We start from the raw sequence: 72089 nt of genomic DNA on the forward strand, positions 1-72089 counted from the left end.
AATGGTAAAGTACCCGCTACAATGCTATCATGTTCCTTCTCAGATAGGTATTTCTGGAATTAAATAAACACTATAACACCTCCCTGTAAGGACACAGAGACCAGATATCAGGACAAGCTGCCTGTGCAATTTAGTGAACTACATGTTTTAGAGACTCAGTTGTCCTACCAAGAATGATTGAAGCCGCTTCCACACCTTTCACTTTGTGTGTCACCAGAATTTATTCATTTAGATACTGTTCATATATATAAATCATGATTGAATGACAAGTTAGAGGCCATGATATGAAATCTTTATGAAAACAGTCATGATTCAGCCACATTTGAGACATGATTTTTACATGTGTGAGTTGTTCCTGTGGGTGTACTTCCCTATATCCTTATCCTTTCTGACATCTGCATATCCATCCCAGGACTCTTATCAATGTGGTGGGGCAATCTGACAGCATATTCAAACAAGCCGAAAAAATATTTTCTTTCCATAAACACAAAAAAAAAAAAAAATTGTGCATAAAATAAATAGCCCTGGTACAGCCTTCACAGTCATTAATTGCTGTGACCTTTAGGCAGGTTCTGCTGCTGTCAGTCTCCCCAGTGTTCACACACCAGATCAAGAAATTTGTAATTGTTGTACTTTGTGATGTGATAACTAATTCAAGATGGGTAACCAGACTTGAGGTGGCGTGGAAGGCATCAACATTCCCACCATTTATTTGTGCCATTTGCAAAACCAGAGTTGCAGCTCCCCACCAGGAAATCTTGCTCTCTTCAGGCTGAGTGCAAATACTTGCAGCACACTTTTTCCAGCGAGCCAGACTTGCTCATTTTGTCAGCCTGTGCTGGAAAAAAAAACTGATGCCATGGCCTTGTGCTCCCTTCCCGTCCCTTCTGGGAAGCTTTGTACACTGGAGTCCCCACCCCTTCCCAAGACCCAGTCAGTAGCAACCACACTCTGCTGATGGAAGACCCCATAAACAGTTCTCTGCATAGTACTCATGCATTGTCTTTGGGTATTGTGTCTGACTTATTCCCCTGACTGCAAACAAAAGAGACAGCAGTGATTCAGGGCTAGGAAGAAATCCCTGAAATGAATGATTATGCAAAATTGGAGTTGTGTTAATCACAATTACCAGGGATTAGTTCCTCTCTCTCACTGAAAAAAAATTAAATTACAAATTATTAGAGAATGGAAAACATCACTTTAAACCTAACAGAATTTATTTACCATAATTCAGATGGGAAACAGGCTCTCTGAGAACCAGAACATGAGATATCACTTTATGTCTGGGCACATTGCTAAGGGACCAGGGTCCAGCCAAAGTATAAAGCAACAGGAGTTTTAAGTTAAAAAAGGCACAGCTGGGAGAATCTGATTAGTTCTCAATTACCTAAGAGAACTGCTCTGGCTGAGGATGGTCAAGGAGAACTGCATTCTTTGCTGCCACTATCAGACCTTCCAAGAACACCTCTCACTGTGCAAATGGCAGACCTGGCTTGCAGGACATGTCAGAAACCCTGTCAGGCAGCTCTGCCTGTCCCCCAGCAGAATGTGACAAGGATGGGAGGAAGAGAGCAGGGTGACACTCATCCACAGATATGTGAATGGCATCTTCTCATTCTAAAAGTTAATTTGCTCTGTTTATTTTCCAGCATCTCTTGTGAACAAGGAAAGTGAATCATGAGCCACTGGTTAAGAGCTGAGGATTAAGCAAAGTCCTGACACAAATGAACATAATTTCTGCTATGAGTAAATGACACTGTACCCACTTAAGTCAGAGCTGAATTTGGCCAGTAACATACACCAAACTCCAAACTAGTTATGACAGAGCTAATTAAGAAATAATGACAGTGGAATAGAACAATGTCACAGGATAAAGGTCTCCTGCACTCAACAAATACTGAAATGAGGTTCATTTATCATGAATGAATGTCGAGGCAGAGCTGCTATCTTCTAAAAGCATGGAGCTTTACTCTTTTGATGATGCTGAGTAGTAATTATTTATGTGGAGCTAAATGATTTATATAGATGTAATAATTTTATTATCTATATATCTATAGATGTAATAAATTTATTATCTCTACAGTGACTATTGATAGTGTAGGTGAATAGGTGTTTATTTCATAAGAGCTGATCTATTTTATTTTAGTTACTTTAGGATATGAATTAAATGTATTGCAGCAAAAGTGCTGTCCTTCACAGCAAAGGTTTTTGCTTTATCTGCACTACCACAAATTATTTCAGTGAGGTTTGTGCTGTTTCATTTGGACCTAATCATACATTCACTAAATAGTGTTGCTGTGAGAGCAGGATGCAACAAAATAGGCTACAATATCCTTAATTTATCAGGACTTTTAATTAAATATTTTTTAAGCAAAATAAATGTGGAGCTGTTATAGGAGGCACTCTACCATGAAAATCAAGTACAGAGGAACAAAACCGGAACAAAAATTATATTCACCCAACAAACTCCTTGTGTCTGGGTTCAGGTTGATAATAGAGCTTGAAAATCATTAAGGAGCATGCTCACAGCCATCTCACTAGAAGGCACACAGAGACAGAAATTCGTTAGGTACAGAAGAATAGCCCAAATTAATCAGCAAAACCTGGCTGCACTGAACAATTCCAGTAGCAAAAAATACCTTATTTCACCAAAGTTTATGGTTGGCTTGTATTAAAAGACAGTATTTTAAGAAAGTTGGTTTTCAGGAGAAACTTTGAAAAGTACGCTGAGAGAAGAAAAATATTTTTTTCTATTATTCTATGACTTCTTCAAACCAAACAACTTTGCAAATCATGAGAATATTATTTTAGTATGATATCTTGTCCACAGCTGAAGAAAGCTTACTAATGGCAGTCACAACCTCTTTCCTCAGTAAGTGCAACTCAGAAAGAAGGGAAGGCAACAGGAAGAAACAAGGCAACAGAGATTGTTAAAATGCTATGATTCAATGGAATATGTCCTTTTAAGGCACCATGTCACCCATACGTGCTCAAACACGTTGCTTCTGTGTGACCTTGCTTTTCTTCTTCTTCAAAAATAAGGTGAAAATGATAGAAATGAGAGCTTGTGTGGTGCAGGTGACAGAGCCACAGAGAGGAGACAAGGAAGCCCTTCCACTGAGAAATGGCAAACATAAAAGTTTAATTAGAGCCAGAAATACTTCATTTGTTTAAAAACAAAAAGCAAAACAATCAGAGAAGGAAACTGCCTTCAGTCTGCCCTTCTTACCTCTTCCAACAGTCTGTCCACCAAGTGAGGACCAACTGCATCCATTCTCCCCCTCAGCCAGGATGAGCTCTAGCGATCTGCTGGCTTCCCAGTTAATTGCTCTGCTCTTCCTCCTGCTCAAATAGCCATAAAAAACACCATTCCCCATGCTTAGGACATAGCAGTAAAAAAAAGGATTTTATGTAATTACTTGCCAGAAGGTAAAAAGCAAACAACTCGCAGTGGATGCAGGGCTCCAAGACACCAAAAACTTGTCTATGCCATGTATCACTTACAAAGCATGATTTGAAATAAAGTAGGGTAATAACCACTTTTTCCCCTTGCCCTCTGACCAATTATTCTGCAGGACTTATCTTAAATCTTCATAATTATTCCATGCCACATATCTTGTAAAAAATGTGTTCACAAAACTGCCAACATTGTTAGCTGCTGGCTCTCAGAAGTGGCTTCATCTCTTTGTGCAGGTCCTGAAGGACTTTGCTCAGATTTGTAGTCTCAAGTACCAACTGCACCAAATCAAGTGGAAAAGAAATAAAGTAACAGTTGCTCAGCATTTTGAAAATTGAAGAAGCATCTGTTTGAAGACAACATGGGAAGGTCTCTTCATGATTATGGCTTTTATTCACAGTGAACTAGAAGTTGGAAAAAGCAGCCCAGAGGAGGGGTTGTAGTGCCAGATATTATGGAAGTGTGGAAGCAAGAAGAACAAATTGACAAGAAGGGTAGAAAAAAAAATTTTTTTTTGTATTATTGCTAAAACTAACATAGGGTCCCTGTTCATATGTGCTCACGGCACCCTTCCTTTCTAATTCACAGGTAAGGAACATTCAGCTTTGACTGTCTCCTGGACTGCTGTATGCCTTTTTTTTTTCTTCACTTCTTACTCAAAAGTAGAAGGTTAAAAATAAGTAGATAGAGCAAAGCAATCTTTACGTTTCAGGGTTTATTTTGGTGTTTACAAGGAATTTTAAAGTTACCAAGATGCTATCAGGGAAAAAAATGTATTTGTAACTGTGTTTGTAACCTATGGTTTCAATCTTTTCTAGTAGAAGAAAATGTTGAAACATTTCTTTTCCCCCAGTCCCAATGCTTTTTTGGCATCCTTGTTGGATTCCAAATCAAGAGACCAAGGCCAAAATTTTTATCTGCCTTTATATGTAGGCTACCTATATTGCCTAAACTTCAAAACTCCCAACACAATCTTCATTAAAGGATACATCTTACAAAACTGAGCAGTTTTGCCATGTTTTTCCTGTCCAGAACATAATACCCTAACCACTGGTTGGATAGTTCATGGACAACATGAAGATGTGAATATGTGCAATTTATTTGAAAAAAGAGAAATTTTCTCCATTAGTCAACAGGAAGCTTGAACCAGTATGAACCTGTTAATGACCAGCAGCCAGTACAGCAAGAGTTGATACGGTCTGGTCTGGTCTGATCTCACTGACTGGTACCCATGAGGCAAGAGGTTATTGTGTCCTAAAACACCATGTGAGAACACTTCCAAAGGGGAAATTAATGGTTTTTGTGGATCCAAGGGCACACAATGCAGCTGCATATTAATTTAAAAACTGCCAGGCTATTGAAAATCAAAGCAGTGGGAGTTGTAGCTAGAAAACAAGCTGTTATGTCCTTTCATATGCAGAAAAAGTAGTTTTCCACTGAAAGAACATATTGGAGAAAAATGCCATGATTGGTAATCTGAATTTACATTTAAGATTAAAATCCTCAATAGAAAAGTGAAGCATTTCCTCATCAATAACTTAACTCCAGCAACAAAAGTTGCTTCTGGAACTGGTTTAGGACAAGTCAGTCAGCATATCTCACCAGAAGAATCATGCATCTCCGAGTGAAACTAATCTCATAGTACTTAGATTGAGAAAAATTATTCTATTGATTAATTTAAGCTTATATCCATGCTACTTAGTGAAGAACAGGATTTAGATCCTTTAGATGCCTCTGATAAAGGTACAGTAACACTAGCTAGTGTGGCTGGTGTTTTCTGTATGCCTAAAAGGATCTTTTAAAATATTTAGGACAGTTAAGAGAGGTGAGTTGGGTATCCACTTCCAGATACCTAGCTGAAAATCTTCAAATGGTGGGGTGTTTTTTTTTTTTTTTTAATTTACTGATGTAGAATCTACCTGTTTGTGATTTCTGCATCTATGTATATATCAGTACTATCAGTAACAACAAGGTAGTGTGATCTTCACTGAAATGAAGTTCTTGTGTGTGAAGACGAGCAATATAGAAATGCACCAAAGTCTCACTAGATAAATAAACAAGCAGGATAACAAACTGGTCTATGTGTGAAACATTACTGCAACCAGTGGCAATTCACTTCACAGACAGAAAATTTCATTCATGGACTGTGTGGCACATCCATAGGCACAGTCTGTAGAAAAGTTCAGACGTGGAGGAGCTTTGGTCTCAGCCTTTCAATGCAGTCCTTACTCTCATGAAAACCAATGTCTGATTAAGATCCTTTCTTAATTAGGAAGTATATGTGTCTCCTGTTAGCTTTTGCTAGAGTTCTGGGTATGTCTGAAAGATAAACAGACTGCTTAATTATTAGTTGGTGATGCATGACAGAATTTTGGGAACAGGACTGTAAATGTCACACAGACAGTAAATATGTTCATATTTTGAAGTTTGTAAGTAGGCAGCAGTTGCCTTCACTCTAATGAAAATATCTACATACTTTTTTATTGCTAGCAAGCCTATTTTAATAATTATACAAATTTAGGTCCCTATGAGGGTGAAAGGAGTCTTCAAATAGACCCATACAGTTCTGTGCCCTGACTAGTTACAGTCTAAACATTCTAAGATTTGACAGAACATTTTGCAGCATTAACACAGGGTTTTGACAAAGCTGGTCTCTGGAAAGGCGTTGAATGGAGAACAATTTCTTTAGTAGCATCTGATATTTCTGAAATATGTGTTATATCTGTGAAAAAAAGCTCTGTGGAACAGATTTTGTGTTGATGTTACAGTTTGTGTACAACTCGGTCTATTACTTTCCCAAGATCTTGAAAAGTGCATATGTATGAATTGATCTGTAAAAATGCATAATCCTTCAAAACACCAAAAGGCTGGGGTTCAGAAGTATTGTCCTGTGTTTTTAACAGGTATCTATGCTATATAAAGTACAGAACCTCAGAATTAAAACTGGAATAATCATTCATTTTATCATTCCATAATTCAGTTATTGAAGGATAGTTATAAAGTTTTCAACTGCTAAACTTTACAGTTTGTTAGAGATATTGTTTTACAGGTGACATATAAAAAAAAAAAATCAAAATCCAGAGGGGAAAAAAGCACAGCAACACAGAAGTTAACTTTGCTTTCTTGCCTATGAAAGACACCCAAGCAGCAGACTACATGTACTGCTGCTAAGTAAACCGCTAGCAGACATCCTTCTAGCTGTGCCTAGTCAGAATTAAGTATTTCAATACATGCATGCCATCGAACTAGAGGATTTTTCCCTCACAAATATAAAATTGTATCAGAATTTCAGTAAGTAGATGAACAAATTAACAGCTAAAATCTTCTTCAGCTCCACTGTCAGTAACTGAAACAACCACTAGTGTTATATGCTCTGCTGATTTCTAGAAGTATGTTCAAACACACGCCGTACCTGCAACTTTTTTACCTATAAAATAACCCAACTTTACAGAATTTGTTGGGGAAACAGACCAGACAACCGTAAGGTTCCTCTAACTCCTTTAGAAGTTAAAGAAATAGGCAAAGTCAACTCGTCCCCCTCCTTCCGCTGCAGAGAAGCGGAGTGGAGACGATGATTTGGTCAGTGAAGTTATTTGACTCGGCTCGGTAGCCCGTGCTGAACATCACCCTGCCGAGGTCACCTCGGAATTAACGCCGGGGGAAGAACGAGCGGAGCGGCGGGGAGCCAGCTCTGCTCCGTGCTCGCAGCGCGATGAGCGGCCGCGGATGCTCGGCCCGGAGCGCCCCGCAGCCGCCGCTGCCCCGCGGGGCCGGGGGTCCTGCGGCGGGGAGGGGACAGCGCTCCGCCAGCCGCCCCCCGCGCCGCCCACCGCACCGCACCGCGCCCGAGCGGGGCCGCGGGGCGGGGGAAGGAAAAGTTTCCCGGGGGATGCGAGGGCCCCCCGCCCCCCGCGCCGGGCTGCCATTGGCCGAGCCGCCTGCCGGAGCCCGGAGCCACAAAAGGCGTTGCTAAGTGGATGTTTATTTTTTCCCCTCTTTTTATTTTTTTTCCCTCCCCCCCCCCCCTTTTTTTTTTTTTTTTTGCCTCCCCCCGCTCCTTCACTACTTCTTCGGTTCACTCGCGCCGCTCCCGCCGCCGCCGCCGCTCCGCCCCGCTCCGCTCCCCGCGGGAGGCAGCGCGGGTCGGGAGCGGAGCCGTCCCGCGCCGGCCATGGCCTAGCGGCGGCGGCCGGAGCGCAAGATGAGTTTCCCGGCGGAGAACGGCGTGGGCAGCCTCTGCCACAAGGCGCTGCAGATCATCTCGGAGCTGTGCCTGGGCGGGCAGGTGGAGCGGGAGAAGTGCGCCGGCATCTTCCCCTTGGAGAGCGCCCGGCAGGGCATCGGCGGCGCAGGTACCGACCCCCGCCCCGCCGCCGCCGGGCTCGTCCTGCCGCCGCCGCGGGGCGGACAGCGAGGCGTGGGCGGCCGGAGAGCGCAACTTTTTTCCTTTGCTTTCCCTGCGTACGGAGGGGGCGGAGGGGGGGGGCAGGCACGCAGCCCGCTTTAAAATCCGCTCCCTCTCGCAGCCCGCCGAGGCTGCCGAGGAGCGCTGAGCGGAGCGCCGGGAGCGCTGGGGAGGGGACCAGCGCTGCGGGGAAATGTGGGGCAGCGGGCGAGGGTGCGGGCGTGGGGACGGGGAGCACGGACAGGTGCCGAGGGGACGGACATCGCCGCCGGCTGGAGCCCCGCCGCCGGAGACGGTCCCGTAGCCCCGCAGCTCGCTCGTTTGCCGCCCGCAGCTCCGCTCCGGCAAGGTTTTCCCCACGACGGGAGTTTCTCTGTATGGAAAGCTCTGTCCCGGGCTGCTGCTGCATGTGTTTGCGGGGCCGTGCGGGCTGGGAGCGGGGCAGAGGGCTGCGTTCGATGCTCTTGTCACGGGTGGGCAGCGGTTCCGTGCTCCAGGCGCGGCACGCGTGGGATGCGCTCGCTCGCTCTCTCGGGTCCCCGGCCGTCCCTCTGGGTTTGGCGTGTGGCGCTGGGGCCCGGGCAACAGGTTGGGCTGAGGGGAGTGCGGGCAGCCGGGGAGCGTAGCCGGGGATCGGGGCGCAGGTCGCCAAGCCCCGGCTCGCAGTCTCCCCTTTCTGAGTGGGGTTTGAGTGTTTTGCATCCTCTCCGCTCATCGCTGGGGGCGACAGGAGAGCTGTCTGAGAGCCGGTGGGAACCTGTGGAGTCAGGGCAGAACTTCGCACCGGCCCAGGACACTTGCCTAGGAAAATTTGAGTAGGGTGGAAGGAGAAAATCCGGGTTAATTTAAACATTCCGTCACTAGAAAAATTGTCATACTGAAACTAAGACTTTGAGTCGTAATAGTGGTGTCTTTGGTCTTCTGGATTTTCTGCAGCTTTTGGAACCGACTCTGCACTTTTGCACTATCCTGTGCAGTGCTCTGTGGACACCTTGCTTTCCTTGGCACTTATTTTTAGGATGGGGCTTGAAAATCAGTCGAAGTTCTGTGTTTAACTTCTGCCAGAAGGGATTGATAGCCTCTACTGTCTGTCCATGAATGCAGATGAACAGCTTGCATTATGGCCAGAAAATGCCAAGTGTAACAGTGCAAATTAAATAAATTAACACCGGGTCATGTAAAGCAGCAGGTTCTCAGTGTGTGCCCCAGCTGCGCTGTTGCTGCCGCCGCAGCTGATGGGCTTTTTGTTGTTGTTTTCTTTTCTTTTAATACCCACAGATTTTACCACAAATCTCGGGTTATTTGTAGTATCTCAGATCAAAATCGCTGTTGTCTGACCCTGCCCTACTCAGCCCAGCCCTACACAGCCGCCGGGGCAGGGCAGCAAGGTGAGGGGGGCGAGGGGGCTTCAGCCTCTCCCCCAGCACGGGTCATGAATATTCTGATCATGCACTGTGTTAGTCTTCATGGTCTGAATGGTAGAAGGTTGAATGAAAATAGCATTGCCCTATGGAGCCTGGAAAATTGGGCTCTGCAGAGTTGTTGTATAAACAGGTGGGATTTTGCATTGTGTATAATAAGAGGAGCTGCTTTTTAAACATTCCTTGAAAGCCAACGATCTTCTTAGGTTTTCATTGGCAAACCCTAACTACCTTACAGTTGTTGGATTAGGAAAAAAATATAGTTAACAGACCACTGGGTTCATCTCAGCTGAATTCCTGAATCTCACTTTTTCTTCCTTAAAAAGAAACCAATATTAGATGATGGGTGTCAACTTTATTGAGATGCACAGTATATTGAGCATTGTGTCATTAATAACACTGCTAATGAACGTATATTAATATTCTGTCTCCAGAGAAGGAACAGACGTGCTGTCATTGTTGATAATTGACAATATTTTAATATGTAAACACTTGGGTAGACAAGATGTAAACATAACTTGCATCAATTTTATGAGCAGAAAGATTCTAAATATGGTTTAGGTTGAGAGAAGTGGTGTCACTGAAAAGCAAGCCACACCATATCTCCTCTTCAAATGGACATAGAGTTCCTTGTCATCTCTATGGATAATGTTGCCCAGAGCCTTGAACAACCATAGATCCTCCTCATTAGAGGTAGAAATGTTAAGTTCATTCAGTTTTCCTCATCCCAAAAAGATGCCTAAAAGTGTCACAAAGCTAGCATAGGCAAAAATCACTAACAAGATGTCACTAAAGGAAAGAAGTCTAAACAGTACCAAGCCTGACAGAGCTCAAGAAGTGTTTGGACAATGCTCTCAGGCACATGGTGGGATTCTTGGGGATGATCCTGTGCAGGGCCAGGAGTTGGATTTGATGATCCTTGTGGATACCTTCAACTCATAATATGCTGTGATTCTGTAAACCATGAGGAGACACATATTTGGAAAGGAAAGAGCGGTGCAAGCAACCTTTCAGAAAGTAGAAGAGTAGATGATAAAAAGGAAAGCAGACCATTTCTATTTAATACAAGAATAAAAACATGTTCTGGAAGTTGAAAACACTGTGAAAAGCAACTAGAACTGCATTGATATGTTATGTTAGTGAGTGTGATAATAGCTTTCTGTTCAGCTAGACCATGAAAAGCAGCCAAGCTTCTCAGAGGAATCAGCTACTTGAGGCAGAAGATGCATCACCCTATCACAGGCTCAAAGCAAAATATGAGATGATATTGACCCCATGACACAAGAACTTTCAGAGGGAAGCAGAGAGGCTGGGCAGTGATTTTTTTTTAATGTAGATGCCTAGATTGGAGAAAGAAGCATAAAAAAGAAAGATAACACAAACACAAAGAAGAGGGAGCCGGAGACACAGAACAAAAAATGGTGAGTATGGCTCTGGGAAGGCAGAGTATAACAAAATAAAGCAACAAAGTAGAAAGGGGAGATATTCAGGTTTCCTGCCAATGAGAGAACAGACAGGATTAGATCAAAGAAATGACTGATTATTCTACAATTTTTCCTCTCAGTGACACCACCAATGCCTTAGGACCCTCAATTACTGCTCATTACTTGGATCAAGAAGGGGTAATCATATTCAGTGTAATGAATAATTAATCTACAGAAGTCATGCAAATAATCTTCATGAGACAGATAATTTTTTAAATTTCTAAGAACTTTAGACAAGTGAATATAGACATCTGTTGTTATATTTTCTGCCCCAGTAATTACAAGAACTATTAATTTGCTCATCTCAGGGGAATGCTCAAGTGAAAAGATTAGGAAGCTGTTTACGTTTATGGTACCTTTGGATGATTAGATAGCTGTGAGCTTTCTTCTGAAACTTACAGCATTTTGGCAAAATGCTCAATTATATGTGCAGAGGTTTTGTTTTTATTTTACACCTCCAGTACATTTGGGCAAAATAATTATGATGTCAATTATAAGAGTTCAAGTGGAAAATAAATGGGAGCTGGATGTGCAGCATTTTACATAATAAAATTTATCTCTAAACTTAGTAAATTATTAATTTTCTATAACTGTCCCAAACTCATATATGCAGTGTGGTTATACTGCTATCTTGTCTCAGGTTATCTCATTAATAAAGGACTCTAATTAATTTTTTCCAGCTAAGCATCCCTCCTCATTTTCAATGGAACCAAGCACATCAAAGGTCCCAGTTGTGAGCATTTCTGAAGAGTAAGCCAATTGCATACAGCATAATGAGAGGAGTTGGGACATTCTGCTCTAGGGGCGCGTGTTTAAAATTCATTTTATGTCCTCTGCAAATGGTGGGTACTTTGTGCTGTCTTTGCCTTTTTTAGGCCTGCTGGTCATGCAAAACTTTCCTCTCTCATTATCAGTTCCCATGGGTGACAAATGTTTATTACAGAGCTGGAAACCCAGCTGCTTCCCTGGCAGGAGGGCATATTTTAGCCCACTAGAGTGAGTAGAGAATATCTTGAGAGTTATGTTTACTCTTGCTCCTTTGCTTGTCAAACAATTGGTTTTTGAAAGTTGACCATGCAAAGAACATCAGCTTCTAGGGGATCATTTGTTATTAATCTAAATATTCTACTCACAGTTATTTTATTAACATAACAGTTTAACCTACCAAGTTTTTAACCCTACCCCTGACTGACAATTTGCTATGGAAGTACAGAGGGAGTAGGAACACACTGGAACATCCTGCACATGGCCAGTCTGTAACACAGGCTGTAATCACTGTAATCATTCTTCCACCAAGAGCAATGCCTTGTGTCCTCCTGCTGTAGCTGGCATGAGCCTCCTGTTGGCTGTCAGAAGCTTCCCTGACAGCTCCCAACCTGCTGGATGGCAGCTGATGGTTTACATTTAGTCCTGGTTCCTTTGAACACGCCTGTGTTCATGCACACAGCGCACACACATCCACGCCCACAAACAGGGTAAGCTGTGGCTATGCTTACACTGCCTGGATATATTTTGGGGAGGGGGAAGAACAGATTTACCCCATAGAGTGCTTGTAAATTCTTCTCAGCAGTGCCAAAGTAAGTAAAGAAGGGCACAAGAAATGGCACGAACAAATGTGAAGGCTACTGCGATCCGTGTAGGATAAGAAAGGGGCATTTCTCTTCCCGATAAAGTAACTGCTGTGTGAAACAAGTGAGCATTCTGTTACAGAGAAATGAAACTATTTCTGCTAAAAGAAACATTTTAGCAGTTAACAGACCGACCAAATTATTTAGCATACAGTTCATCACCTCGTTAGATCAATGTTGCTACCAGAGAAATAAGGCTTGGTGGGTAAAAAGAGCAGGGTTACAGAAAAACATAACTTATAAAATCAGTGTTAGCAAGCTGTGAAACTCAGAAATTAATCTGATTTAGCAGTGTAAAGGCAAAACAGAGGGGTAAACATACTACTGAGACCAGATTTATTAACAGCAAATGTGAAGGCAGTCACAACAATGCAGACAGCAGCAATACACAGTAAGAACAAGAGGTTTACAAAAGAATCTTCCTCTATACGCATTTCACAAAGAAATACAGGGGGGGAATACAGAAAGATTTATACCATCTGGAGGACAAATCCGTAATGATAAAGAGACATATTGTTTTCCTGGGTCCTGTCATATGTGTGAGGTGTTTGTTATATAATGCTGGGTAAGAATAAACATAACCATGACAATTGAAAGATGACACTTGGGCTGCATGAACCTCCTTACAGCTTACGGTAGGCTTACAGTGAACAGCAGTCCAGTGATCTTAAGATCAGTTCTCATTTTCTTGTCTCAGCTGAAAGAGGATAGTGAGGGCTTCTTGTAGACACAAAGAAATCCTCTCAAGTGTGAGAACTGTGTGGGACCAAGCCTAAGGCTAGGAGTTTTTTGTTTAATGAAAAGCTAAATGGGCAGGTGTGGGTCAAGCGGAGAGTCTCTCCTGTTGAGATTAAGTGAGGGTCAACAAGCAGAAAAGCATGTCAGCCAGAGAAAGCCTTGGAAGCGAAGACCAATAATTTACATGTGGTGTGTTACAGCTGAGAGGACAATGTGCAACATCTTTTTCTTCCTACACTTAGCCAAAAAAAAAAAAAAAAAAAAAAAGACCCAGCCAGACAAAAGTGAGAGCTGTCATCTCTAATATAGCTTAGATAAATTGATTTTGACAAGAGATTAATAATTCTTTGTGTAAATCACAGTGATACCTGACTTCATGTGGTTCCCTTCCGGTCAGGAAACAAGCTACCATAGAGCTCTGCTAACATTAAGAAATTATCTGCCAGCCAGAAGATGGTGGTGGGTGTGGGACAAACTCAGACACCAGAATGAATTAACAGGGAGGGAACACATTGACAATAGGGCCAGAGTAAAGGTTTGAGGAAGATCCTCAAAGGATGCTGCTCCATGAGAACAGGAGAGGAGGTCACACCTACTCTTTCAAGTGTAAAAACTCTCTTTTTTATGCCATTTGATATCTAAGTCAGGTGTTTTGACAGGTTCACATTAAGAGAGAAAATACAAGACTCTGCACCTGCCACTTTCTGAGGCACGCTAGAGCATCATGTCCCCATCTGAAGGGATTTGGATGAGACAGAGGTAATTGTGGAAGATCTGCTAATGCAGAGTAAAAGTTAATACCAGCAACATTTTATGTGCTTAAAATTTCCCCAAGGGAAACAGAACAGCAGAAATGATGCGTTGTACCAACTAGTTCATCTACATGGGGATAAGAGAGATTTATTTGCCCTAGACCTTTTATAATTTATAAGGGCCCTGCTTCCCTTCAAATCCTAGAAAATCAGAGACATTAATTTATCTGATTGAGCTGAATCCTGGTATTACATACACAAGATTTCCTTTATTATGGAAAGGGTGAAGTTTTTTATGTCTTGATGAACAAGCAAACAAATTCAAAGTTAAAGAAAAAAATATTTGAAGACAGGTTACAGACATTGAGCATTAAATATTTAAGAGAACCAAGACCAGATATAGACAAAGAAATGTGTCAAAAGAGACTAGAACCACCCCCCCCCCCCCCCCTCCCCTTTCCCCAGGTGTTCCTTTCATCCCTGCTCCTTTTCTGGCAAGAATCCATTCTCTTTAGTGTGGTTCGCATCAGATGTGCCTGACCCTCATACACCTGGGCATCTACATCACAGCACTATGGGGTGTTTCTGTCTCCAGTCAAGATCAAGGGTTTGTGGAGCATGTTTTTCCAAAGTTCAGCCTCAAGAGGCATATGTTGTCTAAAATGTAAGCGACCCTAATTTGGTTTTGAAATGGAAGTCTACCAATGTGCATGTTTGCAAACGGATTCATGGGCAGAACTTTTCTGAGGCAAGTTCCAAACAAAAAATTTTTGGAAACCATAGTACAGAAACTATTGCTCAAGACATTACCCAGAATCCAGACAAGAAAAAAAAAATAAAACAAAAAAAACCCCAACACATGGGGATTTTTCTGAAGTACTTGCCTGATACAAAAGACTTGCTATCAAGCAGACTTTTATGGTAGAAATGTATCAGAGGATATTTACAAAAATACGGAGAATTTTTGAGGCTTCTCAATAGACATGCCTTTCTCAAATGAGAAATAAAAAATTGTCCAGAATTCCATACCTTGAAAGAGTTGTTTTAAATATAAGGCCATGAGGAAACAAGATGCTTTTATTTATTAAATTTAATCAAGACTAGGAATATGACAATAAGGACAGAAGTCAGTAAAGGGAGTTCACCAGGAGTGAAGTGGTAATTTCACTGAAGTCATTGGAAGACCTCCCACTGACCAGAAGGGGATGGTGTGAGAAAAAAGATCTTGGCATTCCTGGGTGTACCAAGCGTGAGAACAAGAGTGGGAAATGCATAATTCTGTAATATCCCTGAACATTCAGAAGGATGTCCCGTTCTGTGCAAATCTAAATCATTGCAGACAAGCTGCAGTTACCAGTTCAGAGAGTAGTTTGAGATGGTTTTTGTTTTCTTTTGGACCAGAGACCAGTGAGAACATTGTTCACAATGCTGACAATTAATGCTGTCCTAGCAGAGTGTCTATTTCTCCTTTTGCCCCTAAAAACTTAGGCAGTCTTTGAATTTGTCAGCAGTCCTATATCTTTAAATAATACTTATGTATGTGAAGTGCAGCCCTGGTCTGATGACAAATCCATCCTTCAGTACCCATTTTTCTTCCCAAACAGGTTTCCTTGGCAAGGGTGTGAAGAAGTTCCAAGTCTGCACAACTGTCTCTTAATGTTAATGTTTTACAGTCTTTAACCAAACTTTCTATAAAAAGTTAATATAAGACACATATCCAGCCTAACACACGAAGGGTTTGACTGCTTTTCAGATGGTTTCAGTCTTCACATAACAACAAATCTCTCATAATTGCTCCACTGAGTGACTGACAGAAGGAAGGACATGAAACAATTTGCTTTCTATGTCTATTTTTATGGCATATTAATTGCTTTTTAGTAATTGTGGCAATAAATGTAACTAAATAGGTTTTTGTTTTGAACTATTTTTGGTCAATTTTTTTGCAATTCAAATATTTCATGTATTTTCTGCATTATGAAATTCAATATGTGAAGTTGTTTAATTCATTAATAAAATAGCAAAAATTGAGACTGCAACTGTTTGCAGAATTAGTTCCTTATCTCTGCTCTTGACACTTTAAATGTTTCATGGGATCGTTTTATGACTATAAAGCATATATTTTCTGTAAAGATTTTGGAAGCTTTTTCAACTTTGAAGTAGTTTAATGGAAATACAGAAAAAGAGCTTAGAGAAAGTTGAAGTATAGGAGTAGGTGTTGAAAGGAGACAACAAGTTATTTGAAGGCTTGAAAAATGTCTTGCAGTGAAAAACTTAAATTAGAATTGGCTAGAAATGCTTTGATGCAATGTTTTTCAGCTGATAATATCTATTCATCAAATTGAAGCCCTGCTGGAAGGGATCAATTTTCATATTTCTGGTTTTGAAATATTTCCAGCAGTTTCAAAGTTGTTAAAACATTCTCCTTCAACATTTTCCAAATGAAAAAAACCCTACAATTTTCAGCTCTAAAAGTCTTCCTCTCAAAATATAACCTAATTATGCCAACCATCCCTAAACTGAGCTGGAAATATTGTAGATCACCCAAAATTGAATTTCTTTTTGTTTTTCTCTTTTTTATTTCTTTTTTTTTTATTTTTTTAATTTATTCATTTCTGGTAAACCATCAACATTTTCAAGAGTTCTTCTTTTCATCAGGCTTTAAGAGTGGGAAAAAATTTGGCCAGGTTGCCTGCCAGTTCATCTGGTTCAATCTATCAAAACTAGTCCTTCATTGAGGCATAGCTCTGTATGAATATATTAAATTCACTTTTGACTGTGTATTGGGTTTGCCTGGCCAGGTTTTGGTAGCAGGAGGAGCTTCGGTGGGGTTTCTGTGAGAAGCTGCTGAAGGCTTTCCCCATGTCCAACAGAGCCAAGGCCAGCTGGCTCCAGGATGGACCCACCCTGGCCTAGGCTGAGCCCACCACAAAATGGTTGCAGGAAAATATTTTTAAGAAGGGAGAAAAAATCTGCAATGCATCAGCAGCTGGAAGAGGGGAGTCGCAATATGTGAGGACCCACTCTGCAATGCTGAGGTCAGTGAAGGAGGGGAAGAGGAGCTCCAGGTGCCACAGTGATTTGCCTTCCACTGCAGGTCTTCACTACTGCAGCCCATGGAACATCCCAACCCCAAAGCAGGTGAATTCCCAAAGGAGGCCGTGACCCTGTGAGGAGCCGACCCTGCAGAAGGCTCCTGGAAGGATCTGTGGACCTGTGGAAAGAGGGAGGATCCCTTGCTGGAGCAGGTTTGCTGGCAGGGCTCATGACCCCATGGTAGACTCTGCTGGAGCAGTCTGCTCCCAAAGGTCTGCACCCTGTGGAAGGGACACACACTGGAGAGGTGCCTGAGAAGGACTCACACTGGAGTTTGTCAGAACTGTCTCCTGTGGGAGGGACCACGCACTGGAGAAGAGGACCAGGGAAATGTGTGAGGAGTCCTGCCCTGAAGAGGACGAAGCAGCAGAGACAATGTGTGATGAACTGATGCAGCCTCATTGCCCATCCCCCTGTGCCACTGGAGGGGGGAGGTAGAGGAAGCAAGAATGAAGTTCAGCTCCAGAAGAAGGGAGGAGTGGGGAAAGGTGTTTTATGATTTGGTTTTATTTGCCATCATTCTGCTCTGATTTGGTAATAAATTTATTTCCCCAAGTTAAATCTGTTTTGCCCATAGCAATAATTGCTGAGTGATCTCTCCCTGTCCTTATCTTGATCCACAAGGTTTTTTTTGTTATATTTTTTTCCCTGTCCATCTGAGGAGGGGAGTGATAGAGCAGCTTTGATGAGCCTCTGGGATCCGTCAATCAACCCACTACAGACCATTTCTTGTCACTGAGGTCATGCAAGAGCCTCTCTCCTTGCTATTAATGTCTGTTGTCTGCTGAAACAGAGGGACCACATCCAAACCACCCACTAACAATGTCCTATTCTAATTCCTGATCCATGACTAGGAATTGACTGGGAGGGTATGAACTAGCCCAGTTTAAAACCATTCCAGAGAGTGGTAAAAGCAACTTAGTTTTGAGTCCTGGGTTTGTTTCCTGGCAGAGTTTATTTGCATTTTGTATAGGGTGTCTTATGAAGCATAGCATATCTTCTAGTCCATCATGCAGAAATATGAAAGAAGCAATGACTGTAAATTACAGCTACAGAAATACAAATTTGCAACAGAGTGACTAACCATTGAAAGAGGCTGTAAACTCAGCATCTCTCAATGTCTTCCCTTGCCAAGGCAGGACAGTCTGCTGCAGAACAGACAAGACAAACAAAAATTAGTGGGCTTGGAAGGATATTTGGGTAAATAATAGATTAAAACAAACAGCCTAATAATCCCTTCTGGGGAGAAATTATCTAGAAAAATCATTAGTAAAAGTATCATTTGCTTCTTTTGTTGCATTATTATTAGATATAACTGTGCACCCATTCATTTTGCAGAAGCATCTTCCATCCAAAATTTGCCATACAAATGTCTCAATAACTGATATGCTTATTCCAAGGGCTACATTTTGACATTTACCTATGAGTAGAAAAGGAAGATTTTTTTCAGGTCTCTCAGGAAATGGCCAAAGAGACATACTTCTGTTCAGGGCAGAACAGCAGCTTGTGCCAAACTCCTTAAATCCAGAAGCACATCTGCCAATTTGCCCATGACAAATGACCCTGGCCAGGACATATGTGATGTAAACAGAACTATATGTATCAAATCTCCAGACTACAACATTTTCTTTACATTTTTGCTTTTCTCATGCATTTTCGTGATGAGTGGTCCATAAGTTCAGTGTTTGTTACTGAGAATTGCACCTGGATATTATATATTAATAAAGAAAACCTCCCCAAATTTTCATCTTCAGCTTTCTATCCTCATCATTCTGCTTCATCTTTCTATCTTCATTCTCATAAGGGCTGGTGAGGTACATACTGTTTCATGGAGCTAATCCATACATTTTTCCTCATGTGAAAATCTATAAAAATATGCTCGAACTCTCTTTGCGTTTCTCTGGTGATTCAGTTTAGTAGCCTGTAGCCTGGAGTTATGGATACAAACTATTAGCTGTTAAACTGTTAAAACTTGTAACAAGCAGCAGCAGCCATTACTGAGGGATATTTAAGCAGGGTTTAGTGAGTAATTTTAAGGCATATAAAAGTCTCTTTTGAAAAGGAAAGGGATTTCTTGGTTATAATGTTACAGGATACTGGACTCCTAATTAGGACTCAAATGGCAGTCCTGGTGATCCACCATCTCCTAAAATACAAGCGTGTCCAAGGAATTTTGTTGGTATGAAATCTGTTCTCCTATCTTCTATCTTTGGCCAGACTATTGGACATGTTAAGCAGTTTTGGCAGCAAAAGTCAAATACAGGGCAGCAGGGGTACCTCAGTGTACAGCATGATCTCTGAACAGCTCTGGGCATTTCACTGTGTTCTCTGAAGCCAGCTGCATTTTCATAGCAGAATTTTAGATACTGCTATTTAGATACTGCTATCTATCTGTGCTATCTTGGTCTGACACAGACTTGGTCCAGAGCTGATGATTTAACCACAGAAATTTCTTATTTATGATAAGGAATAAAGATAAAGTTCCTATTTATGCCTAAATGTTAGGGTTTAAAATGTTTCTGAAGCAGTTGGCATACAGAGTCAGAAGTTTGGCAAATCTTGAAGAAATCTGTGCATTAGCCTGGAAGTTTAGATCTGATCTGTCTTTATGTGCACTGGTAGAAAATGTTGGCTGTGGCTTAACTTTTTCATCAAGACATGTTCTTGATGTTCTAATTATATGTTCTAAAGAACTAAGCATCAACAGCCTCTCACTGAAATGAAGGTTGTTGATGCTTTCAGGTGTGTCCTCCCCCTGAAGCCAGTAAGCAAAGGGATGTGTACATTACCTATAAGAAAAGGCTGTCTCTCCCCACAACATAGGTGCTGGTTATCAAACTTGGAACTCTAGATTTGGGAACAGAATTCCCATCTGTTTTGCTTTAAATCTCTGTGAGGACATTGGTTGTTTGATTATAATAATAAGTTTGCTTCAGCAAAGTAGGTCAATATTTCTTTCACCTACTGATCTCAAAGTCCTTAGCCAACAATGGCTGGGAGATTTTGGGATCATTTCCTTAGTCTCTTACTTCCTGAGAAGGGTGTCTGAGTATGTGGTGGGTGGTACACTTACTGGCCCTTGGCCTGAACAATTAAAGGAGTGTTTGTGAAGCAGATATTAGAAAATAATAACATCTTAAAGATATAGGCTTAGATATCAAAAAAAAAGAAGAAAAACTCACAACCTTAAATAAGACTTTAAACCTCTACACAAAAATAGTCATAAAAATGCTTCTATCTCCTTGCCGGTGTCATTTTTAATGATTTTTTTTCTCTGCATGTTTGTCTGTCATGATGATTTTTGTTTCTAACTCCTTGCAGATGTCTCAGTCAGTCTCTTAGCAGTTGTCGTCAGCTTCTGTGGGCTCGCCTTGCTGGTGGTCTCACTTTTTGTCTTTTGGAAGTTGTGTTGGCCTTGCTGGAGGAGCAAACCTCTCACCTCCAGTGCCAGCAATGTCCCACAGAGCACCTCCAGCGCTCCTACGGAGGTTTTGGAGAACAGTGAGAAAAAGGAAGTTAAAGAAAATGGGAAACCTACAACCAAGGTACTTGAAGCTGCACTGAAAATTAGCCACACTTCACCTGATATTCCAGCAGAGGTCCAGAACGCGCTGAAGGAGCACCTGATCAGACATGCTCGAATGCAGAGGCAGATCACTGAGCCCACATCCTCATCAAGGTAAGTCAGAGGCACTCGCACTTGGGGCACTGTTCCCAGGAATAGGTAGAGCAGGAATGTTGAAATTTCCAGGATCCTGGATTATTCACAGGTTTCTTAGCTGTTAAGGGGGAAACATCAGTCATGTGAAGGCGAAGCCACAGTGTTCTTGGAACAGAATATTCTGAAACATTTTGTGTTCCTTCAGTTACGTAATCGTTTTAACGTATGAAAGTGAAATCTACATCTTCTACTACTTTGTAAAGATACATGTTGCTACTTTAAGTGTTTCCCTTTCAGGTTTTGATTACAGGAAAACATTTTTCAGTGTTGTTTTTAAAAGAACTGCAAGTTTAGCTTTTCACAGAGATAGATAAATCAGTTGTTTTTGCAGATGACAGTTTCCCTCTCAACCAAATAAATGATAGACTCATTGTTGATGGCACATTTCCTTAAGAGATGGTTTGCTGATTACAAAGGAATTAAAATTCCAATCTAAAACTACAGATCCTTATGGACTGATCTTAAAGCTGTACAGATTCCCTATAGGTCTATAAATAAATGACAAGCACCCAGAATTCCTTGGTGGTTTCTTTTGTATTAAAGTGGAGGACACAAACTTTAGTTTTGCCTTAGGTACCACTTTATATTGAAAAGCAGTGAAGACATGCCAGGACCTATAGATTCAAATGGGATTTTCTTCAAATACTGTCAGCAAATTTAATGCATGGAAACAAACAATGAACTGCAAAGCTCAAATCCTACATTAAAAAGGGGAGTGTTTTATAAACAAAGAGTGGGAAAATTAAGGATATTGTGTAATGGCATAAGTTACAGTATAGATACTGTGTGGGAAGTAGCTTTTTTCTTAAAATGCCATTTGCTAAAGAAACACATGCTACCAGAAAACAAACAGGCAAAAACCCCAAAACCAACTACCCAACAAAAAAACCCCCAAACCAAACCCAACCAACCAACCAAAAAGTCTCACATTCACAATAAGAGGCACAAGGAGGAGAAGACACGTGCTTTACTCTCAGTGTGCACATACTTTGCTGGCCTTCTGGGAGCCCTAAAGACAATATTTTGCCAGCTCAGTGCACTTGTTGGGGCAGTGAGTGCTCGAGTGCTTTTTCTCAGCTATTCCAACCTCATGGAACAGCCAACAGTAAGCCACAGGAGGCTCCCAAAATCAGAGCACTCCAGCCAGAGGAGGTCTGACTGACTTTAGCAGCCGAAGCATCTCCTGAATTATGAGACTGTCCAGCTGGCTCGAAGCCACACTGCCCTGGCTGTGCCTGCTTCCTGCTACTGTATCTGTCTGCTCAGAGCAGGAGTGCAGTATCCAAACCACACCAAGGAACATTTCCACAACACTCAGATGATAATTCTGAACTTATAACTCTTACACTAAACACAGAGGAACAAAAATTGGTTCAGTTTAGCATGACAAGACTATTACCCAGCTCACTACTAACTAAAAGGATATTAAGTGAAAGAGTTTTATCCATCAAATCCAAGTATTCAGACTGTCTGACCTCCAGAATAGACAGAAGAAATAGCTGGCTGGAAAATGAACTTGAATAGTCCCAGTGGTACTATAGGGGAAGAAACAAGTTCCAGGGATATGCTCCAGATCTACTTCAGGTGGTGAAAATATTCTCACAGACCTCTAGAGTGGTTTGGACTGGGATCTAAACGCATATGAAGTATCTGTGAAGCCAAAGACAGTTTTACAAAAGTAAAACCTGCTATCAATCCTACTCTTTCTGCAGATGTTGGCAACCTTGTAAGGGAGTTTTCTTTTTATCTTCTCAAGATTATCAGGGTTAAATCTCCTCCGAAAGGGACAGTTCCTTTGCTTTGAGTAACAGTGATTGTCCCACCACAGCCAATCAGTAGCAGGGTGCTTGGAAACATCACCTTATTTTAGAGTTTGGTGAAAAATTCTGCATCCTTTTACAAAACATGTTTATAATTACATTTGTCTTAAAACTTACCCATAAATGGTAATCTTTGTGTTTGTAAATGCATTTTATCTACACCCCTGCCTGCCTTAAGGGAGTTCTAATGTAACAACCTATACTAATTGTTGCTGGCAATAATACAATGTATAAGCAGAAGGCTGGACATTTAGACCAGCTCTCTGAATTATTCCTTATTGTGTATTAACCCCAGCTGGCAACTATGTACCAGAAAAATGACTGAAACCTGATTCTGGTGTCTGTAATTGGGGGCCTCCAAACAAAGGTAGCACAAATTCTCTTGCACCATCTTCAATGCAGCACTGCTTTGTTGTCCTCAGGAGTCCTGAGGGATTCAGGTGCACCATCTCTTAAATGTATTCCATTGACAGAGGATCTAAGAGAAATGTTTGCTGTCTGGATTGTCTCCTGTACACTGATCTCACCTGAGCTGGGGCAAATTAAAGGGTTGTAACCAGTTTTGTGATGGGTTCATGAAGCCATCAGCTCTTAATAAAAGAAATTAAATCATACTAAGTCATTGTAATTGAAGCATAAGAATTTTAATAAGCCAATGAGAGAAACAATAAAATGTGCCTGATCACAATTTTTAGACTGTACATTTAACAAAGAGACATGTTAGTATGGGGAAATAATGCATTTCTGCTTGGTTAGAACTATATCATTCTCATAGTCCCTGATAATATGAAAAGACCTGTTTGTTAAAAGCTCTTTAGTCCTTGATACCAATTAACCAGAACACTACAGAAGAACTGCAGCAGTGGTGCTCATTTGCAAATATTTTTGCTCTGCATTATTGAGAACCACCCTTTCCCACACTTTGTGAAAGTATTTTGCAATATATTTTATTGCTTCTATGAAAACCCATTCTTCAAACACTCACCTGTATTTTCCAAGAACATGTGTTTTGCTCTTTAGAGTTAATTGGAGAGGAATGTGTTGAGCCAGTCAGTTCCCACAAGGCTCAAAGGCAAAAGTGAGGGGCTTGGGTTGTTAAGGTTAAAGAAAAACAAACATATCTGTTGATTTTAGTGTTTGCAAGAAGAGAGAAGCTTTTGTTCTGTCTAAATACCACCAGTGATCATGCACTTTTCTGGATTTGGTCCTAAAGATTGGCCTAATGCCATCTAGGAAAGCTAGACCAGAGTCACCCCTCATTAATCTCAAGTTATATCATAAACAAGCATCCTATTCCTCCCTTTTGTCACAGACGTGGCAGCCTTACTGGGTTAGAAATCAGCTTCATACTGTCATGATGCCCATGAAAACACAGTTTTATATTAGCTTTACATACAGATTTGCTATCACTCCAAATGCATTTGCTCTGTTAGGGAAGGCCAGTCTGCTCTAGGAGTGCTGTGTGTAAGAGCCAGTAGAGGTCGAAGTACCTGGATTTGCACGTTGGTAGCTCTGCCACATTTTCACAACCTGGTTTTCTGACATCCTTGTACTTCATTATCCCAGCCATTAATCCCTTTGTTACTGCAGAACAAAGGAAGATAAATATGTTGCCATGACAACAATGAAACATCTTAATTATTATCAGACCAATTAGCTATCTTGGTGAAATGCTGTGACTCAGAACAGATACTAGGCACTGTGTAATTAGGACTCTGGCTTACTAGAGCAAAAGTGCTGCTGATTCCCACAGGGAACAGCCAGACAGATGCATTCTTTTACTTAGGAACATCTCGCAACAATTCAGTAGAAGATCTGAAATGCATAAAGTCCGAAAATTTAAAAGCAAGCTGGTACCTTAGAAATCATAGATTTCAGGTTTTATACATTGCTTTTGCATGCATTAACCCACACTGTCAAAAATGCAAGAGAGGTTGAAGCAAAGACAATTTGTTGTGGACCTGTTTTCACTCAAACTGATGTCGTACAATGAGCTCCACTGTTTCCCTGCAAAGGCAGTTTTAGCCACTGCTTATGTACAACAGGGTTGGAACATGATACCCCCATGGCAGGGGGATTGGAACTGGATGATCTTTAAGGTCCTTTCCAACTCAAACTATTCTATGATTCTGTGATCATCTGGGCATCTCAGTAGTGCAGGTGCAGGTGTGAGGAGCACAGGTTTCCTTAGCACTGACAGAAGTAGCAGTATCACAGGTCTTCCTGGACCTCATTACAAGTCAAAGATACTAAAAAGATAGTCCCTAAACTGCTGCCTGCCCAGACATTTATTGTACTACATTTTGGGTGGAGCTCAGCTCCTTCCCTATGTTTGGCACACCTATGAGGTTGCACTTCTTGGAAGGCACAAGAACAGATGTGAAACTCCCTGAGGACAATATTCTACTTTTCTGACCAGTCAGGGCCTTTTCATTCCTCACTCCATTCCAGTGTGGGCATTATACACTATGAATTCAGGGAGGTTTAACATTTAAGAGAGAAGAAAATCTTTCAACTTGTCTATCTGTAAAGAAAGGCAAAGTGTGTTACAAGAGGGGTGTATTGTTCATTTACATTTGAGATCAAAACACTTGGATTTTGTTGAGCTGCTTCAAGTCTAGGCTATGAAGCTCTCCCTCCCCTGTTCTTTTGTTGAGCTAAGACTGCTCCCTGCACCGAGCAGGACTGAAAGAGCTGAAAAGGGGAAACATTCTTGTCTATTATTCAATAGCTGCAGATCTTGTATCTCTGCTCAGCTGAACTGCAGCAGTTTTGTGCTTCTTGCCTTTTGCAACCTCTTCACTTACAGCAAAAATACAAATAATATCTATGAAATGAGTCCTGATTGTTTTCAAATGGACAATTTGCATTTCTGATTTTAAGAAAGAAACATGCAGCTGTGACACCTCTTGTTTTCAGAACACAACACCACAGGGAAACCAAGCAATAAGGCAAGGCTACATGTGGCACTAATAAGCAATTGATTGCAAAAAGCAGAGGAAATTCTGACAACTGGATTGTTCTTTAATGGCAACTAAGTGTGCTCACAGGAGGAGGTGGTAAGCTTCTGAAGCACAGATTGTTGGGGTAGGGAAGCACCAAGGAAATGTGAAAATGCCTAAAATCTGATCTGGATAGTGCAGTCATAATGGCATCTGCTGCTGATAAATGCTGGGAAGCTTTTTGACCAGTGTTTTCATACTGCTGTAGGGCTGTATGGCACACCAGGGATTTGATTTCACTCTGAGTAGTAACGGGACAACTTTCCTTTTGGGTTCATGAGCCAAGATAAACCCATAAATACATATGTTTATACAACATTGTATTCAGAATTACAAGGAATTTAACATATTGTTTCTTTCTAGTAGTACAGGAATCAGCTTTCTAACACACTGCACAGCAGACCATGAGGACAAAAGGAATAACAACGGCAGAAAAATGTTGACCAAAACTCTGAAATGCATTGCAGGCAGAACAAAATGTTCCCAGTGCTTTTGGAGAAGGCAGCCTGTACCTCAGTGTAGCAGATACCAAGGAGGTGTATATAAAATGCTGTAGGATGGCAAAGCACTGTGCTAAAAACCTCCAGACACAGCTCTACATTTCCCTTTCAGGTGCCTTTTACAGTCATCAGTGTGAAGGCTGGTAAATATTTAATTAGAAAACCACCATGGAATGCCTCCAAAAACCAGGGAGTACTGATGAAAATTCTGCAAGTGCTTTTTTTTTCTGTTTGACTGTACTTTACTCAGGCCTTAACACAGTGGGATCATGCAATGTTGGAACTGTCAACTTGTTCTGTGAAAGAACATGAGTTCAGTTTCAGCTGCGTAGTCTGAAAGCAAAGTTATAAATATATTTATTTCCAGGACACTGGGTGTCTCCTGGGCCAAGAAATTAATTCTGAATTATCTTTTCCTCTCAAGGATGCTTTAACATTTGCAAAACACTGAAGGGGGTGTGGAGAAGATTATTTTTTAACTAATTTAAAGAGAGGAGCCCTCACTAATTTGTTCTTATATTTTCTATTGAGTGATGGTCTTTTCCCAGAGATAACCATGGCTTGTTTTGTGTGTCTTTGTGTCTGTGTGTCTGTGTGTGCAGGCACAATTCTTTCAGGAGGCACTTGCCACGGCAGATGCAAGTGTCCAGTGTTGATTTTAACATGGGGACAGACCCGGTTTTGCAGAGGGGAGAGACAACAACCAGCATTGGGAGAATAAAACCAGAACTCTACAAACAGAAGTCTGTGGATTCTGATGGGCAACAAGAAGATGTGAAAACATGTGGAAAACTTAACTTCACTCTCCGGTATGATTATGAGAATGAACTTCTGGCTGTCACAATTGTCAAAGCCTTAGATCTGCCTGCTAAAGACTTCACAGGAACATCCGACCCCTACGTTAAGATTTATCTGCTTCCAGATAGGAAAAAGAAGTTTCAGACACGAGTTCACAGAAAGACATTAAATCCTGTCTTTGATGAAACCTTTCAGTTTCCTGTAGCCTATGATCAGCTCAGCAACAGGAAATTGCATTTCAGTGTTTATGATTTTGACAGATTTTCTAGACATGACATGATTGGGGAAGTTATTCTTGATAACCTTTTTGAAGTCTCAGATCTCTCCAGGGAAGCCAATGTATGGAAAGACATCCACTGTGCCACCACAGTAAGTAATGTATTCCAAAAGCATTAACATGATATTTTCATTTCTCTTTTGTAGATTTTGGCAGGGTACCCTGTTTATCAGCAGAGTCTGAAATGTTAAAAAAATAAATAAATAAAAAAAAAAATAAAAAGAAGGAGCTGCCAATATTTGCTTTGAGCACAGAAAATAATGCTTGAGAAGATATAAAATTTAATTACCAAAAAGTCTTCTGGGAGCAAACTGTCATCTTTATGGCTCACTGTGTGTATATAAATTACATTTATTAATTAAATGCTACATCATGAAAGTCACTGCTTAGCCAGAACTAATAACATTTTCCTGTTAGCAAAACACCTTGTCCTGCAAAATGACCGTCTATTAAGAAAAAGGGCCCGTCCTATCCTGCTCTTGTTAGGAAATTTTCGTATGTTAGAAATCTTGGGAAGGAAAAGAGGCTGAAAGTGCTTGAAGTCTAAGGTGTTCTTTGCTGGCTGCACTGTGCATAAGGGTCCCCAGTAGCTGTATCTGCATTGCTGATGGTTCTAGCAAAACTCAAGAGACACAAGCAAGTAGAATTAGGAAATAGAAATTAATTTGTTTATTGTTGCGTGCAAGAAAAGGAGGTGTGTGCATGGATGACAGGATGAATGACAGGCTATCAGAGAAGAGCAGTCTCCAGATATTGTTTCATTAACCTTACATTCCAAACTCATCCTCCCTGGCTAGGATTTGAAGGGGGAAAACAAGCAGTTAAAATTGTGAGGTGTAGAGTGTTTGTTTCGGTTTTGGATTTGGTTTCAGTTTCTTTTTAACTAGCATGCTATTTATAGAGAAGTCTTCCCATTGCCTGTTCTGTGGGTGTATCCAATCTGTGTGACTCATCCCAGGGTTTCGGCATGGGCCAGATTTCCACGCGGGGATGAACAGAGGACAAAGCAGAACTAGGGAAAAGTGACAGGAGCTTCACACCATCCCTGCTCTACAGCCAGAGACTTCCCATGCCTTTTCCACCAAAGGCTTTCAGGATGTTCATACCTGTTAGACAGAGAGGTCTGGGTCTGCATGACTAGAAGGACAAGGGGTGCTCATATGTCCTCACCAAGTTGAGCATGAGCACTGTGATTCCTGAGAAAGGAGAAATACCGGAGAGTGTAGAATAGTGGGGGCATTTTTCAAATATGAATTCACAACAGCAGCAATTTACTTCAACTGCTGGGCCTACCAAACTGCTCTGCACAGCCTTCAGCACACCTCCAGAAGTCTGAATCTCTGTATGCTTAGTTTGACCAAGCTCAGATTTCAGGTACATTTAAGAATTGTGTTCTCAAGCTTAAAACTGAATCTGTGTTTAAGGTCTTGGAATAACAGTCCAAGTAACCATTTCTAAAAATTTCTTCTAGCACTTATATTGTGTTTAATACTGTAGTAATTACTTAAAAACTCACTGGTCAATTGCAGCGGGTGTGTCTGTGAGACTTTTAGCTGATAACTAGAATGGTTTCAGCAAATATGAATCTCTGGACTGTTCATCACTGGTTTGAGCAGATTGAAATGTCATACCAGATTATTCAGTTGGAGTAGGTACTAGTACACCTCTGGATGAAGATGGTTGTTAAACTTGGCACTGGATCTTAATCCAAGTTTCTTCCTCACTAAAGGTTAGTGCATGCAGTTATAATGCCTAGTTCACTGTGTTGATGTTTTGGTCTGTGTGAAGCTTAAGAGAAAGCATGAGGTTTTTGGCTTTCAGCCTTTCTGTCATTATAGTTTAGAGCACTGCATGTGTATGAAAAGGTCGTCTCCACTTAAACCATCAACAATAGGTGCATAAGATTGTGATATCTTCTAGTGTTGGGTAACCTCATCAGCTTTCACAAGCCTTACTCTATTCTCAGAAAATTATGTAAGAAACTGAAAATTGATTTTTTTTTGAAAAAATGAAACCCGCCTAGAAGATGTCCAGTAATTCTATGTGCAATGGGCTTCCTTGTGTTTTACTTGAGATGTTTTATGGAATACTAGCACAGGCTTCTAGTTTTGACAGTTCAGAAACTGTAAGTTGAGAGAGCCAAACCTGCACAGAAATAAACACTGTGTGAGATGTAAATCAGTGGGTACTTACAGTCTTAAACATCAGATCTAATGTTTACCAAAGTCACTAACTAGCAGTTAAATGACTAATGTTGGCCAGAGTCAACTGAACTTTGATAAGACTTGAAAAAGAAAGATCCAGCTTGTTCTACAATTGGTGGAAAATAATTCTAGTCCAGGTCAATATGCTTTGGTCTTCATAAAGAATCTTTGAAACTCAAGAAGGCTGTGTGAAAGGAAAAGGCCACACCTACCCAGTAGAGCCCAGGAACCCAGATGCCATTCTGCAAATATATTTCTCTCATGCTTTTTTCTTCTTCACCTTTGCTCTGTTTTGTTGTATGTTCTGAGAAGTTTCTCATCTCTTTGTTCAGACATGATTCCTACACCCAGTGGTCTGCTCATGCTGTCACTAAATGATAGATGGTGGAAATAATAGAAGTAATAGATCAAAGAATTAGTCCAAAACTTTAAAAAATCAGTGGAAGCAGCCTCTCCTCAGCCATGAATCTTTTACCTCTCTTCCACAGTCAACAATTTTCTAGTCAGAAGTTAAAATGAGGGTAAAAACAATTCCTATTACCTGTGTGAAAAGAATCTATTCTTATGACACAAAACTCTGCAGTCTTAAACACTATTAGAGAGATTTACCATGAAAATGGATTGCAACATTTTGCCTGTGAAAGAAATTGCCACAGGAGATCAGGAGATGCTTTGTTATGCAACAACCCTTTGTCAGTAGCTAACATAATTTTTAAAAGATTTGCTTGCACAACCATAAAGAGTTTTTATTTGGTACAGGAAATACAATCTGAGAAAGATCAGACTGGATAGTTGCACTGAGTCTTTTTGGCTGTAAACCCAATGATTCTGTGTGAATCTACAGTTTTAATACACTTTCTTTGCTCCTAATAATCATTTGAAATTGTTCTATGGAAGCACAGGATTGGCTCACACACACACACTCATTTTTATTCTCATTGTTTTCAGATGCTGATATTTATTCACATCTTGTAGTTTGGATTTTTACCTTTACTTTTCACTTATATTATTGTTTCTCTGTTATATATTGTGTTGAAAACATACCACATTTTATAATATGTAACATGTACCTGTTTTAAGTGCTAAAGTATATCTATTTCTTAATGTTAGATTATTAAGATAAATTTAGTGCAAAATCAGTAGAAAAAGTAACTCAGATATCTGATATATCCCCAAATTTTGCTTATACATGGGTGATTGAATTTTCAATAAATAATTCATCATTTGCTTCTGTTGACCTTAATCAAAATGTGAGGCTTCTGTTTTTGTCAAGTGCTTGTAATTTTTGCATACATTTCTGAGGTTTTGTTACTATCAAAATATACTGCATACTTTAAAAGAGGAAAACTCATTTATTTGAATTGCTAACAAGCACTTCTAATATTCAGTGTTTTAAAATTTTCTAGGAAAAAGTCCACTGCCTCCAACAATTTCTGAATGTAAACATTTATTAACTTCCTATAATACTTTTAAAAACGATCTTCTGCTTTGGAAACTTCCTCTAATGCTGTTGCCTAAAAAAATTGGCAAGTAACTGTCAGGAAGATTGTTTTTCTGAAGGTATCCTGTGAAGTCTTTTAGAGTAACTAATTATAGGAAACCATGAAATTGGGAAAAAAATTAATGCACAGAATTTAGAGGTAAGACAGTTCCATTCCCAGCAGTGGTAGTCTCTTGGGGATCTTAGTCATCCAATTGTCATGAACTTGTAGCCTCTTGAATTATCTCATGCAGACAGATGGAACTTGATTGTTGTTTAGTTCTCCAACACCAGGCTTTCCAGTGCTGCAGTTTGCTCATTTGTGAAGTAGAATGTCAAAGCAGGTTTTGTAAGGACATAGTCCTCCTGTGATGTCCATGGTGCATGATTGCTGCTTCTAAAGCAATTGGAATATAGTTGAATAGCATCACTGGGAAAGACAGAAGTGCTTAAACACATATTTTTTTTAAATAAGTAGGACAGTAACATTTGTCTCAGTTCATTTATTTCAAACACTTGCCAGAGTAGGATATCACACAGGTAATTCTGCTGGCTGCTGGCCTCTGCTATGGAAAGAGATTCTTCTGATTTCCTCATCAAACAAGAATGAAACCCACCTGTGAAGTCCACCCAGAGCATTATCTTTGCTTAGTTTTCTTCTCATCCCCTGTTTTGTAAGTGGACAGAGCATAAGACCTTTCCCTGAGTAAGGCAATTGTGGCAGAGAGCTGACAGAGATGTCTTTTGCAGTCATGCCCTGAGGCCACGTTTTAAGGATTGTCCTGTTCCTCAGTGTTCAAAGAGGAGCACTATGAGGAAATGTTTTCTCACCAGCACTGTAGTGGGCTAAGCTCTATAGCAACCCATCTTCATCAAAATGCACTTAGACTTATGAATGTTCCTGGAAATGTACCTGAAAGCTCTAACAGTCTTAAACAGGTGTGAAAGACTAAGGGCTTGTCAGTGTAGGAACATTTATCATCTCTCTCATGGGAACAGCCCCTTCTAAGCCAAAAATTTCTGGCACCTGTCACTTCTGCTCAGGGCCATTGCTGAAAAGAACCCATGTGACCACTTTTGATGCTGAGCAGGTGAGAGAATACTCTGAATCAGTCTTTAGAGGGCACATTTTGGAGACCTTCATTTGTGTTTGGAACTGCTTTAGGTCTGGTTGATAACTAGAAAAGATGATGGAGAAAGGGTGGGTTTCTGTCCAGTTACTGAAGGCAGGGGAGGTTTCTAGTATTATATTTAATGTTTCTTTTCATTTGAAATGACAAATTATTTGAATATTTTGATTTGCTAGGGACAAACTGCTACTTTCAGTCTACCTTAAAAATTATAAATATTAGGTGAATGAAGGGCATGGTTTCCACAAGGTAGTGGAAGTTTTAGTATCTCTGCATCCAGACAGTGCTGTGGCAGCTCTGCTAAGGTCCATGGCTTGTCTGACCTGGTGTGCCCTGAGAGGTCTCTGAGTATCCCACTGCAAACAGTCTCTTTGCAGACAATGCACTGCAGCTTCAGAAAAGCATCCTCATGTGGGAGGCTATATACATTTTGGTTCATTCTCATGCCACAGTTAGTTCACAGAGGTGCCTCTGTTCTCAGCTGCTCTGAGGCAGGAATGGGCTTCCTTGCTGCCTGGCAAGATGTAACAATCCCCCGGTGCACAAGACAGATGGTTCCCTACAGAGGGAGCAACACAAGGAGCACCCAGGAGGCTTCCAGGGTGCTACTGAGGGCATTCTGCAATCTCAGGGAGTCCTCCCTCTGCAATCAGGCCTGCAATCAGCAGCAGTGCTTACCCAGAGCAATCAGGGTGAGGCTCAGGCAAGCATTAGCCCTCCACAAGCAGAAGACACAGTCATTACAGAGCAACAGGCCCCACTGCTTCCATACTGTCTTCCACAGAGGCAAGAACAAACACAAACTTAATTGATTCATTTCCCAGGGCAACAGCTCAATCAGTAACCAGTGCTGAGAGGAAGGAAAGGGCTGGGTTTGATATGCAAAGAATAACGGAAGACAAAAATAAATATTAGCAGTGGGGACAAGGTTTCCAAAGGAAAATCCCCTTGAGAGGTGGTAGAATTAGCTCTGCAGTTTGAGCCTCTCAGAACTTTTAATAATTTCTGTGATAGCAAGGATACCATCAGATTCTAAATGCATAAATGAGAAAAAAGACTGGTAGATTTCTGCTCTGTTCTTTACTACCACTCCTTTTATCTATACCTCAAAACCAGAAATACCTTAACACATTCTTAGCTAACTGTCTGGGGGGACAGGTTTCCTTTCTCTTTCCATCCAATTCCCAACATTCATCGTTATATTTTATCCCTGATTCTTGAAGCTTTACGTCAGTAGCTTTTACTGGAAAGCAGAAATATATTTCTAAACAGGGAAAGAGAAATCTGTCCTATGAAGGAATTATCTTCCTGTAATATTCGAGTAATCCAAAGGTCTAGCTCTGCCAACTCAATTTTCTTTAAATTTGCATACTATATAGAAAAACTGGTTTCAGTGCTATTAAAGGTAAAACCAGCTAAAAGTCTATAAAATTAAATGCCTGAATACCTTCTTAGGTAGCTAGAAAATTACTATTATTATTTATTACAGATTCTTGCTCATAATATAGCAGGAAAGCTGAGAACGAAATTTGCAAATAATTTGTTTAGGAATCAAGTGCAAAAGAAATTCATGCTGCCCTTAGTATTTTTGCTATGCTACTCTTTCACACAGTGTTTAAAACAGCATTCCAATTACAATTAATAGGGAACTAGTTCGAGATATTAAATTTGAGATTAAGAATGGACAGTATTACTGTGAATTATGATAATCTGAATGATAAATAAAGTAGCAACAAGTAAGTTTTTGAGGGAATCGAATTTCTACTGCACTCTTATAAAGATACTTGTTACTTTAACCATGGAAATTAATTACACACAAGTAACAATAAAAGCATATCGATTTTCCAGTTCCAGTAGCATCTACATAGTTCATTGTAAGAATACACAGCAAGTTGCTCTTTTAGGACTTTGCTTGAATTTCAAAACTTGAAAGTCTAGTGGAAACAAACATTGGTGAAAAAAATGGTCAAAAGTCAGCTTGTGACTCAAAAATGACACCTTTTTCACATATCAGGTCCCTGTAAGTGCAACAGTTCACGGCAACTTATAAGCTTTTTACTCCTGCTGCCATAAGAAACCAGTTGAGATGCTGGCACAGAGGAGGGAGACTACGAAAGTTATTAGACTGTCAGTACAGTCAAGAAACAGTTTTCCTGTTCAGTTTCGGGGTTACGGGGATTGATACATGAGTAGAAACCACCCTGAACATGGAAAGATTTATAGTTTCCTTCCCCACTAAACTTATGGATGTTCCTAGTTAAAAGTTGTCTCTTTTATTGAATTTAGTGGAAACAACTGAGAAAATTAATTGGAGCAAGTGACAGCAAGGCTTTTTCCAGCAATAGCAGTTCAAAAAACTCAATCAGTTTAATTGATGTTCCCCTACAAGTTCTCCAAACTTCTCCTCACATCCCTCCCCTTTTATCCATATTGTGAGTGGGGAGCCCAGCCTCTGTAGAAGTGCTGCTATTTCTCCAGGCATAAGTGTGAAAATGAGAGGACTGGTGTCCATTGGGTATGATGACAAATAGAATAGAAAAAGGAACTTTTTATTTGTGACTGAGCCAACTCCGGGACTAATTTCCCAAGAGCCCGCAAAGCAGAGAATGGAACTAATGGAAAAAAAATATTAGCACATTCATTCACATGCTTGCTAGTGTGGGATAAGAATTATGCTATTTAAAAAAATCTGCATTCTGTAGCTCAAAACCCACAAAGTTCATCAGAATAACTGATATGTGCACATGAGGTCATTGTTTTCTTTGTTTTATTTTGTTCTAGACCCACCATACCAGAAAATGGATGGGATAGAGGTATAATGGCAGCTATCAAAATAACTGAAGCTGGTATAGTGCTAGCCACTGTTTCAGGTCCTTAGTACTGTGTGATGGTTTGTGGATACAGAAGGGAAATAAGTGAAGAAGAAACATGAAGTGTCAACAAATGCTTCCGTTTGTATAAGTGCAGCTGTGCTCGATGCTGGTTTTTCTGTACCTGTTATTGGAAGCCAGTGGGAGGCAATCATTACAAGCATCTGTGAAGCTAGCTGTTAATTGAAATCCAAATTTAGTTCAAGAAGAAAGAGAAAAACTCAAAATAGGTATATGAAAGAGATGATGTGTCATGGGAGTTAACTAAGTCATGCAATTTTCGGTAAATGTGTGACACATGTAAGGCAATCTGAGGACTACTTAAAAATATGCACAAATGGCAGCCACTGGATTGTGTCTTCTGAGTTGTGTTTTGTTTGAGGTGCACTGTAATGCAGATGTGACTGTTGAGGGCAGTCTGTGTCTTGGTTTCTTCAGATTTGCTTGTATTGAAGGGTTCCTGTCAGATTACTTGTGTCAACTTAATTATCTAGTGTATTACAAGGTAAGAAAAAGATGAATTTTCTATACCACTGAGATTCTAAAGTAGATTGAATCCTATATTTAAATCTCAATTAAAATCAATAATGCTTAGGGATCCAGGGAATTTAAAAACGTTACTCATGTTAATCAGTGGGATTGAGACTGTCATGAGAAGTTTAAAAATAATCAAAAAACCAAAGCGTTACTATGTTTATTATCTAGGTCTGAATCTGTGTTTTCAGGTCCAAATTTATGAACCTCTAGTGCTCAAATTAACACTAAAATGTGTGTGTAGAAATGGAGATATCGCAGACATTTTATCCAATACCCAGTCTCTGATACTATATTTATAATTTTAATCTTCATTCTTCAAAAGAACATTTAGAACTTCACACATTCACACTCCTGTATGAAGAAAGACCACCAATCTTGGCAGATATCCAGAGCAGAAACTGCTTCTCTCTGCTTCTTAAAAATGTACTGTACAGTAACAACAAAGTGAGTTTTGCAAGCATTTTGAGCTATGCTTCTTTTAAAGCATTTAAGTCATAGTACATAGTCCTGTCTGTATTCTGCTTTATCAGCTGAGCTCACACAAACCTTAGAGTGTCTACCCAATTTCTCTTCAAAAAGAAATAATAGAACATGCAAGTACATACTCCTACCTTCAAAAATTTTTTTTTCTCTATTCACTTACACAAGTCATCTCTCTGAGGAAGGAAAAATCAGGTCTTTTTATGAGCTACCCATGGTGTTTCATGATACAACCCATTTTCATCACCTTTCTCAACACAGACCTTAGATAACTTTGAAGCACTGAAACTCAGGGAACTCTATTTTCTTTTATACAAAAGAGTGAGATCTGTTTGATACATGGATATGAGAAACAACCATCACACTCTGAATTCATAAAGTAATGCCAGTAACAGAAGCTCTGCTTGAAACAGTGTTCAGATATGTCAAGAACTGTAAAATATAGGAGACTACTTGCCACTTTAACAAATGAGTGGAAAGAATTACTCTTCATTTGTTCCAGTTTTATTTGTGTTTTCTGATACAGGAAAGTGAGTTTGGTCATTCACTCTGTGGCATGAAATTCTGCACTCTTCGTGGCAAGGAAAGGGAGAGGTCAAACAGATGTATTTGTTCTGTGTGGACTGAATGAGCTAAATAATTTTGAAATTCTGAGAAATCTGAAATTCTGACAAGCATGGAATTTTCCCACAGTGCATGTTCACCTGCTTATCAAACCAGTAATTGTCAAAACAAACTCCTAGCAAAATGACTGAACTTATTAACTGACCAACCTACACAAAAGTCAATGTTTTATTACCACTGCAACATAAACTTTAAAGATATTCCAAAACTGTATTTTTCAATCCAGTCTGCAATGCAGGGGGAAAAAGCCAATAAAAAAAACAAAATAAAAAAAAAACCCCAAACCCTGAAACATGAGATTAAGTCCATCTTTACTCAAGAAAGATGTGAAGTACTTGTTTCAATTTAGACAGAGTATTAGCCTGAAGGAAGGCAATAAAACTGTTCACATAAGCAGCTGAAGAATGTGAACAAGAAGCCCAGTCTAGCCTTATAACTGTAAACAACGTATTTGTCATCTACCCAGCAACCATTATTTTAATATGTTTCACTTAAAAATGTATTATGCTTGCCTTTTGATGCTAGAACAGCTGTACACTAAATCCAGCAGCTCTCAAGCGAATTTGTACTCTCAAGGTAAGTGTAGGTTTGACAGATAAAATATTGAAGCTGAGATGTTAAAAATAAACTTTTTAGTATTAGTCAAAAAAAAAGGCCTTTGAGATCACATGCTTGAGAGTGACTGCCTTACATGCCCTTACAAACTCATTTGATAAGTTCTTAATAAGCAAATTTTTGGGGGTGGGGAAGTAGCAAAGGTGTGTTTAAAATTTAGAACAGAACAATTTAGAACATAACATCTCAAAACCTAAAATTTTGCAATGTTAGGATAATTGTATAACTGTGAGAAAAGGGAAAAAATAAGAACTGGTAGGAACTCTCTTCCTTAGGTTACACATCTCAAGTATTGTGGCATCTAAACTGTGGCAACGTCATGTTGCACGAGTATGTAGCACATGGTCTCAATACAGAACCTGTCTCTTTGTGAGGGTTATTAATATTCATATGGATCCTATCCATACTTCTGAATATATTATCCTCCAAAAAGTGGCTGCTGAGCCAGGAAGGCTGTAGGTGCTACTTCTTTACTTTGCTTTTCTTCTAAAACAGAACAACCTCTCAAAGCACATTAAGAGCAGTGAAGAGAGCAACTTTTACAAGCATGTTCTTCTTTTTGAAACCCTTACACAGTATTAGCATTTTATGTACATACATGTGCAGAAATTATTCTCCTACATAAATTCCAGTGTCTAAAGGGCGTATAAAAGTGTATGGTCTAAATATTCCACCAGGTTTCTTTCTACTGGGGCTGTGTTTTCAAGAGCAGAACTTGACATTCTACTCTCAGCACCTTTTCATTTGTGTGAATTCAACACAAACATACCAGGAATCCAGAAAGTTTTGTGTCTGATTTTTTTTTTAATTTCTCAGTTTTGTAATTGAAGATCCTGTCCCTAAAATATTATTTTGTTGTTATTCCTCCTGTACTTTATGGAAATAATTTTTGAAAGTCACTTGTGTCCTCTTCAAAAGCATCTGAGGCTGCAAAAGAAGCCTCTCTCCATGTTAAAAAAATTACTACTGTTTTGCATGATCTGAACTGAATTTTGGCAGTATGATCAGGTTTCTAATAATTGCTTTTCTGTTTCAGGAAAGCATAGATTTGGGTGAGATCATGTTTTCCCTTTGTTATCTGCCTACTGCTGGGAGAATGACATTGACAGTCATCAAATGTCGGAATCTCAAAGCAATGGATATAACTGGTGCATCAGGTGAATCTGCTGCTTCTAAATAACAAGGCGGAGTCTATTCAGGAAGGGGATGAATAAGAACTCCTTGGGTTTTGTGTGTTTAACTTGGCTCTGGGATGGAAGCAGCAGGAGAATGGACACAGACCCTGTTTAGCTGGACTGCCTATCTTTGGTCTGGCAGCCAGTGTGTCTGTTCGGAATGCCCGTAACTTTCCTTTGCATTTACAGCATGATAAAAGCATTGTTTGCCAGGGTCACTCAAATCTTTGCAATTTTTTACCTTAGCAATATAACATCCCTACCACAAATACTGTTCTTATGCTGCACATGTGAATGGCTTTGAGTCCTAATGCACGAACTGATTCTCTGTAACTCAGATCCCTATGTCAAAGTGTCGCTGATGTGCGAGGGACGGAGACTGAAAAAGCGGAAAACGACCACGAAGAAGAACACGCTGAATCCCATTTATAACGAGGCCATCATCTTTGATATCCCTCCAGAGAATGTGGACCAGGTCAGCCTCTCCATTGCAGTGATGGATTATGACCGGTAAGCACAGTTTGCTTTCTGACCATTGAGACAATTCCTGATCATTGCAAGTGACTGCTTTCTGCCTCCTTGAGCTTACAAGCAGCTTCAGTGTCACAAAACATAAAGCCTTGGGACCTCTTCCTGAAGAGGTTTAAAGTTCCCACACCTTTTAGAGCACATGGCAACTTACCTGCATCGTACATAACTGGAATGAGGAAGAAATATGGCTCAATCTTCTTTTGGGCCACTAGCACTGGCATACATTCTTGTCAATATCTGGTGGCTGGACTGCGTAAAAGCTTTATAAATCAGGTATGTCCTCCAGCTTAAAAAAGCCCCTCACACCTCTAATTTTTATTTAAATAGCAGGTATTTGAAACTAAAGAAAATTTGAATGACTGAAAAGGAATTAGATGCTAATTACCTCATTGAATTAGTTTGTAATTAATTCTTCGGTTGATTCAGTAAAATAACCTTTCAATATGTAACCTTCAACATGTAACCTTTGGGTTCAGCCCTCACTGATAACGTGTCTAAGTCCCAATTATCTAGGGCTTCACGGAGAATTGACAAGAAGAGAGTCTGCCTAGAGTGGCTCAAGGACTGCCGATTGAACAAGACAGTGACTGACAGAATCCTGCTCGAGCCAAGTTTGCCTCATTCAAATGCTATTAATAATGAGCTCTTGAGATTGCAGGGCAAATAGACAGTGAAAGTCCAACTAAGTAACATCACCCTTCAGATTGTTTTCCCTTGCCATCAGATTTCTGGCTGTTCTCCAAGTTCTGCCAGGAAGGCTTTCTCAGTCAGACATGAAATGGCACTGTGGTGCCATTAGCAGGGAAGGAGCACAGCAACTTGCACACTTTCAGTCCTCCTCAGCTCTTCCTTTCTCAGCACACACTAGGGAAAATTGGATAGCATTATTATAAGGTACATAGATTCAAGGTACAGAAAATTGCTTTTTGGGGGCCCTCAACAAGTTTATGGCACACATACATGAAGTATTAAGGTATAGCATATTACATCTATGACTCTTACCTTTCACATTTTTGACTGAACTTCCAAAGATAACAACAGCTAGAGCTGAGAAATAGTTTATGAAATGATATCTAAAGGATTTGCAGCAGGAAATATATTCCCCAGCACTTTCCTTCGCCTTCTTCTCCCACAAAATTCAAGCATGTTCTCCTTCAGATAACTTTGTGTATTATGGTCCTTTTCTGTCCTTGTGTCTTATGGGTTGTAACCTTTTAATGGCAAGGGTTGTGTTTTCATTGCTATTTTTATAGCTGCTAGAAGCACTCTGGTAGTGGCTGGAGGTTTTTGATGTTACCATTACAGAATTGAATATTACGATACTACCATTAAAACTAATATCTGCAATAAATGATGTGAAAACTTTGGTCATGTATTCTGTGCCACGCTAAACCGGTAAACAGGACTGTATATCAGAGGTTATTAAAAATATTTTTTATTAAAAATAAATTCTGTCTCTCTACAATTCTCAGAGTAGGGCACAATGAGGTCATTGGAGTATGTCGGACAGGAATTGATGCTGAAGGGCTTGGAAGAGATCACTGGAATGAAATGTTGGCTTACCCACGTAAACCAATAACTCACTGGCATCCTCTAGTAGAGGTAAGAAGTAGCAAAATTTTCTCCTTTACTTTGAATGTTTTTGTCCCTCACATTTATGGGCTTCTGAGAATCACAAAAATCAGTGCAGCACCTATAGATCAGGTACAAGATCATTAGCACAACCTAAATCTAGTTGCATGGGTTTATGAATCACTTAAAAGAGCCTTTTCAGCAGTTTCCATGATGCTCTGACAGCATTGTAAGAGTACTTTTAGACATTTAACATTTCCAGATATTATGATAAAGAGCTTACAGCTACTTAGAAGAGATCATTTGCAAAAATTTCAAAAGCAATCATTTCCTATTCAAAAATCTTTGGCATAAACTGCTGTTGCTAAAACATTAATCTGGAACTGGCCTGCAAATTAGGCTAAATTGTGGCAACATACCAGCAGCTCCCTCCAGAGTTATTCAACAAACGCTTACGGGAAGCTTATTCAGATGTTGGGGTGATTATATCTACAAGTTCCCAGGGCTGGACTCCCTCTTCGATCTGCTGTGGCCACATATTGTTGGTGTTCTGTACACAAAATCCTCACAGCTTTGGCCTCAGAAAGATACATATTGAAGGCTTAGGATGCAGCAGGGACACAGAGGCACTGTTTAGCCCATCACAAAAGCAACCTCTGGAGAAAAATGAGTTGCTGCCTGAGGCATTTGATTTCCCAATTCTGTAGCACATGGCTGCACAACATGTCCTGTGGCAGGTAGAAAAAGCATAACATCAAGGTTTCAGTAAAACACCAAGAGTGTGGGGGCAAGGAAACTGAGTCAAGGCAGCAGAGAAGTGTCTTTTAGAGATTCATGGCTCTGTCTGGTTTACGTAAGTTTGGAGACAGAGGTAACGCCACTGTTGGTGAAATAAACCCAGTCCTGTGAAACAACCCAGAGGCATTTTAAGAAGGTCACTTAGGAGGTTTTCTTTCCATTATTAGTTCTGCTGGAGACTTTGATACCAGAGACTTTGATCTAGAGACTAGAAAGGGTCTAGATGTGGTTTGGATTCTTTTTTGAGAGAGTCTCTCATCCTCTGCAAAGAGCATGATGCACAGTCAGGTATGATGACATTTGTAAAAATAACACTTTTCTTGCAGCTACCTGGCCGAGCAACGAGTTTTGATAGCCAGGGATCCTGTTCCTCACCCAAACCACCGCTTACACCCTAGGGAGCAGGAGAGGATTCATCATGGTCAGTGGCCAAAGCTCCCTCATAGCTCACATCTACATAAACAGAAGGTTTGGCTTCTGCAGATGAACTGTATCCATATTTTTTTATCAAAATACATTTTTCCTATTCCAAGTCTTATATGACAGTTTATAATAATTTGTTAATGTATGAATGAAGTTGACTCGAGTCAAATACAACCCTGCCTCGTGCAAATTCATTCACCTGTTTTATCTCTGGCATATATCCAGTGTCATATTCAAGCAGTGTTTTGACGGGACCTATATCTTTTCATAGGCAAAGAAATCAAACAAAAAGATCCCTTAAGCAATTCAAAACTACTGCAGCTTTTAACACCTAATTCTTTTGAGGGAGAGCAATTAGTCATATACAGCTCATGTAGTCAATTTCTTCTAAATTGCACTAAATCCTCTATGACTTTGCAAGATAGCACTTCAAGCTGAATGTTGCATGAAAAAAAACCAACTGTTGTCATGTTTTGAGTATCTGGAAAATCAGTTCATTCCTTGGGCAGGGAGGAAATGCTGATTTAAAGTCCACTGAAGGCAATGAGAAGGATCTACTGACTTCAATAGGTTTTAGTCCAGCCCTAATGGAACAGGTATGAGAACTGGATCTATGCAGTTATAACCTTCCAGCACCCATGATGACAGCTGCGTCTCTACACAAGTCAAACTGCAGAGGAGACAATGCTCAGAAGTAAAGGAATTTATTTTATGTGATTTATCTCTTCAGAAAATTGACCAAATATTGCAGTTACCTACAACATTTTTGTGATTCTTGATTTAATGTGACAGACTTAGATTTCTTTGAAGTTATTTTGACTGAGTGCACAGCACACATGGAATTTAGTTTCTGGTTGCTGGCTGGATGCCTCTAGACATATATGCTAAATATGAATTTGAGATGTGTTTTCTGTCAGTTCATGAAGAAAGAAATTGAAATGTGGCTATTTTACAAGCAAGTTAACTCATCTATTAGAATACACAGTGACAGCAAATGCAAAAAACTATTGGTTGTTGTCAGATGATTTAAAAACTAGAAGAGAACTGCATAATATTTCATGGATTTGTCTCTAAACACTGCAGTTTACCTCAATCAGATAAATAAGATAATTACTTTCTCTTTTCCTTTTTTCTTTTTCTTTCTTTCTATGAAGAGTGTAGCAAAGACTGCATGATTGGGTCTGACGTTTTGAAACCTGGACTGCAATCACAAAAAAGTTGTGGTGGTGGCACTTTTTGTATCTTTGCAATATATATAAAGAAAAATTAGGAGACCATGTTTTTTCCAAGACAGCATTTTTGCAGAAGTATCATGCAGGAGAAAAATGTCAGTGGAAGATTGATTTAGGATAATGAAAGAAATTTTGAGAATTAATCTAGATATGAAGGCAAAAGGTCATTTTCGCAAACTTCTGAAGAACCATTTTGGGTTGGTTTAGCCTGGTTGGCACAGAATATGTTCCTGAAGATCCAGTCCCTCCTTGCCACTGACTAATCTCTAAAACAGTCAAACATGCCTGGAAGTGTCTTAACTGCTCCAGGAAAGCTAGCAGGGCTGGTCTTAACACTACAGGTGTATCTAAGTCAAAAAAGGGGGTAGATTTTGTACCTTGGCTCCTGTGCCTATGAACACAGCAAGCAAGCAAATAAATATAAAAATCAATCTTTCAGACAGTGTTTAAAAATTAAAAATTAAAAAAAAAAAGAAAGAAAAAAGGGGAAAAGGGAAAAAAGAAAAGGCTCCAGCCCAAGTTTCTGAATGCCTGTTTCAGGTTGTAATTCATAGCCTCTAGGCAGAAATGGTTTCTCCCAGAGAGGATTGCTAATGCTGAACACTGATCCTCCCTGCTTAAGATTGTATTTTCATCACCATAAATACAGAGCAGCCTTGCAGAATTTCATTCCTCCATTTGCTCTGGATGAGTAATTTTTTTAATAGGAGAACAAACTCTCCTCTGTGAGGTTTTTTTTCCTCCCATCATTATTATCCTAACGAAATTCTGTGGCCTAGATCATTTTCAACATGATTCCGCAAGGCTGATATAGAAACAGATGTATATGTATATATATGTGGAGATTGAAAAACTATTTTATGTATACATTTATCTTAATATAAATTATATCTGCAGTGGCCTTTGTGGCCTAGAAAATACTTTTTGTAATGTGGTACTGTAACAGTTAACTAAATATTCTTTGCACTTTTTTGCACCTAATATCCAAAAAGCGAACAAATTCACGATCAAATGTAGCATAGGTGTTCAGCAATGAGCAACGTATTTTTACCTATTTTATTGTTCTCTATGAGTATCCTGTATGTTTCATCATAGGTAGTAAGGTATTTTGAGATTCATTTTCTTAAATTTTAATTGTTGTCAAATACCAAAGGCTCAGTTTATGCCCCCTTGTTGTGTTATTTTTGGTATTGTTAGTAACAATAGTGAATGACTTCAGTGTCTAAACTTGATGGATGGGTGCTCTGCATCTAGGAGAAATCAGGCTGCAAAATCATCAGGATGTCTAACTTCAAAAATGATCCCCTAATTAATTATACTTATTCCCTTAGCAGTGATTAATAGAATTAGCAAAAAATATTTTTTTTTCCCCATTGTTTCCTTAGCCATCTCAAGGGACAGGATATGTACTTAGTATATAACCCATCCATCAGCTCTAGGGCCTGGCTCACAAGTTACTCTCAGTGACATCACAGAAGCACCAAGGAAGAGCTTAGCACAGTTTAAGTCAAGGAATAGGTTGCTCAATGTATATCTTTATTTAGGAATTTTAGATATTTTAATTTGAAGAAGTTGCAAGTTCCCTGCTCCCATCCTGATTTTTTTTCCTGCTTATCTACATTTCTCCCATATCTCATACATTAGCATAATTTGGGAAGAAACAAATGTGGCAAAAGGCTGGTGTAAAATATATTGTAGTACTTCTACAACAGTTAAAAAAGCTTCATTTCCTAAAGGCCTGAGTTATTTTTCTTGAAGCAGTTTACTGGAAACAGCACTAGTACTTAACAAGAATTGTATTTTGCACAGCCTAGCTTTTTTTAATACTTTCACACTGCACAGGTGAGCACAAGCTCAAGAAGATTTAAGTCATGTGCAGCACTCCATGGCCTCAGCTTTGCATCCCAGAACCATACAGTTCTGCTGACATGGCTCTTCTCCTCGCCCTCCCAGCAAGCAACGAGCTCTTTCCCCACCATCTTTTTTCTATGCTGGGCTTAGGAATATGAATATTAGCCAAAGACAAAGTGGCCAGGAACTTCCCCTGCAAAATTTCCTCTTCTATAAATGGAATTCCTTTGACTTCTTATGTTTAAGTAAAAAAACTATATATTTTTCTTAAAGAATCAGCACCACATTCAATATTTTTGAAGAAAATATTGAACTAACAATAACTGTTTTCATTGGGTTGATTTTTTTTAAGGGGAAAAGCAATTACTTACCTAATTTCTTTCTGTGGATGCATTTTTGGAGCAATATTAAGAAAAAATTTAGTTAAAAGGCTCATTTAACCCATCCTTTTCTCCTCTTTCTCAGTTTTTTAATTGGATTCAATGTAATCTTTTTAAAAATTTTTAACATGATGATGTACAACATATACATGACAGTCTAGTTCCAAGATTATTTTGCTATCTCTTTTTTATAAACTTTTATATGTATTAACTTTTTATTATACTCCATTAATTTAATAGGCTTTATACACCCGAAATCATTTGACTGTAATTTTTGAGTGAGCAAACATTTAAAAGAAGAGTATTTCAGAACTCAGTAATAGAGTTCTTCTTCTGCTGAAAATGTAAAATTTTTCAGAGATCCATAAATGTGCCTGCAAAATTTGAAAATCACCTTATTCAACCACGCAAAAACCCAGGTTTGCACATACAAGTACTTGCACTGGCTGGATGTACAATCGCTATTATTTAGCACTTCTGTTACAACAGAACACCCACACCTAATCAGAAATACATTTCAGTTCATGATAAACACAAATCTGTACTGAGTGACAGTTCCTTGACCTGAAAGGTTCCTATGATGTTATTTCATACAAATGAACATGCTTGAAAATTCTGTAAGCGTTAAAATATGACGTGTATGTTAATCAGACAGGGAGGAGACTTTTGGACAAAGTTCATGCAATATGTATTGGACCATCCAAAATATGGATAAAATATACCATATATATCAGAAATACAAATGCATGATTTGATGGGACATTTTCTCTCTCATTCACACCACAGCAGAGACTCAGTTTAACTCGAGATTCACTTTCATTTAGCTTCTGAGGCTTGCCAGTCTAAACTGAGCTCTCTGAAAACAGCTAAATCATGGCACAGAGATGACCACAGAATTAGGAAAGACCAAGGAAATTGTGGCAGTAGACACAAAGTTGTTCACTGCAACTGCAAGTGCTCTGAAATGGAAACCTTCCTCCTGAAACTGATAATAATTTCAGTAGTTTTATCACTTATCCTTTTTTTCTCTGCTGTAAAACAGCACAAAAGGAGCACATTCCTGAAAAAGCATAAGCATTAGGCATAGGAGTTAATTGAGGTGCTGATCACAGCCATTTGCCTTTTCCAAGGCAAAGAAAACCTTAACTTCAAAAAGTGTCTTTTGTTTACTCATCCAGGCGAATAATATCTGCACACTTTCCCTTTTCCTTAACCCTGGAAACTGGCAGTTTTTTAACAGTGCACAGGAAACCAAGAGCTAGAAATCTAAGAGAAAGTGAAGCTGCAGGTGGGATTTAAATTTCACGGGGGAATCTGGTCAGGAGAATGGAACTAACACCTTCAATCTTGTGCTGAGTGGTAAGGGATGCTTGATGATAGCAGGTGCTCAGGGCTGTGATTTTATGTTTTATCTGATAGTACCTCTACAATGTTGCTGTTGCTGGGAAACCTCTTTACAGGCTCAGAGAGGAGAATGCCTCTGGTATTGCCATGTGAATTTTTTTCCAGCCAAGTGTAGACCATGACTCGTGTTACATGGGACTCAGTCATCTGGAAGGGCACAAAGCATGTTAAATTTGCAGGACAGGAAAAATCAATTTGGTACTGTGCCACCATGGGGACTATTCACTTTGTTGGTACTAAGGACAAGTGTTTGTGCCCTGCTGATCCAAGGGAGGACATTTCTTACAGCACTCTGTGGCTAAGCCTGTGTTGCTGATCCACGTCAATGCTACTGAAGATCCTCAGTGTCAACATTGTCAAAATATAACTGATACATATAAATACAGGTTATACAGGTTGCCAGAATACCAAAGCTCCCTCCTGTGGAAAAGAAATGATGACTCCCTGAAATATAAATCAAGGCAGTGTGTTCTGGAAGTTGGATCTGCAGGAAGTCACAGAGCTGCTGGGATGAAAGTGGAGCTGCTCTGTAATAATTTATGAATACAATATGTTGAGTTGACTATTGGTCTTGAATTAGGTGAGTTCTGTAAGTCTACTTAAGGGAAAAAATGGGCAGAAAATGTTTGGCAGGGGAGTGTCTCTCAGCAGCAAGTGAGTTTTATAAAATGTTAATGTCCATCTTGGTGGCCTGGGAGACTCTACTGATGCTATAGCCAGTCTGAAAAATGCATCTCATCTAAAATGGTGAAATAAAACAGGCATAGGAAAAAAGGCACAGAAAGATCAAGAGCTCTGACTCAGAGCAGACAAGATTTAAGTTTGAGCAGGCTGGAGATGCAAGCTGGTACTGTAGTTCAGAGGGAAAATAGGCTTGGTTGCTCTCCCATTAATGGATGGAAAAGCCTGGGGCAGCACAAATATGCATATAGACTGTTATTTTCAATTCCATTTATTTGAAATATTTAAGTTTGCATATTTAAGATTAAATATTTAAATACCATTCTATTTTTAATGAAGTGGCGTATTCACAGACTCCCTAAAAGAAAAGTTGCAAATCCATTCAGACTGCCTGGGTTGGCACAGTTACAACAGACACAGTGTCCCAACACCCAGCAAAAATTAAAGAAATGTGATATCCTGCCTCTCCCCTGGAGAGATGAAGTTGGGAAGCCTGACACAAAAAGAGAACTGAAGACAGACCAAGGAAAGGATGAGGCCACAGCTATTTCATCACAACTTCAGGGCTCACAAAGTCATTGATTAGACAAGAGTGCCAGAAACATGTTTTCATGGCAGCAACATACCTTTTATTCAATTTTCTTCTCCCTCAAAAAACAAGCATATATGTGTTTTAGAGAGACAGCTTTTAAACATTTTGAGATATTTTCATACCTTAAAAATTCAAACTGCTGAAGTAAAGTAAATCTATCCATGCATCTACCCATGAGGAAAATAAAATTTTAAAAAGAGCAGGGAATAAAAACTTTCTGTACAATAAATAAAGCTCTAGAACATGCTTCAAGTTGCTTTTTTGTGTAGAATAATGGTACAGATTTAAGACCTGATATCCTTGGACCTCTTAGGTTAAAAAGGAAATACTGTGCTTCTGATTAAAAAAGTAATATTTTCCTGCAGGTATAGAATTCCCAGCTGTCTGGCCTTGTGTAATTTCAAATATCAGAAATGTTCCAACAAATGCTTGTCAACATCACAGACAAGAATTTTAGGCACTTAAATTAGCACTGACAAAAAGGAATCTGCTTTTTTGGGGCACTTTCTAGGTTAATTTCAGGAGAAATTGCAGGCTGTTGGATGTTTTTGTGAAGCAGATACATTCCCATAAAAACAGTCTGCAAGAGGAGAGAGCAAAAAGGGTCGAGTTGCTTTTTTTGATGTGCTATGAGTTGAGACTGATAATAGGATCAGAAGTGAAGAGGACTGAACAAGAAGATGTTTAAAATCTCTTGTGACATCTGAGCCATGAACAGGAGACAAGAGAACAGGAGGAAAGCCTATAGAGTATGAAAAGAGCCCTCTAGAAAGAAAAAAAATTAAAAAACAAAACAAAACTGTTAAGAGGAAAAGTGGAGAGTATAAAAGGGGGTTGAATAGTCTTTTCAATAGAGAAAAATATATGTGTAACAAATACTTCCAAATAGACAGGGATTTTTGATGTGACTCTCCTACCTCATATCTTGTGGGGCCATTTGCAAGCTCACGAGGGTAGTGGGAGCCAATTTTAGAACCTGAGTCTGTTCTTAAAAGAAAAAAAACTCTCACCTCCCACAGATCTTGCTCTCAGTGGATTCACAGTGCAAAGGACACTGGTAGTTGCTCATGGCATGTCCTTCCCCCCTATCTTTTTCTCGCAGCACGGTTGAGGCAAAAAAAGGGCATTTCCTGCACGTACTCTGACACATTCCTCTCTAGATGCTGTAATGGCCTCCTACTTATTTGCACCTGACATAGGTTGGAAAATTTCTAATAGTTGAAAAAGCATTTTTATATAATATCACCTCTTCACATTATCAAAGCTTCTGACAAAGAGTGCTTGAATCACCAATAGGAAACACCTCTGGAAATGCTGGTGTGGTACACAAGGTACTGGTTTTCTATTCAAGTCAAGCCTCAGCTAACACCTCACAATGGTGGACAAGTCATTAGTTTGCTGCAGGCACTAATTCTCTGATGACTCAAAAATCTGAAGTCACAGTTATGGTGTATTTCTCACTGAATATACCACAGGTCTTTGTGTATGAATAGAGTCCTGAGGTTCCAGCCAAATCCCTTCTCCTCCTGTTCTTCGTATTCATGGAGGTTTGGCTGAATAATGAATTCTTATTCCTTTGTCCTAAATTGTCACATAGGAGGGGGTGTACTGTGAATGTTTCACCCTGGGAGTGGCTGCCTCTTATTAAAAATCAGAGTGATCAATAGAGGACCATTACTTCCCTTACCGTGGTTTTCTGAGGCTTAATTGTGTAATAATAGTTATGAGGGAAATAACTGCATAGCTGAACAAGACAGAGAATTGCCAGCTGTTATTATTTTTGTCAAATAGGTGTGTGGATGGGTGTACCTTTCTTCTTCATGTAAATGGAGATTTGGCTACCACAGAAAATTGAAAAGGAGTTCTCCAAAGAGAACTTCACACCCTTACATTTATTCCTTTCAAGCTTTATGTATTATAAGTGTTTAATGATCTTAATTTTAGCACAAGAACCTGATTCATTTATTTAAACCTATGACCTTTTCAGTTCTTAGTCCCCAAAGGTAACTTTGGGCTAGGGAATCAAAATCACTAATGAGAAAGTATAGCTTTATTTTAGCCAGCAACCGAAATCTGCACAGCTGGACCTTTTCTGTGTTCCTCAGAAAGGGAGCCTGGCACTATTGCACTTTAGCTTCTTGCCAGTAGCAGACAAACAATTGTAGGTCATAGGCAGGTTTCAGAGAAGCTCTGAGGATTAGCCCCTAAAATTCTGGCTCTGATTCTGCCTGCCCTCCAGGCACAGGGCAGTCTATGAAGTCAAAGAGCAGTCCTACCCAAAGAGGGCTGAGAAATCTGTGCTGAGAAAAGAGATTTCATTCAAATTATACCAACATGGTTTTTAGAGTTTTTCTGCCTTTTTTCACATACTGTTGTTAAAAATTGACTTTTTCTTAAGACCATACTTTATAATTTCATCTCTAGTGGGGCAAAAAGTGGTACTAAAGTACCAATATACTCATGCACTGGAACTAATATTGATGCAAAAAAAAAAAGTAAAAAAGCCTTTCAGCAAAAAATATCTGTGGCAGCAAGATATAAAGGTGCTGTCAAAAGGCATTTTGCTTTTTTATGTGACTTTTTCTGACTAGAATTAGAATATTCCACCTCCCTTTTTGGGCTATCTCAAGAAAAACACAAAATGGTAAATGTATCTAATGTAGATTTAATAGTTATTGAAACAATATAGCACAATAAAAGTGATTCAGTTCAGCCTCTTAAGGTGTAGTATTAACAATACACATTTATTTATATATTTTGCATTGCTAAAAAAATCTATTCATCACCTTATTTCAAATATACAAGAATTCTAGCACGCTTTCAAAAGAAGCTTTCTTTTCAAGCTAATCACTTGCTACTTTATATGCCTATTGTTCTTGTATTAATTAAAATGAAAATATTTTCTTAATATCATGACAATAGACCATTAAATGTATCCAGCAAAATCATTCTGTAGGTCTTTTTAATATGGCCTTTCCTCTCAAAGCACAGCCCAGTGCTGAGATCCAGCAGGACCACTGCTCTTGATTTCAGTTCACTCCGCATCAGGTTGGGCGTGATGATGTCTCATAGCCTCTCGTGAAATGAACCCAGGCCCAAGGCAAGCAGAATGATTTCTTTTACATGCACCATGAATTTTTGTCACTTTCTGACAACTCAGACTATATTAGAAGACTTCAGTGCATCTCTAGGGTATGAGCTATTATTGCAAATGCTGATTTTACTAATACTGGTAGGAAAGATGAGCCTCAGCTGCCTGACTTGGTAAATAAAAATGTCTGGTCTATGTAGTCAGACATGGAGGTGATGTATTTTTACAGATTTTTCCTTTTTAACGGTGGCCTGCAGTTTTCCACAAAATGCCATTTTGTTTTGAAGCTCAGAGGGTGTGTGTATAGACTAAACCTTTCATATGGAACTTTTAGATAGTCCTGTTGCACATCAGATATAAAGCACTTCTTCTCAGTCTATATTTCTATGGAGAATATATTGAACAAAATTTAATTTTGTTAAATAAATAGAAAACTGTTTCTCAATAGAACAAAAAAGTATATATATATATTTAGTATTGCTCCTTGTTTCTCTTTCTTCCAAGTGTAGGTCTAAATTCTTTCTATTCTTCTCTGTTTAGGTTTTTGTAGGATATGTTGGACTTAAATGCACATGTCTAAGGATGGGATATGGCTAGCTTTCTATCCTAGAAGTAGGTACTGCTGGCATCCTGATTTGGAGAGGCACTTCTGACTTGTGCTTTCTCCACTTTCTGAGGGACATCACAAGGGTGTTTGTTCAGCAAACCATGTGAAATATTTTTTAACTTTTGACCTGTTAATCTCAGTTCCCTCCATGCCAGTATAGCCCTGATGGCTGGGATGGGAGCAGGCAAAGCCAGAAGGCATCTCTTCCTTGCCCAGCTCTGCCCAGTCCCCACCACCTCAGGCAGCAGGACTGCAGCACTGATTCCTCTGAGCCGGCCAGATGCTCCTCCAGCCACCACAAGGGGAGTCCCAAAAGCTTCTCCTTCCTTTCCACAAGCTTGTAGTCCATGCTGCATTCAAGCTGACTGGCTTCAGTGCAATGCTCATGAAAACTGAAGCAGGGGGAGGAGAACAGAAATTAGCCACAGAACATCATGTTTTCCTAGTGTATGCTTGTTGTGGGGAAGGCATTCTCCAGAGTGTATGCTTCAAAAGGTAGGAAGTTAAAATGGAGTTCCTGGCCATAAGAAATATTGACAGCTAAAAAAACCTACTCATATTTAAATATTTAGTATCTTGAAATCTTAAAAGAAAGCACCCAGCACACTGTCAGGATAAGCATCTTTGCTCTGACAATGAGGGTTATGGATTAGGCCCAAACTGGCCAAACTCTAACAGAACTCCCTACCTTTAAAATAATCTTTATGATTAGATCAGAAATGTTGCCAAGTCTATGTAGCTTACAAAGAACTGCAAGTTCTTCTAAGATTTTGTCTCTTCTTGCTATGTGGTGTTGGCTGACCAAGATCTAATATTAAATACCTGACTGTTCTAGTACCCTTTATTCAGTGTTCATGATGTGACTTTTTAAATGAAGTCTGTGATTTGATACCTAGACATTGTTCAAGTCAATATCCTTGGCTTCTGCGTTATAGAGACAAGAAAACAAAACTTTTGGAACTTGTGTTACTGGCTTTTTGTATGCGCTAAATGGCCATTTGTGAAACTTGACAACATAAATTGTACTACTGATAGTAAATGGGGTTTTTTTGCACTAGCCTTTGAGAGCTGTAACACATTTCAGTATTTTTACAATGTATCCTCTAGAAAGTGTGAATCTATTTGTCAGTTCTGAAAAAAATATGTAACAATGAAACCTCAAAAGATGTTATGAAGTGTACAGTTTGTGATAATTTTATATTTAAAAAAGACAAGAAAAATAAAATAATTCATTTGAAATAATTTTATTCTAATTGTTTCATATGTATTTTGAACAAGAAATAAAGTGATTAAAATTACTCACCTTTTTCTGTCATTCTTACAAAACCAAACTTTCCAAAGTAAATAAAGATCAGTGGATTACAATGGCCTCCAGTTTAGCAGCCCTGTTTATATCCAAGGTGTTTTCTTCTCATGAAACTGTTACTTTAAAATTCTACACTATGAAGAAGCAAAGGATATTTTTGCCACCAGATTTGCAAGGTTCAAGACAGAGTGCCTTTGAGTGAAAACAATTAAATCAAGCAGTTCCATTATTACTTTGTGCAATTCTTTTCACATTATCTTCCATTTCCTGCTATGATATTGTTTACCGTAATCTCCAAAGTCATTAGACCATGTTTTAAATAATGGATTAACTATTCAATTTAATATTATTACAGTATTTAAGAATATTGAAGTATTTCACTAAAGAGACACAAGCTTAATTTCCATCTTCCTTTCTTCTAGTTGCACAATCATGTAGATAAACAGACAAGAACTTTAACACCATTAAATGGAAAAAATAGCCAGATTTGAATAGGACTTATGTTTAAACTGAATTGGTGTTAATGACAACAACTTCTGAAGCAACAATGATCCACGCTAGGCAGGTTCAAGCATGTCAGATCTTTGCTGACACTTACAAGGACTGTTTAAAGAGGAAAATGAGGCTATAAGTGCTCAGTATCATCTGGATGTGATCTATTTCCATTCTACCTGATGCTTAAGTTCCATACTACAAACCCTGAGGTAAGAAAAAGCATACAAGCAGTTGCCCTTTGGCAGAGTTATGTAATTCTCCTGAAGTGAAATTAGATATATATATTTGAGGTTCCCATCCTGTTTCTGATCTCTGCTGGCTGAAAATTAATCTATCCTAAGTCAGGTTTAAGATATCAAATGCAATTCAGTTCTCTGCTTCAATTCAGGGACTTGGTTCACATCTCTGATTGAAAGATTCTGTTTCCTTTGAAAAACTGCTTGTCCTTCTCTAGCAAGGGTAATATCATTCCAGTTTGCCACTGCCTTTAATCTTAATATTCTCTCTTTCACATATAAAATGCTAATTTTCATTAGAGTGATGGGTTCTCAGGGTTATGAATATTGTAGTTTATTTTGAAAACTTGTCTGCAATTTGCATAGAAGCAACACAACCATCTCTAAGATTTCACTGCAGTCTGTGAAATATAATTTCTGCATGAAGTCCTAATCCTTCTGCTTCAGTCACTCCCGAATATATCTTCATTCCTTACAATAATCAAATTTCCTAGCCTGCAGAGAAGCTGGAGGATGTGCATCTTAAAATGGTGCAAGAACCAGAAGGTAGAAGATTGGTCAGGAAAAGAGGAGAAGAAAGAAAGGCAAACGAAGCCCAGAAAAAAACATACATGATAAAATTTTGCAAGTCATTGAGTATGCTTGCACTCGGAGAAAAGCACTATCTTTCAGTCACTGCACACTACTACCACACCTTTAAAAGGGATGCAGAGAAAATCAGGGATCAGAAGTGAATCCAGATCTCCCATCTTCTAGACCACAAAACTCCCACTCCTCTACATGGATTTGTACCTTGCATGGAATATGTGGGAGTCTCCCAAAGGAAAAGCTGTGATGCATAAGGAGGTAGCAAATGATTTATAAAATATATATAGTAACCTCTTATCCTGCTAAAACACATTGGTTCAGATAAGGAGACAGAAATATGATTTTCTCACAATATTGTTTACTATATCATTCTGAAAGTTGAATAAAAGCCCTCCTGCTGCTTCTGCTGTAGATAACAGAACCTGTTTTTCAACTCGAAAGACAGACACAGGTATTTTCAGAACAAAAGGTCCTGAATGAACTCCCTTCTCTGTGCTGCTTGGATGCAGCTCAGTTGATCACAATGCTGGTTACAGTAACACAAAACATTATTTTAAAAGTTTTAAGTCTATGGCAGAATAAAGACAGAAATCTTTATCACTCGTCACATTCTGAAAAGTGGCATTTTGGGAGCAATGCAAGTGCTCTGATTTGCACATGCATTGATTTTTCTTAACGTGCCCACTGTGCTTAAGTTGATCTATTACTCTCCCCTTTGGAATTTTAAAATGCAGCAATCACAGCCTAAGCTCTTCTGCTGAAGTGATGAGCATGCTCACTCACACTCAGGTGCTTTTTTTGCCTTCTCCAGAATATATTTTATGTCCTCAGCCTTCACCTTACACATCTTCAAAAAACAGCAATTCTCTTTTTGTGTGTGTTATACATCCCATAGAATAGTGCTTTTCCAGTTAAGGTGACCAGCCACAGTTTCCCATTTTAATTTCTTTCATAGCTTTTCAGTATGTATTCTCTTTGCTCTAGTGCTGTCTCTCAAGAAAAATGGTGAACACAATTGCCTTCCTCCAAAGAGTGAGACTGATGAGAGTTTGTTACATGTCCCAACATAATTTCAAACCCAGAGCATTTGAGGATCAAAATTTTCTTTGGAGTGACTGCAGAAGACTTTCTGTGAGGTTGGCTGTTATGATGTGCTCACTGAGATTCAGGAACCAAGTCAATATCTGAGACTTTACATATTAAGTGCTATATGTGATGTTATATAAAAATAAATTATTTGTAAAGTCTTAATAACAGTGGGACTGTGCAAACATGTTTTATGCAGAATTTATAGTGTTTCACTCATTGAATATTAATTTTGTTAGTAGTACCAAAAAAAAAATCCCCAAAAATATTGAAATATAATAATAGTTTTGTACTTAATTATAGATGAAACTAACAGAATGGAAGTATGGCTCACATACACTCAGATTTTATTTAACTTAGAATTTCTATTTGGGAATTCTTGACTTTTCATCCCTTCATTTCCGAGGTCTGAGCCCATTAAGCCTACAAAGAACCTGCCTAATAAGTTTCTCTTGTCTTTAACCTTGTTCTTTAGGATGCATTTGTCAAATCCACCTAGTTAAATTCAAGTCGTAACTATTGGTTTTGGACACCCCTGAATCATATAATCATTAAATAGTTTTTGTTAAGGAAACATCCTACCCAAAATCCCTGTGATACCAAGTCTGAAGCAAGCTGGATAACCATCCTAGTCACCCAGCACCTTCCTCATCATTCACAAACTACAGCCAAACAAAGAAGTACCTGTGCCCAGGTTCTTAAGGCCAAGGCCCTGACCAGCACAGCAGCCAACCTTGCAAACCTGGAAGGCATCCAGAGGGACAGCACCAAGCAATTCCTTCCTTTGCTTCTGTAGCTTGTGCCTCTGGCTTAAATGTGCTGAGGTTTAGACAATGCCAGATTTTCTAACTGCTAAGGTGGGAATGGGAAACACCTGGCTGGAGAGCACCACCTCCAGGCAGCACACTAGGATAGGGAATCAATCAGCTCTTCACAGGAAAAAGTTGAAGCAAAACTTTGGTTAGAAGTCGTGTCTACTGGCTAAAAACTGAAAGTAGATGTTGCTGGAAATGTATGTATCTTTTTTATGTATAAAATTTCATTCCTAAAAGTGTTGATCAGTCCTTTATTCCTGAAACCTGATAAAATCAATCCACTAAGGTTAAAGGCTGGGAATTGAACCCATCACACAAGCGTGCAATAGTGGCAAGCATCAGAGGAAACATTTGCTTATCTTCTTCCCAAACTCCATGAAATCACTTTTGTATTCAAAACGACCATCCTCTGCAATAACACAAGGGATCATTCTCGTTGTCTCACAAGTATTTTCACTGGCAGCAGAAACTGAGTCACATGCTCTAGCTGTGGCACAAAGGCTCTTAATGAGATCAGCATAACCATAAATTCAACCACTATTCAGGGGGTTTCAGAGAAGCAGCTTTTGAGGTGAGACAGAAGGAAGAAATCCAGGGTAGATAAGAAAAAGAAAACAAAATATATTGTCAAATTACACAATGTTTGGTTGCTTTCAGCTGCTCCCATTATTCCCTTGGCCTGATTTTAAAGTGATTTTACATAAATATCTCCAGCAGAAAAACAAATGTCAGTCAGGCATATAGAACCATTTATCTGAGCAGCAGTAGAGCTTCGTTTCTAATTCTTTCAAATGAGAGAAGGAAAGCTGTCTGACACTGCCCAGCCATGGCACCACATGGGGTCTTAGCTAGAGGATTGTGATAACTGCCTGCAGCATGGTAATGCAAGCTAATTTTGGTATCCATTTAATTGCATAAAGCACTCACAAGCTCATATAAACTCTGATTGTTTTGCAAGTGCACTGAATTATGTGTAATTTTGACTGACATTGTAGTCTGGTAATATTTATCTGTGTGCTTGCCGGCTAGTAATAATTAGATTTAAATATTTACATTGAATTCTTATTGAATTTGGATATTTAAGTTCTATTATGCAGACAAATGCAGGCTGCATACTCAAGTAAAATGATACCAAGCAGAGCTTTGAGAAAACTAATTGAACATCTGCAAGTAATGTTTTAAAAGTGTGTGCTGTATGAATAACTGAGTCAGCATACTAAGAAATTAAAATCTTTTACAGAGTCTATTTTTTTTTTCTCCAGCTCAAGAGCCATATATGTGCCTAGGACACTCACATCTAGATTCTTTCCCATTTTCCGATGAATATAAGTGTCTATTTTGTTCCAGCTGGAGACCCTACCTCAGCAAGCTGTGGGATTGAAAGGAACAATTGTATTGTTCCCTTGCAGGCATGTCACCCAAAACCCCCTTGCACCAATCAGCTCCTGTCCTTTACCCTTCATGGATGATTTTTAGGTGACTGGATTGAGCCTCACTTCTCTTCCCAGAGAATTTGCAAAATCCAGGATCAGCCTGGGGCAGTGCAATCTGTGACATTTCTCTGTCTTGATGGGGTCTCTTTTTTGCTTCAGGAAGGAAAGCACATGTGACTCTTCTGAGAACAAGTTATCTCTTCAATCCAGGTCATTTCCATTTGAAATGATACTTTGAAAAAGCCAAGCTTAGCCCTTTTCCTACCTTCTCTACTTCCCCACCTTCATGAAGAGGAAGAATTTGACACAAAAACCACCCCATTCTCCTCTTAATGACTACAGACATGACGTAGAGCAGTTGTAGGAGATAATGTGGGATGCTGCTCTATCTTTCTCCACTGTGTAAGGAAGAGCATGTCCTGTCCTCAAAGCAACTGGCTGCACCCAGCTCCTCTGCTCCCTGCAAAAGCGGAGTCCCACCAGCACAGCTTGTTTCCTACCAACACAATTTTCATTGCAAAGGTGACTCTCTGCCTTGCCCATCAGTAGCTGCTCTTGTTAAACACTTCCAACCTAACTAGATTGGTGAGTTGACAAAAAATAGGAAAGGGAAGGAAATGGAACACACTAAATTCTAGTGAAAGTCATGTGGTTTTGATTCTGTAAGTGTACCAGGTCTGGTGTGGCTTGGTTTTGTTTATACAACCCAGTGTGCTCAACGCTGCAGATTTGCCAGATATATCTAAATAACTGCTTTGTCCAAAGAAGTTGAATTAAAAAATGGAGCTATCTTTAAACTCCTTGTGCAAGGTGAGATGCTAAAGGGTAAGAATATATTGTTCCATGTCTTCAAAAGCTTTCAAAGTTCCGGGTGATTGTCTGCTGAGTGATGACACTTCCCAAGGGCTGACTTCAGCCCTAGGCTCATGAGAGATCCACTTAAAATGTTTTTCTATGTTGAATTCATGCTGCTTGCTCCTGTTGGTATTGAATTAGTCACCAGAATGTGCTATTCTTCTTTTGGTCCACTGGCACAGGGCTTGGTGATGTCAATATTAATCCAAATGCCCTAGGGCAAGATTAGAGGAGCACAGACACATTTCCTTCAGCTGTTTACCTAGGAAGCAGAAAAACTCAATGAGTTTTATCATCTATCTTCAGAAGCAATGCTTGGTGACAGCAGTCAGACAAATCACTCTGAGTGTTCAGTGTCACTTTGTATTATTTAGATTTAATGCATCAATAAAGAATCTTACTTTGGAACATACATTCAAATTGCAAGTTTCAATTCAAATATAACTATGCATTCCAGAGGAACAAATGAGATATATAGATGGATAGAGCATGTCTCTGCATAGAAAGGTGTATTTTTCCCAGGAAAAAGAGGGTTCTTACTCCCTGCATCCAAAGCAGAGTTTCTGAATATGCAGGTGGATTCATTGCAGTTCACAGTCCTGTTTTTGGAACAATCCCTTTGCCCTCTGTGAAAATTAAGGCCAAGGTAATGCTGATCAGTTCTTGTTTCTGAGGAACACTGGCACACTGGCTGCTGTATACAATCTGTAAAGGGTTTTCAAATTGACAGATTTAATTTTTGCCTTTCAAGATTACTTCAGCCTTGGTTTTAATCTTGGTAAAGGGCTTTTGTCTGTATAAGGAACAAATGCAAACACAGATGTGGTCCTTTTGACCAGGGAGTTGCCAGGTATCTCAGGTTCCTTAGGAATCCTACAGTATTTGTTCTGAGGGATTTGGGAGTTTTTGTTTCTCAAAACTTCAGCCTTTGCCCCCACAAGAAGGTACTAGGAGTTAAGTTAAAAAAAATTGAAATATATGTAACTGAATTTGAAATTCAAAAATTTGAAAAGTGCAACTGAAGCACATGTGGAAGGCTACAAATTCAGATACATGTAAATGTTGACATAAACCACCCATAAGTAAGCACCACATAGGGTTTTAGATAGTCTTGTGAACTTGGAAGTATTGGAACTGGGAGCATGGCACTTACACTTGTGAAAAGTCTGTAGTTTCCTTCACTTTTGAAGTCATTTGACAACCAAACCTAAGGGTTTCCTGGGTGGATTAGTGGAGTGAAGACGGACAAGAATTTGCAGGATAGCTCCTTCTTTATGAATGGCACTGTTAAGATCCCTGAGCTGTAGAGAGTATGAGCAGACCCAACGTTTATGTATTCATTCCCTGTCCTACCCATCTGCATGGACAAATAGTTCCTGTTCTGCTCATCCCTGAGAATGTGAAATTATTTCTTATAGTGGTAGCCTTCAAACCTCCTCAGTCCCCCTCTGCCTCCCTCAGCTGCATCAGCTTCATATACCTCAACCTGCTGCACACCTATTTATTTTAAAATTGAATTTCGTATCTTCCCTTTTTGTCACAGCTAATGGAAGATTTTCCCTTTTCCTTTGCTGCATCTTCCTTTGAAACACTACAATGTCTTTCTGGTACATTTCCTCCTGCACTGCAGTCTCCTGAACAAGCATATGTAGGTAAAGGTAATTTGTGTCATGCTGTAATTAGGATGAAGAAATCACTCCTTCTTTTTGTGAGAATTTTTTTGTAAAATCAAATTATCACCATAAGTAATTAATATTTTTTCCTCACTGCCTTTCTTCTTACAATATCTTGCTTTTTGCTAAATTTTCTCACCGTATATGCATCCTGAAAAAAAATTGATTCAAACTATCTAAAACATAAGATCCTGTGGACAGCACATGGTATAGAACTAGTTGCTAGGTAGTATATCTGGTGATACCTCCAACAACTCAAAAAGCACTGATCAATTTCACCTGGTAAGTTGCACCAAAACTATGTGGAGAAGTAGTGTAAATTACAAATTATAAGATCCTCTTCTTAGGCACCCCAACCATAAAAAAAGCAACCTCAAAATAAGCCCACAACAAACCCAAAAACCTTAAAGCAGCACAAATTAATACTAGCCATACGTAACACACGTTTTGGTAACATGATGTCTAAACCACAAAAAAAATAAAAGAGATTTACTCCTTTCTTACTTTAAAATGTTTTAAAGTAATTCTAAAGGCTCAAAATATATATATATAAATAGGGAAAGCAAAATACTCCTTGAGCCTGCCTCGCTCTTGTATTAGACATTTATACATGTGCCAAATGTCCACTCTTCTCTGCAGTAAAAAAGATCTTTTGTCAACCCAGAGAGGATGTTGCAGAGAGGGCCTGGAACAAGGCAGCAGGGAAAGCAGGTTGAATCACTTATTTCAGGAGACCTCAGACACAAGCACTATATATAGCTGTGCATTTCCTAACATTCAGATCAGGTCATAATCTTACTTTTGTATATGTCACTAATAAAAAGCTGAATAATTCAGTTTACAGTGGCTACCTGGGCTAGGAATAGGAGTATAACTGTATTCCAGATGCAGGATTAATTCTTGAATGTACAATGAGAACATTTGCAGTAGTGAGAATTTGGAAGCATGCAGTATTCCCACTGCCAATTTATAAAAGCATAAACTGCAGCCAAGAGCCAAAAAAGAGTCAAAACAAAAGCAGCAGAAGGAAAAAAGTTCTTGAGAAGTAAAAGAGAATGCAATCCTTTCTGAAGAGAATTTTTCCCCTGAAGAGTATTAAATTTCCCCTGTGGTTCCTCCTTACATATAAACTGCAATTCCACCTGCAAGTCTGCAGTTCTGTGTCTGTGTTTCTCCACCAAAGATGATAACATTTGTGCCAGCAAGGGCTATACAGAGAGATTCCCAATAGATGACTCCTCCAATAACACTATATCTAACACTATTGAAGTTCAATTTGATTTGGTCAATAAAATGAAAATGAGTCCTCTGACAAACAAACTGATTTGATGCCTTTTGAGGCATTCAAGAGAAGTAAACATATCCCTCTTGGATGCCTTCTTCAGAGCCCCTTATATACCCAGAGTTTCTCATGTAATCAATAATAGATGCAGGTAATATGCTGCTTTATCTCTTTTCCACAATTCGCCTATGGATACCTGCCTACAGTAGTAATCTTGATAATCACAGCTGACATTTCACTGTGTACCTAAAATCAGATGTTTTTCTAGGTGAAAAAAATAATCCCTGCCTTTCCATATGTCGGATTGTTTCATTGGTCTTTTCTGTCACTTAGTGCTTGGAGAGCTTTATCTAAGATTAGCATCTTGTAAAAGGTGGTGTGCTGGTTTTACAGCCACAGAGCAATGACAAGGCCTCTGTACCAGCAGTCTGGTTTAGCAAAGGGCTTTTGTTAGGATCCCCAATGCACAGAGATCTGCTGTGCAGTTGTGACCTTACTTTTGCAAAGACTCCTCTAGTGAGTGGTTATGGATAATTTAATTCTAAACTTGCTGTCACATGTGAGCCGACACATACTTATTGTATCAGATCTGCCATTTGTATTGTGTCTGCTGAGCATGTGATATCCTCAAGTGTGCAGGGACACAGAGACTTTTTGAAGACTCAAATAACTCCCCTCAGTGGAAATTTTATGGGAGGCAACACCTGGAAAGAAGACGAAATTTCTTTTCTACCGTTTGGCTTTTGTTGTTTTGTTTTGCTTCTATCAGAAGAAATAGCGTGGCTGTCCTTGATCTTAGGCTGTCCAGTGTGAGTACAGAGGCTGACTTGCTTCCCATCCGACTCTGACATTTTGGACCCAAGTTTAGTTCCTTGCAACAATTTCCTTCCTCACCATTACTCTGCACTCGGTCTTGTATTATACCTGCATTTTCAGGATTACCTGATTCAGACAAATTGTTTCTTGACTCACCTGAGGAACATAGAGTCCTACACAAAGAAAATTATATGGGATGTTACTGGATTTTTCCATATCATTACTGCAAATCATGGAGTCAGATAGGACAATTCCCACTTCTGCTGCTCTTAGAGCCAATATGTTAATTCACAGGCTAGAGGATCTCTGATTGCCCACTGTCTCTGGCCCATTTATTCCTAAAAAACCCACAAGCCAATGTGAGGCAAGTGTGTAAAATTCATTTCAATAAATTTAAGCCTGTTCTCAAAAGGAAGTCAGGAATGTAATTTTGCATCCTAATTTATTTGGATGCATTTGTGTGCTTTTTCTCATCAAATAAACGGTGTCAAACAAGCATCCGTGTAATTTACTTTAGTCACAAACTGCAGCTATTTGCAGTGACTAATATCTTGTTGCCCATCAGCTGGGCTATTACAATGCCAGATATGCTAATTACTTCCTTGAATGTGCAGTACAAAATGTGCTTGGCTTGAAACCATTCTTTAGACAAGTAAAGCACGTTGGTTTTCTTTCCTGGCAGTTTAATTGCACAACTGTCAGTTGGATCAGAGCAAACATCTTTTCTTTCCTCATCTTTCATGCCTTGGTCTGTCTTCTTGCAGTGTGCTTGCAATTGCTAAGTAGGTTAAAAAAACCAACCAAACAAGCCAAAAAAAACCCAAAAAAATGCAAAAACCTTTACAGCTTATATAGCCATGTATGTGGACTAAATAAGTATAAATATAGTTGAGTAACACAGTCTTCAAGAGAAATAAAGAAATGAGAAATCATTTAGAATAAGCCCAGTTTCTGGAAGCATTTTTGGTATGTCCATGCTATGGAGTTTACAAAGGCCATTGACATAAAAAAGAATGTTTACACAACAGAGGGAGTGCTTGATCTGCCTACATCAGGTTGCGTCCACCTGTGTGAAGGCCTTTCAGAGAACTGAAGAACTACTTTGCAAGTGAGTAGGGATGAAGGTGAACTGAATGGCTGACTGCTCAAGTGTCACCAAGAAACATCCCAAAGGCTGGAGCAGCAAGGTGGATCAGGGAAGGACATGGACAAATGTCAAACAGCGGCAGGGGACAGTCATCCTAAAAGTTCCTACTTTTTATAAGTACTATAAAATATAGATTCCTGTGTCTAAACTATCTAGAAATATCTAGTGTTTATCATTTTAGATGCTCAGGGTAAGATTTTTGTCTCCAAACAATGCACTTCCATGATTCTAAAATTAGTTGTGCTTTGAAAAACAGTTTTTCCTCTCCTCCCTATCTCCCTTGCTTCTCCAGGTAAAAATACGGAGTTCTCAGAGCTCAATCTTTACTTAAGGTTTCTGCTTTAGAAAACTACCAAGGCCAAATTTTTTATCCACTTTATCTACCCCCAGGGGTACCCCTTGTCCACATGAAAACACTCTCCATTGTAGAAAATATCCAAAAAGATTTTTACTCTTTGTCTAACCCAACAGCCTCCATCTCAACTCTGTCTGTGTGCTGATGTCCCATGACCTACTCCAGGTGGACAAGACAATCTGTCATGCTTTCCTGCTGGAAAAAAATGGTGGTGAGGGATGAAAAGATAATTGGATCTGTATTCCTTTGAAATTCCAACCGAGCATCTGTTGCCAATAAGGTCAAAAGGGACATGAGATGCCAGATATCTGGAGTATGCTGGGTGTTGAAATAGCTTTGAAAGACAGCTATCTTAGATGTAATGTTAGCATAGACCCGACATCATCTCTGTCTTGTTCATGCATACCAAGAAAGGCCTTAATGTTTATCCATAAGAAAAGTACTACTTTAAATTCCATCATTTTCTTCATTTCATTCTGCTTCTATGCTGAGATAGGAAGGACCTTTGCACTTTGTTTCTTAATAATAGTAGCACCTCTGCAGCCAGACTCCCCTCTGATGTTGCTCAGATCCTCTGTACCAGCCTGTAGATGTCTTCTGAAGTGTTTCTTTGAAGTTCGTGTGACTTCCACACACCCTGCATGCTGATAGGTTGATAGTGCACATCTTGCCTTGGGCACATCGAGTTGCCTTCAGGTAGCCAACAGCTTAACAGTGCTCTAGCAGTCTAGCATAGCCAGAAAAACTCCACAAAAGTGAAGGCACTACATAATGCTAAGGTTCAAGGGGGAGAGGGGAAGAATGGTGGGAGATGGCTTTTGTCACTGCTTTTTTGTCACAAATTCAGCTGCCATGCCTTACAAACCACATGAGCAGTGGCCAGTGAGGCCACTGCAGTAGTTCAGGGTAGTTACGACCACACAGACACGCAGCAAAAACTCAGTAAATGAAACCTGTGCCCAGCCCAGGAGCCCACATTTTAAAACCTTCCTGTTTCACCTGGAATCTTTATTTTAATGTAAAATGGTAGAAGAGCTAAAAAGGAGAAAGAAAAGATTCAAAAAACCTCCAAAAGATTATAGGATGTGTTCCTTGTTCACTTGAAATTAATTAGACTTCAGATTTCTGTGTGTCTGTCTCATGCTCCCGAATTCCAAAAATAAAATGCTGGGTTAATAGGCACAAAAACAAGGAATAAAGAGAGAAAAGGTATTGTAGTGTGATTGCCCTGATGTATTTTGTCCTGTAAATGAACAGTTGTCAATCAGAATAAGAGAAGGTTGTTATTTTTGCTTCTGCCATTGTTAACTTGTTCCAAGAAAACTTGAAGTGTGAGTCCCATGCATTCAGCGTCAGAGGTGTAATTCATTAGAGGCACATTTGGCACTTTCATTTATTACAGTGTCATCCTGGCAAGTTTCCCATTTTGTACTTTCAAAAAGGTGATTGTCAGATACAGAAAAAGAAAGAATAAGCTCCAGCTAATTGACTGTTCACAGCCAAATAGTTGGCTTGACTATAATTCACTGGAAAAGGTAAGAAATAAACTTGCATGAATATAACTTCTAAAGTTCTGCAGAGGGCTGATCGGTGCAGAACTGAAGTTTTGTGTTTACATGAAGGCTAATGTCTCAGAAAAAGCCAGTCACTGCACCAGTGAGTCAGTGGTGAGCTAAGCCAGCACTGTGTGAATTTGGGACCAATGCATTGCCATATGTGTCAAAAAAAGTCCTTCATTGCATCCAAGTGCTGCTCAAGTGTAAAATTCTGGGAGACAATTCTGCTCATCTTTGTTTGCTCCACAGTGATGTTAAAGCAGCCAGAAGCACTGGGGCAGATAAGGCATGTTTTCCTCTCAAACTCTGGCCTGTTCTTGAGTGTCTGACTCCCTGGTGTGTATTTGGAAGATGGAGACTGAGTGGCAAGGAGCTACAACGTTTTATCTATGATAAACTTCTGTTTAATTAAAGCAGTTCTGGTTAGCAGGCAAATCTGGGCCCTTGCTGTCTCTAAATGGTACAAAGGGAGTGTGTTAGCACTGAGATCCTGTCTGTCTTTCCCATCTCCACTGTAAACACTTAGCATAGCATGCAGAAACTGTCCTACCAGGTGTTACCTGATCCTCCTTCAAGTGGAAGAGGTGTTTGACTTTTCCATAGATTTGTTCCTATCCTTATAAATAAAAGGTCAACCTATACCTGAGTCTCTTTTGTGTACCACGAAAACATGGTATAGACTTGACTGAGAGGAAAAATTATGATAATAAATGAGGAATGAAGAGATCAAGAAAGCTGTAAGGAAAAATTATATGAATCAACACTGAGATTAGGGGGAAAATAAAGAGCCTTAGAAGAATGGATAGGTAAAATGCAACTATGTAGTATAGGAAGGCTTTCATGATGTGAAAGAAGTGCCCAAATCAGATTAACCAAATTCTTTGGTCAAAGGAGGTCCTTTCTACCTCTCCTCAGCATTTATGTCCCTGCCAGACCTCATGACACAGAAGAGTCCTCTCCACTCGTGGGACTCTACAACACTGTCCCAAGTTCAGCAGCAACCTGAGTGGTTTAATGAACAGCATGGCTAACTTTCCAAAACAAAATTTGACAGGGAAGAGGGGACTTGCTTATGAGCAAGTCAGGTTTATCATGGACAGTGGACGACCCTCAAGAGGACCCTCCCTAAAATTATAATTTGAAGTCAGTGTTGTTCTACATCTGTCATAAGTAAGTTGTTTCTACATCTCCTCTTCTCTAGAGAAAAATTCCAGTAATAATTTTTTAATAAAATTTTGAATTGTAGCAGTTCCAGTCCAGTCTTGCCCCTCTAGCAGATTGATGAGGAACATTTTAACATCCTTCCCTGCTGGTTTTCTGTCAATTCCTTTATTTTCTGTTTATTACTATTTTGCTTTCAAATGAAATGGTAATGGCAATGCAACAAAAAAAACTCAGCACCAGTTTTATGACTTCAGTTTCTTCTGGTTTCTGTGTTGTCAGTTTTACTGTTAGATTGTCGTGAGACTACAAATAATCCTGGAGTTTGGGGTTGGGCTTTTCATTTTCACTTATAAACAATGTCATGAAACTGAGCTACATTCCGTAGCCAACTCAAATCCACTGACTACAGTGAACATTTGGCCAGAAGTCATGGCAGAATCTAATTCACAAAGTTGAAGACCACATACTATGTATCTTAGCTAAAACGTTTTCATTTGACAGCTTCTGCAGAAAATGTCTTTGCTAGAGGGCAAACAATTCATTTACTAAACAACTGATCTGAAAATTAACTGCATGATTAGCAGTTTGGGTGCATTATAAATAATGTTTGATTTCAGACAAAAATAGCTTTAATTGACATGAATTTTACATAATCCTCTGACCAGACTGGAAACTGACAAGTGACTGAGAGGGAAGGGCAGAAAATCTAAGGAAAAAATATTTATCAATGTTGTTTTATTTATTAACATCTTGAGAGTGCTAATCATTATGGTCACACAAACATTCACTTTGCCAGTCTGGGAACTACCAGACATGGACTCCATTAATTTTCTGTCTTTTTACAGTCACCTCTAAGTCCTCTTAGCTACTGGTATCTCTAAATATCCTCTCAGTTACTTAGTTCCAGGGTGCAGGCCCTAAAAGGCTTCCACAGGAGGTGGACATCTTTACACAGAAGATTTAAGCCAACAGACTTACCTTTCTTATCTTAATCCTTTATTTATGTCTTTAAAGTCAATTTCCCATCTCACATAAGTGTAAAAAATAAAAATTTATCTCATCTTTGGAGAAAGACAAAAGAAGGCCCCAGACTCATCCCAGAATGTTTTCAGCTTTCTCTGCAAAGCCTAAGGAGAATTTGAACCTCAAAGGAATATATATAAAAATTATAGTTCCAGGATGCTTTACATTCTTTCATTAGGCTATCAATCACTAAACCAAAAAGATGGCATAAAGACTAAACAAGACTAAACACTGAAAAAAAGAGTGACAGAAGCTGGAGTTTAACACAAGAGAACCCAAAGTTTCAACCTTCAAAACACGGAGACATGGCTGTTACAATTTGACTTGCCAGACTGAAACATTCTTCCATTGCTTTGATATCTGTTCTACTTTTTTTTTCAAATTTTGATTGCTGTGTGGTAGAGATTTTATGAGAAACAGTCATTTTCTTAAATAGTTGATAAAGTTTATGGTAAACACGTCCTGAGTTGCTCTTTTGTTTTCCTCACAACGGGGAAGAAATTTTGAAAAATAGGGACCTCAACGCCAAAGTCTAAATTTTATTAGGCAGTGATTTCTAGATCTGGACTGTGCAAATGTGGATACTAACCTTGCTTTCTTAGACCTGCATTTGGCAATTATTTGACCAGATTCTCTGGCAGAACAAATATGCAAACACAGCTGAAGTCAGTGATACTATGCAGGGTAAGGCCAAGAAAAACTTACTGCCAGCAATAAAGCTGTTCTTGATTGCCTATGTTTTCCAAAAAACCTGAAAATCAAGGAATAGTGGATATATGATGCCATGAAGTATCTATATTTCCCCTTGAACAAACCAGCAGCTTTTCTAAGATAGAAGCAAAAAATGATAAAATACAAAATCACACACACACAAAAAAAAAAAATCTGTGTCCAAGTGTTTAGGCATTTATAAAGTATTTATATATACAAATTCTATACATTTTTTTGTTTATTATGTATGGGATTTTGATGTTCTTTCAAGATTTGTCAGTTCTTTTCTGTTGTTTCCCATTTAAAGTTTCAAACTTTCTTCAAGAGATCCCTAATTTTTTTTCTTTAAGTCAGACAGCAATATTACAGTAGGTTCCTTGACTATTTGTGTAATATATGAAATAAATATTATATGCATCTTATATAAAATAAACCTTTCAAACACAGAACCCAAAGGTATGTGCATAATAGCAAGTCACTTTTTTAAACAAAGAACTCTCTCTTTGAGTCAACCACTTTCAAGTAGAGTGGTTTAATTTACACACAGAAGGACCCTTTAGGGAATGAAAATCTTGTAGAAGCTGTCTGGATAGATACTTTCTTCTTTCATTTACTTCCCCATGGAATAACACACTTCTTTTCTGCAGAGTCAATAGGCTTTTATGAAGTTTCCTTGAGTCAAATTGATTTCTTTAGCACTAATCAGCCATTTTTTTAGAGACCAGCCTTTGATATACATCTTTTCTTCTCTCAGCAGGACATTTTTATATTCATGTTACTTCAGTAATCCAGTCAAGAGAAGTCCCAGGTCTATAAATGAGGTCTGTTAGATGCAGTCAATGAGAAACAGCATGTGAGAGTCTTACCCTGCCCTGGCACCGTAGGAAAATATATTTGCTTTTCTCTGATAACCTCTTCAGTGGGATCAATGCCAGCTGCTTGCCTCTGATACTGCATCCTGTGTTTTGTTAAGCTCTGCATATGATGGATGAGGTCTCTCCACAGCTGCATGAATTATACATAAGTACAGATCTGTCTCCATATATGCAAATTTATATCATTTTATTTACACATGTGTATGTGTATGTACAACTGAAAAAGTAGAGAATTTTCTGATGGTTATGGATTTGTCATGTCAGGAGTGTCTTGTTGATAGTAAGAGAGCTAATTAGTAGCAGAGGAGAGCTCTGGCACAAGATTTTTTGTCCTAGCTGCCTGGTCCCATCTTATAACCCTGCCTGAGACAATTGTCCTCAGTGCATCAGGACAAATTCCTGAGTAACTCTAAATACATCTTTTCAAATCACCAGCTAGAGTTACACAGGCAGAACTAGAACATTTCACTGCTTTATTTTGGAGATTATTCTAATATCTGCAGAAAAAAAATGTTCTATTTTGCCTTCCTTCTTGCCTAAAAATAAAATATTTTAAAGGCTTTTTATCATCTTTGTGTTTGCATTTCATATACACGCACAGATGAGCAATTTTACTACAGACATTAGTTTTTCCTTTAATGTGACTATGTATTCTTCCATTGCCTCTTGATAAGTATTAACAATTTCAACAGCTTTAATATAACTCTGTAATAGCTACAATTTCTATAATATTTGCAATTTCCCTATGTTTCCTAAATGGCATGTATTTTTGGAGTCTATTATTCAATTATTTCTGGAATAAATATGTATAATTTTTGTTTTGCTTGATCTGGAAGTGAGAACTTTCTTATACGCAAGCAGTTGAATTGAATTCTGTCTTCACTAGTAGCCAGCACCCCAAAGTTCACTGAGATCTACAGGAAGCCAGGGAAAACTCCCATAAAGAAATGCTATTCTGTATTAGTACTTATAGATCCTTTGAGGAACAATCAAGATTACGTATTGGCTTGATATCCAAGGACTATGGGTGAAGATTTGTCATGAAAATGTGTCCAGCTCTGTGCTTCTTCCATGACTGGCTACCTGGGATATTTTCAAAGCTCCTTCAGACTGTTTTACTTTCTTTTATCTCCTTATTAGTTCTTTCTATATTCACACTCTGAGAAAATCCCACATTTTTATCTTGTTTTCTCTTGCTGTGATCATCTTTGGGTGAGCAGTATTTAGGTATGCTAAAGCTGTGTGTAATGTCTTCTACAAAGAATGATATAATGACTTCTGGAAGGACTAGAGACAATCTGACTTTGGCCATATTACCCTGCTGCTCTGAGACATAAAATAAATAAGCAGCAATAAATATTAGAATATAACATTAAAGATTCGGTGGATTAGGAAAGAAATAAGCAGATGACTAGGCATTTTAGGCAATGATAAATGATGTGCAATTAGATATGATGGTTTGGATCATTTTTAAAATAGATCAGAAATTATTTACTCCTGAATAATGTCAGTGAAATTGTATGAAAATAGTGTATAATTTCAATTTCATTTTTGTCATTCTGACATTAAGGCAATTAAACATTTCTTCACTTTAAAACAGTATACTACAGTTAAACAATGTTATATAAAAAAGAAATAACTGAACATCTGAAATACATCCAAACATTCTGTTTCAGATTTTTTTAAAAAAAAGAATCTATCCACATCCTTGCAAAATGTAATTTTAGGGAAGGTTTCACTCTTCTAATAGTAGTCAGTATAACACCCTTCTGGTTTTTTGTTGAGTCACTGAGACATCCATCATTTTCTGAGTTCCAGTTACTCATCAATTATGCAGTTATGCATTCTGCCCCCAATCCATGAAAATTGCTTGTCCTTAGATGCTGTTTTTAGGCTTTGCTTTCTTCTTGAGCTGCAGAAGTTCATGTTTGAAGATTGAGACCTCTGTCACAGACAAGATAAGAATTACAGATAGTCATGAATAGCACGATAGAGGAATTCAGGTAATATATTGCAGTAAATAATTTAGAGTGCTTAATTCATTCATAAATGCAGCCTCTTTTTCTGCTTCCACCACCTCCTACTTGGAATATTCTCTTCTGTATGTACTAAAGTAGTTTGTGCCTCTACAGGAGACCAGCAACAGCATAAATAAATAAATACCCAGCAATGTTCATGTGGAGATTGTTTAAGAGTTATTAACTTTGGGTCTCGGATGCACAAAGTGCAGTTATATAACAGGAAAGCATGAGTAAAAAATTAATGCCATGAAGTGGAAATTCTGCATAATCTGGCAGAATGAACACACCAAACCAAGCCCACGTTCTGCCCCTGCCATATCTTCCACTGGGCTGTCAGGAATGTTGCCTTTAGCTTCTCAGTTCCCCAGAGTTACCTGTGAAGGGTATCACTTGTACCTCTCCTTTTTCAATCACTGCTTTTGGGACTTGCCAGTTTCATCAAGTTTTGACCATACACACAAATATATTCATACTGAACCAAAGAGCCCTTCTTGCTCTCATTAACCAGTAAGCCTCCCACTGACTTCATCCTAAGTGAAGAGCTCCTAAAGATTTATCACACTTATGGCCACACCTTATCCATTCAATATCCATTTTCTACTTCTCCATGACCTCAGAAAGCTCAGTGGGTACCAAGTTACTCACTCTTATAAAATGAAGTCTTTCTGATATGTCAGAGAGGATGACAGCAGCTTCAAAGGTTTTCTTGCCCAGCACCTTTCCCCACAATGTGACTAACCATACCTGTCAGATATCTGTCTGACCTACTTTTAAAAGACTTTGGGGTAGGATTTCATGATTTGTTCAAACAACTTTCTCCAAAGCTTCCCTATTCTTAAAATTATAAAGTCATTCTAATATTTATCCTAAATCTCTCCTTCCAGAAATTGGGAGATTCTTTTTGTCTAATTCAAAATGGACACAGAGTAAAAGTTTTTCTCTGTATTAGATATTCTCAGCAGTCTTCTTTTCAGGTATTTAAGACTGTCACAGTTTCCCTGGTTTACTTTCCTTCGCTCTAGGCTCAGCAGCACACTTTTTCAGTCTTTCTTCACAAGTCATATATCCTGAACTTTCCTGACTATCACTGTTCTCTGTGCACTGTATCTCAGTTTGCCAAGGAAAACAGGTGGTGCCACAACCACCTGCTGAGCTGAAAGAGAACTGTTGGGTGCCCAGCGAGAAATTATGGTGTGATTCCAGATTTCTGTGGGAGCAAGATGGCAACTGAGCAAGAGCCCCACAATGACCAAGTGTGTGTTAACAGCCAGCAGGGTGC

The 72089-nt window shown here is 39.1% G+C and overlaps 1 protein-coding gene and 1 long non-coding RNA gene across 2 annotated transcripts; both read left to right on the forward strand.

Annotated features, from left to right (window-relative positions):
* The first annotated feature begins 7544 nt into the window (after window positions 1–7544).
* On the forward strand, window positions 7545–52671 carry SYT10 (synaptotagmin 10). The gene is made up of 7 exons (XM_048301032.1): window positions 7545–7809; window positions 20300–20657; window positions 26624–27188; window positions 38073–38193; window positions 38550–38721; window positions 40215–40344; window positions 41439–52671. Exons 1-7 carry the CDS (start codon window positions 7659–7661, stop codon window positions 41508–41510), a joined length of 1569 nt encoding a protein of 522 aa, XP_048156989.1. The 5' UTR covers window positions 7545–7658; the 3' UTR covers window positions 41511–52671.
* LOC125324753 lies at window positions 10203–17536 on the forward strand. Its single transcript, XR_007203117.1, has 2 exons — window positions 10203–13892; window positions 15490–17536. It is a non-coding gene; the product is annotated as an uncharacterized LOC125324753 (long non-coding RNA).
* Window positions 52672–72089: the final 19418 nt, after the last annotated feature.

Source organism: Corvus hawaiiensis, chromosome 4 (assembly GCF_020740725.1).
Source record: "Corvus hawaiiensis isolate bCorHaw1 chromosome 4, bCorHaw1.pri.cur, whole genome shotgun sequence".
NCBI lineage: Eukaryota > Metazoa > Chordata > Aves > Passeriformes > Corvidae > Corvus > Corvus hawaiiensis.

Coding starts and splice junctions, on each gene's coding strand:
- SYT10 (XM_048301032.1), top strand. CDS start 7,659: ATGAGTTTCCCGGCGGAGAACGGCGTGGGCAGCCTCTGCCACAAGGCG. Junction 20,658..26,623: donor GAGCCCACATCCTCATCAAG/GTAAGTCAGAGG, acceptor CTGTGTGTGCAG/GCACAATTCTTTCAGGAGGC. Junction 27,189..38,072: donor ACATCCACTGTGCCACCACA/GTAAGTAATGTA, acceptor TTTCTGTTTCAG/GAAAGCATAGATTTGGGTGA.